Below are 72,089 nucleotides of genomic sequence, written 5' to 3' on the forward strand. Positions count from 1 at the left end.
TACCATATGCTAAACTATTCAAGGTAGAGGGTATTCCAGAATGGAGTGAGAAAATTGTAACTTTTTATCTAATGGTTTTCCAAAATGAAAGGGAGTGAGGAAAGATTTAGCAAGAAAGTTGCTAAAAGAGAGTGTGCCTTATCAACTTTTTACCGAAACCCTTTATAGAAGAGGTAAGGATGATATTCTTAGAAGTTAACCACAAGAGGATAAATATCTCATGATCATGGAACAAGCACACCAGGGAGTAGGAGGGGGACATTTTGCGATAGAAATCACAGCCAGGAAAATACTCCACTGGGGGTACTGTGGCCAACACTTTTTAAGGACTGTGGCCAACACTTTTTAAGGACTCTGTGCTATTTGTAAAAGGTTCTGATAAGTGCCAACATTGTGCTAATGCACAGAAGAAGAACATGATGTCATTGCATCCTGCCAGAGTCAACCAGCCTTTTGAAAATTGGGGCTGAGATTTCTTTGTCCCTATTAGTCATGTCTACATGTGGCACACAAGCATGCTTCATCATTGTTGCCATAGATTGTGTAACCAAATGGGTTGAAGTAAGATATTCACGAAAAGCGGATGCCATGGTGACTACTAAGTTTCTCTATTAGAACATCATTATCTACTTTGGATATCCATTTGAGCTAGTGAGTGATCAAGGTAAGCATTTCATCAACGATGTTATCAAAAATCTCACTAACACATTCATGATTGCACACCATAAGTCAACAACATATTACCCATAGGCAAATGACCAAGCAGAGAGCACCAACAAGGTTCTTATTTTGATGTTAACAAAGACTATTGAGGCTTGATGCACTGACTAGGAGTCTAAGCTCATAGTAGCTTTATGGGCCTATCGCACATCAGACAAAGTTGTAATTGGTTGTATGCCGTTTAAGATGGTGTATGGACGTGAGGCAATAATGCCTTGGGAGTTCATGATCCCTAACTTAAGGGTAGCTATAAGTGAAAAGCTTGATGGTAATGAAATGGCTCACCAGTTGTTTGTTTTAGAACAACTTACAAAAAAGGAAAGACAAATTGCAATGCAAAACATGCTGACAGAAAAGGATCGAAGAAAGAAGTGGTTGGACCAAAGTCTCAAGGACAAGGAGATCAAGGTAGGAGACCTTGTACTTATGTATGGGGTCCATAGTGAAAAGAAAAAGGCAAAATATACTAGAAAGGGACCATTAGGGTTTGTGAAGTTACTCCACGAGGCACTATAAGTGTTGAGACTCTTGACGAAGTTGAAACTGTCGATTTCCTTAGTGGTAGTAAGTTAAAAAAATACTATGGGCCCCTTACCAAAGAATCCTTACGTGCTTCTCATGATATGAAAGCTACCAAGGAAAGAGCCGCTTCTCATGACAAGAAAGCTACCAAGGAAAGAGCCACTTCTCATGATAAGAAAGCCACAAAGGAAAGAGCCGCTTAAAAGATGACCCATGCCCAACAGGAGGCAAGGAAAAGATGGGCAAAACTTCAACAACCTTGGGAAGCAAACCTTGGACTTACTGCACAAGCTTATGTTAGAGAGGTAATCGACAATGATCACATCCCAGCTCCTAGAACACCCATTGAGTTCCCTAGCCCCTATGGTATAAAGTGTTTTATAATGCTATGCTTGACATGGGTGCTAGTCACAATCTACTCTCCTTTGCTACATGGATTCAGTTGGGTAAACCTCAACTTAAAATGTCCAACATAATAATAAAGCGTATAAGTGCCAAAAATACTAAAGTACTTGGTTTACTTAGAACTATCATCTATGGTGGTAACGGGCACATGGTTGTTAGCTTTTTGGTCATGCTCGCCAAGAACTTTAAAAAAACATGTAGTTCTTGGATGGACCTCGATGATAGCAACTCAATGCAGAATTGATTGGGCCATATGGAGTGTCACAATGGCAAAAAATTATAACACTACACTTTTACACTCTACAAGCATTGCCTCCACATCAAATACATTGGACCAGCAAACAAGCATTTGAATGCCACAATAACAATGCCTCAACATCGACACGATCTCATGTCATTCCCTCTCCATCAACATCCACTTCACCACCACAAGGTTCTTCATCTTCAACCTCCATATCTACATCTACCTCCATACCAAACCAACTACCAATAAAGCATCAGCAAAGCACAACCTACCCTTAAGTGGGTCCCTAAAGCCTCTCCACTAGTTCTCAATCGCCAACCTACGATCAAAAAACCCAAGAGGCCCCATTGCAACAAAAATCAATCCAAACCATAAGTTACCTCCTCTCGATGGATTCCAACTCGTCTTCTTGAAGCTCGAGGCTACTACAAGGGTAGCACATGGATTTGGGTGCCAAAGTGGATGCAAATGTCTATAGCCTCATCATTCACAAACACATTTGTTGGCCAATCAATAATCTCTGCACCTTAATGCCAAAGCAAACAAGGGAAAACCACTTGATATACCTTCATTGCTAACATCCCACAAGATTTGGATTTCGAAAGCTATTTAAAAGATGTCTTGCCCCTTAAGAAAAGAAGACTCTAACAAAGCCTCCAATTCACATAAGGCCTCTACAAGTTCTTCAATGCCTACTCAACCTCTATTTTCAAAAGTACTTTAGGAGAACCCAGTACTTAAGGAAAGGCCCGCTACTCAACAAGTCCTCACATCAATGTTAACACCTCTCCAAGAACCTGCAAGTCCTATCCATGCTTATGCAAGCATATTACCACCTTTAATCCTTGATTACTCCAAATAACATCAACAACTAGGTGCGCCCTAAAGCAAGAGTCCCAAGTGGATAAAATGGCTACTACAAAAAGCTTACATAAGCCTCCGTGAAGTCCAAGGATGACCTGCAACAGTAGGAAGAGGGGTGTTTCCATAAAGCCTAAATATTTACCCCCTAATTCCACTCCATGACAAATTTCATGTCCATATCAAGAGGGAGCCTATTAAAAAAAGCTAATTCACGACAATATAGCTTACACTAACATGTACACACCAATAAAGCACCAATACATATACTAAAAATCTGACTAACCATAAAAATTCAAAAAAAAAGATGATGAGAAAGAGCACACGTCAAAACAAGAGAATTAAATATGACTCTGTTGTGACTACAAGCCGTGAGCATGGACTTTTCGTGGATTGATACGAGTGACCCTATCCTGGACCTGAATTGCCTAGAATGGTACTATTGCAGCTAAGTATTCCTGCTTTTTAAACCCACTCACGCTATTTTTATGCACCACTAGTAGGGGATCAATGTTGTGGAACCACCTTTGTGGGCCTGTTCTACCTACAGTTTCATCCCCTTGCACCATGTTTTACTTATGAGCGTCGCCATGTTGTACGTATCATCTTACTTATGCTGGCACTATAGAACTTATTTTAGGCACTATGAAATAGGACTCTTGCAGTCCATGGTAGGAGAGAAACCACAATGTCATGATGCCATGAGTGTACTTTACCCAATGGGAGGACCCTATCAAGTCTCAGAAATGCATAGGAAGAGCTTGTAGAGCAAGGGAGGAGGGCAAGAACTTACGCACTTACATCGTCGTTCTATGAAATAATGTTACCAACTCCTTGTCCCTTTTGGAGCATGGTGGATCATTTCCTAGACAACTTAGCTAGAGGTAGCTACTTAGCTTACTTACGTTTAGTACCCATGCCATATCATAGTGAGGCTGCACTCAGATTGTTGCCTCATACCCCAAAGGAGACATATATGTTAGAAGCAAACCCAAGTGAGGAGGCAAATCAACCTAGTGACATTGAATCGAAGCAAGCTTATGAGCTATGGCTATCTAATAATGACCTTGCTAGATGAGTTTGATTTACAGGTTACTGAGGTGTAGTCGTGTAGACCAAATCCAGATTTACAACCTTGATATGGACTGGATTTTCCCACTTGCCCAGTTGTATTCTAAACCCATCCTCAACTATGCTATTACCTTGTACTCTACCTCTGTACTCGATAAGGTAGCTGTCAAATGTTTCTTGCTACTCCAACTCACACTAGCACTCCCAAAAGAAAACATAAATCCACTGGTAGACCTCATGTCTCAGACACTCCTTTGCCTAAAGGGAAACATGCATTACCATGCAAATGGGTCTACAAGATGAAGATCACACCCAGTGATGGACAACCAAAGTACAAAGCAAGGCTAGTTGCTAAAGGATTTAAGCAACAACAAGGTATTGACTTTGAGGAAATCTTCTCCCCTCAAGATGACTTCCTTGCAGTGTGTACTAGCTTTGGCTGCCAAAGAAGACATGGAGGTTGTTCAGATGGATGTTCGAACAACATTTCTCCACCAGATCTTCATGTGAGGAGATTTACATGCAGCAACCAGAAGGGTTTGAAAAGAAAGGCAAAGAACTTATGGTGTGCAAGTTAGAAAAGAGCCTTTATGGTCTTAAACAAGCACCCAGCAGAGCAGCAGGGAGTGGTATCACAAGTTCCATGCCTTTATGTTGTCCCAAGGGTATCACATGAGTGAAACAGATCACTGCCTTTATACTAAAAGGGCCAAGGATGGCAATTTGCTGATTTTGATCCTTTATGTGGATGACATGCTTATTGCCAGAAGTAAGAACAAGGATGAGATAGATGCCTTAAAGAAAAAGTTACATGGTAACTTTGACATGAAAGATTTGGGAAATGCTAGTCATATTCTTGGCATGCGGATTGTAAGAGATCGAGATAAGAAGTTGCTTTACTTGTCTCAGACCAAGTACATCAACAAGGTACTTGAGCGTTTCAATATGACGGGGGAAGACACTCAGTACCCCATTACCTTGTGAAACTCAGCTTGCAAGATTGTCCCAAATCTAATGATGACAAGGCAGCTATGGCCAAGGTTCCATACTCATCTACAGCCGGTTCTCTGATGTATGCAATAATAGCTACTCGCCCAGATATTGCTTTTGTAGTGGGATTAGTTAGTCGCTACATGTCAAATCCTGGTCGAAAACATTGGGACACAGTGAAAGGTGTCATATGCGGTATTTGGAAGGCTCTAAGGAAATGTGCATATGTTTTGGAGGTGAAGATGCAAGTGTAGTGGGCTACATAGATGTAGATTATGCTGGAGATTTGGACAAGAGAAGGTCCACCTCAAGCTATGTCTTTACATTCACTGGAGGTGCAGTGTCTTGGAGATCAAGAATTCAAGACAGCATAGTGCTATCCACCACACAAGCCGAGTATGTTGCAGCATTTGAGGCTTGCAAAGAAGCAATATGGCTTGCTCGTCTAGTGGGAGATTTGGGTATTTCAGCTGAGATGCCAGTCTTGCATTGTGATAGTCAGAGTGCTATCCATTTGGCCAAGAATCCAGTGTTTCATGCAAAGACCAAGCATGTGGATATCAAGTACCATTTCATTCGAGATGTGCTTGAAGACAAAAGTCTACAACTTGTCAAGGTTCATATGGATGATAATCCTGTAGATCTTCTTACCAAAGGTCTCTCCTCCGAGCGGTTTGCACATTGTAGAGCGCTTATGGGCATTAGCTAGATAGAGTTTCACTCTATTCTGTGTATAATTGTATACAGATGCACCCTACACTCGAAGGCACATTGGCCTTCAAGTGGGAAGTTGTTGGGGTGTGAAGCGCAATGTGCCCGCCTATATGAGGCTGGCGGTCGGACACTATTCTTTCTAGGTTAAGTAATAAGGACTCACAAACTCTATCACTATTCTTTCTAGGTTAAGTAATAAGGACTCACAAACTCTATCACTATTGTGATAAGGAGTCCACTATTGTCTGTGTGTCTCTCCCTCCTTCTTGCTCACACTTCTCCTTCTCCCTTGTGTCTCCATCCTTGATTGCGTGCTCTTCAGATAGTCTACATGAGATTTTACCAAGATACCCCCCCTTGCTCTAAACAAGGTTATGATGAGAATGATGAAGCCTTTTATAAACAAGGCATTAAAAATGAAAAACACACATATACATTATTTAATTTAGATTTTGGGGGACTTCCCAACACAACAAGTAGTGAAGTCTTGACACATGAAAAAAAAGGAGATAAAATTAGAAGTTTAACAATTTTGCAGGTGTTTATTGATGAAGCATGATCATTTTTTGCAACATTTCCAAGGCACCATGACTTGGGACCCATGCATGGATGACAATGAAATGCTCGGTGTAAGCACATGCAAGGACGCACTGGCAAGGTTTAATTGCTTTGTTGGAGCCAAGCAGTGTTGATGCCGGCCCAAAGTGATATTGGCAAAGTTAGTACTTATGGGAATGATCATGCTGCTAATGTAGAAGGCATCAATTTTGCCATAACATGATTTTTTGGAAAGTCCCAAAAACTAAACAAGCTAGACTCTTCTTTAATTTTTAACATTTAGGTGAGTTTTGGCAAAACCCCCAATTTCAAGGTTGTTTCAAGTTTCAATTTTGCTCAAATTTGGCTGGTAAAAGCCAATTTTGAGAAAAGCATCAAATTTAGTGAAGTACAAAGTCTCAATTTCTGATGTAAAGGGTAGTTTTGCAAAAGCCCCAAGTTTTCTCTGATGTTGTAGCTTTAATTTGATGCAAAAATAAAAAATGTAGAAAAAGTCCCAAAATTTTACAAGATGCAACCAGTGAAGATGATGTTGATGCTGCTCGATGGGGACTTTTTTGTCTATAGGTGATGGAATCAAGGTGCTATGTGGACAAGCATTTTCTCCTGTTTTGGCAGTGATTGCCTGCTGGGGGACAGATCCTCGATAGGAAATAAGTGATGACAACAAGGTAAAGGCATAGACGAGTAGTTACTGATGGTGACTGCTGCAGCTAATCAACAAAGAGCAAGGTAGCGCTGCTGGTCATCAGAAGGAGGAGCACTAGCTTGCAATTGTGGCACTCCATGGGGCTAAGCAGGCAAGAAAACTGACTACGCAACAATGGCACCACTTGCTCATATAGGTGGCTAAATGATTAGAGGACCTCAAAGCATAAGAAAACAAAGGCAACCAGAGAACATAAGGCAGCTAAATGATTAGAGGACCTCAAAGCATAAGGAAACAAAGGCAGCTAGAGAACATATGCTCTAATACCATGTTAAAATTTTTAGAGTTACGATTAGAGGTACATCCAATTGAGAGCTAAGCTATAGATCCTAGGCTAAGGAGAATTAAAGATCTTCATGTTGTGTGTGTAGAGAAAGAAACAAAGAGAGAACTAGAGAGAGAAAGATAATGCTCAAAGAGAGATAGTATTGCACGACTCAATGGTGATTAGATTGATCGATGTGATGATACTGACCAAGTACAATGCTTTTACTTGGAGCCAATATAGTCACCATCCATATAAGAATGATATCATACATAAAAGGTTGATCGACCTTGTCCTTTCCTTTGCATGATACATGTGCACCCGTAGTACCACGAGATGATGCATATACATTCCTTACATATATCCTCACCCTGCGTAACCATGAATTAACATTGGATCTACTACTAGAGAACTTGTGAGGTCCACTAAGTACCTATAAATATTGATCTACATGTGGGACAACATCATTACTTCTTACATATGCATCTTTAGTTGCCTTCATTGGTACATACTAGCTATTCATCTCATCAAAGGCATCTCTACTTACTTGCATCTCATGAGTGGTTAGGTTATAGCATCTATAACCTTGACTCATGCATACTCATCTCATCAAAGACATCTCTTCTTACATCTCACAAGTTAGGTTATAGCATCTATAACCTTTTGCTCCAAATTATAACTAATGAAGATGCATTTCTCTATCTGTGGATCCAACTTGGTTCACACTTCATCAAGAACAAGCCATGGTAAAAAAATAAGATACTAGTAAAATAGTAGAAGTATAATGGGTTGGTGAATGTTTTTATAAATGAATCTAAAACTTTAGAAACTTGGGCAAATCTTTGAAATTTTATATCTTATATGGTAGTATATAGTGTACTTTTAGCGAATTTATCTCCAGAATCCACTAAAAACTTAAAAAAATATTAGGCGATTTTTCCTAAAAAAGTTTCTAGTGAAATAGCCTGACAATATCAAAAACCCCTCAAAATAGCCCTTGGGATAAAAATAGCCCCTATTTTTTTCCTTAAAACATGCACATATGCAATACATCTAAACTTAGTTCTCACTTCATCAAGAACATGCACATATGTAATATAACAAAACACTTTCAAGTGAGACACAACTATTTTTATGCTTATAACTTCTGTTTAGGTGTCATGGCATGAATAATAGCGATGGGGGTCATGTTCATAATGTAAACAATAGTTGCTACCACTTTATCCCAAAAATAATCCAACATATTCTTTTCAAACATCAAGGCACAATCAACTTCTACAATGTGCTTGTTTTTTCGATCTAACACCATTGTGTTGCGGACTATACCTGTATGTGAATTACCTCTTGATTCCTTGATTTCGTAAGAAATCATTGAACTCATTAGAAAAATATTTTCTCCCACCATATGATCTTAGGTATTTGATCTACATACCTTTTTCCTTCAACCAAGGCTTTAAATCTCTGAAAGTGAGCACCTCACTTTTCTCCCTCATAAAGTAAACCCAGACTTTCCTAGTGTGATCAATGAATGTAACATAGTACCTACAACCTATAATTGTTGCAATCTTAGTCGATCCCCATACATGAGAATGTATAACATCTAATGGCCTTTTATTGACATGCTTTTTATGCGGAAAGCATATTTAGACAACTTACCAAACTGGCATAAGCATATTTGGCATGCTTACCAAGCTAGCATGCTTCACATACTTTATGCATACAATCAACCTTAAACTTCAGCAACCTACAGATAATATTTTGGACCCATGTTGACTTCATTCACATGGTCAATGTGGTTATGCTATATATTAATATCCATGATGACATATGTTCCATGTATAAACATGGGTACCTTCACCTCAAGCATGTTAACATCCAAAGTAAATATCCTACCATTTTTGTTACCCTTTGAAACCTTTGCAACCAAAAAACACTATTTTTTGTTGTCTTTTAAAAAGCACCTTAAGGACTAAACCTCGCTTGTAGACCCTACTCAACCATTTTAAAATAAAAACTAGGTTTTTCATAATATTAGTGACACGGAGTACATCTACTAGATACTTTATTTTGCCATCTTACATAGACAATGACACTTTACTAACCTGTGTAATGGGTTCACAATATCATGACCTATTTCCACATATCCTACTTTTTCCATTTTCTACATATCTCTAAACCACTCACATCATGATTGGTCATGTGGCTAGAGGTGCCATAATCCACATACCAAATATCTCCCAATTGTAACACATCTCTAAAGCATTCACCATGAATGGTTATGTGGTTAGAGGTGCCAGAATCTACATACCAAATATCTCCCAATCTTGAGATATCTTTAAACCACTCCACCATGACTGGTCATGTAGTTAGAGATACTAGAACCTACATACCAAATATCTCCCAATCTTGACACATCTTTTATCGTGGAACTAAGCATGTGTACTGCACCACAAATAGGTACAAATAAGTACTTACTTATGTTATCACTCTATTTGATGATGTGATCTTTTATCGTGGAACTAAGCATGTGTACTGCACCACAAATAGGTACAAATAAGTACTTACTTATGTTATCACTCTATTTGATGATGTGTAGTTACGTCACTGTAACTTTTCACTTTTGATATCATTATGCTTTTTATTATAGCATCCTTCACAATGTTTCTTGGTTTGCCATAGTAATAGCACTCCATGCTATTTGTATTTTGATTTCTTTACCAACCACCTTGGCCTCTCTGGCTTCCGGTTCCTCAAAAGGGACCTCCTCCACCTATAGAAGAATGATTTTCTTATTGTTGATTGTTGTTTCTAGTTTTAATTTCCAAATCAACCACCACCACATGCTCTAGATATGATGATCCATCTATACCTCTACCTATATCTGAGGAAAAGGCTTGGTCATGTGAATTTTCAAAGGATGAACCTTCCTTAATATTCATCTCCTCATGGATGAAGATATTCGTAAAAATCATAAAAGTTCTCTTGAACTCTAATGAAGGTCTGAAATTAATTCTATTCCTCACAAAGACTATTCAATGTCACCGATATCGTATTAGCATCATCAAGATGATCTAATAGATGTAAGGGCATCTAAAATCAAGGGCAATTATATTCCTTTCAAAGACTATTCAATGTCACTGAGACCATATCAGCATCATCGAGATGATTTAATAGAAGCAAGGGCATCTAAAATCCCTTTAATCTTCACCAAGTAATCATTTATACTCAGCTTTCCTTTGGTCACATTATAGAGATCTTGCTTTAGCTACATCTTTGGACCAATATACATCTTCACCAAGGTATCCCAAGCCTCATTAAGTGTTTGTCATCCTACATATGTAGAATCGTAGAGTTTGTCACACTGACATACAACTAGTACAACACCTTTCTCACTCTTTCATGCCATGCTTTATATGCCTACACCTACTATGCGGTGGGATTTTCTTCAGCAATCTCTGGGTCCTTTTCAGCACTAATGATGAACTCCCAATATCCTTTTTCCATAAGAAAATTGGTCGTCCTTAATTTCCAATTCTAGAAATTATTCTTATCCAGCTTCTCGCTCACAATTTGTGACAAGTTGTTAGATATCTGTACCTAGCAACTTACCAAATACTGTAGTGACTTACCAAATACTACTTGCAAAAGCTTCTCTACTTACCAAATATTGCTTGCAAAAGCTTCTCTACTTATAACAGACTTGTAATCTCCAACACAACAGTGCTATAAACCTATTATATTGTAGTTGTAATATGGAATAATCACACAAACAATACATCTACCAAAACAACTTGTAAACTTCATATTCTCTACACAAAGATTATCTTGCAACCAAATTTCTAGTGCAACTTTACACCTAACTAGAAATTGAGCATAAACAATCAAAACTAACACTTTCACTGAGTGTTTATGGAAAACTTTGTAGAGCCGAAACAATGCTCGAAATGGCCTCAAATCCAAATTTTGAAGGTCTTATGAACATCCTCATGCACAATATAATGATGCTTACTACACCACAAAGGGCGCCTCAAGATGTGACAATACACCATATTGTTGTGCCTTCCTCCTACTCTTACCTAGCTGACCTACAGAGATTTGCCTTGGCATCAAAGGAAGAGATGAAGTTATCTTTACTTATGTATACCGCTTCCTTTGCTTTTCTCTTGATTGCCTCTTGATATCTTCACACAAACTACTGACACTCTAATACCACATGTGAGAAGAATGTGGGGGAGAGGATGAGCTTGTTCTCCTTGCAAGCAAACAAACACACACAAGTAGATAAGCACACAAGAGAGTTCTTATATTCTCTTCTCTCCTCTATAACAATAATGTAAAGAGATAAGACTACATACTATAAGGGAAAGTACTTTCCTACTATAGCATTTAAAGGTTAGTCTTCAGAGTATGAACTTGGCTATTATATAACTTGGCACTATAACTATGCCATAACTCTAATACACCAAAGTGGTTGTCACATAACCTACAAACCATTGGTAGGATATCGCCTATAATTTCACCAACCTAACTAATGGCGTAAGTGTGGAAGCTATCATCCCGGCGGGTCATCGATGTATGCAACACTAATTAAGCTCGATATCTCAATAATCATGGATACAAAAAGGAAAATGATTATATATTTCACCAACATGTAATCTACATAATAGAGAAGAATGACAACAAGAAAATTTTGCTTGTCCTTCTTCACGTATAAAGTGCTTTCTATTTTGAAATTCTTATCCAATTAATTAGGCATGAATCTTCTAGTCCCAAGCTCTAGGAGCTTGTTTCAAACGATATAAAGCTTTACTAAGCTTGCATACCTTCTATTCTTGACTAGGTTAGGCAAATCTAGCTGGTTGACTCACATAAACTTCTTTCTACAAGTCAACATTTAAGAATATTGTTTTGATGTCCACTTGGTGCACTTTCCATCCATGATGGGTAAGCAAAGCAATAATAAATGCAATAGTAGTCATACAGGAAGTCGGAGCAAAAATTCCATCATAATCAATCCCTTTCTCTTGGGCATAACATTTTGCAACAAGTCTGGCCTTGAGTTTGTTAATGGAGCCATGTGCCTTTCTTTTAACTTTGAAAACCCACTTAGTAGGAATAGCTTTCTTGCCAAGTGGTAGATCTAGTAAATCCTAAGTATCATTTTTTTAAATGATATGGATTTCATTTTGTATAGCTTTTACCCAATTTGGATCTTTTTGAGCCTCTTCAAAACACCACATCATGTAGAGTACAAACTTAGCAATATCTGATGATGAAGAAGTGGTTCTAACATCAAATCTAGTTCTATTATGCAAAAGAGCTCTACAAAGGGACAGACAATTTGTGATCCTGCAAGGTACTTCTAACCCATTTAGGCATAACCTTAGATTCATTGATTTCTCATCTTTGAGCATTTATTACATCTTTCAACTGATTTAAAGTTGGTGCATCAAATCCTTGGGCATTCCCTTGCAGCAAAACAAGGATCAATAGATAGTGGCACAAGTATAATAGCCCATCGAACATGTTCGGAGAATTGGCATATGCATGCTTATAAAATTCATCATTGGATAGACAAATTCCGCTACAAAAACATCCCTACTGACAATAATCTTGTTTGTGAGAGGATTGTATAGGCATTAACCTTTGCTTTTAACACTGTAACCAATAATCTTCTTTGTAAGAGGATTGTATAGACAGTAACCTTTGCTTTCAACACTATAACCAATAAAAATGAATTTCATTATGCCTTATCTTCAAGCTTAGTTCTGCTTTGTGCTGGCACATGTGTATATGTCAAACAACCAAAACATGCATGTGTTTAACCTTAGGTTTTTGATTGAACCAAGCCTCATAAGAAGTGATAGTCTTCAAAGCTTTAGTGGGGTACCTTGTTCAACACATTGGTAGCATGTGTTTAACCTTAGGTTTTTAATTGAACCAAGCCTTATAAGGAGTGATAGTCTTCAAAGCTTTAGTGGGGTACCTGTTCAGCACATTGATAGCATAAAGAATTGCTTCCATCCAAAATTTGTGTGAAAGATGCTAACCTTTGACCATGCATCTAACTATCTCCATGAGAGTCTTGTTTCTCCTCTTAGTAACACCATTTTTCTATGGTGTGTAAGGAGTTGTACACTCATGCTTAATGCCTTTTTGTGCCAAAAAATCTTTGAATGCATTAGACATGTATCTCCCCCCCTCTATCTTAACATAGAGTTTAAACTTATAAACGAGTTTCGTTTTCAACCATAGAAACAAAGTGTTGAAAATTAGAAAATACCTTTGATTTTTTCTTCATAGGATAAGAGCAGCCATACTTACTATAGTCATCAATGAATGTAACAAAGGATAAATTTCCCCCCTCCTCATTAGACCACACACATCATTCTGTATGAGCTACAATTTATGATTAGCTCTATCTTTCTACTGCTTTCTTTGGGAAAGGTTGGCGATAAATTTTACCAAAGATGAATCCTTCACAAACATATCGAGGTGGTGAATCAAGTTAACGAAGATCCTCTAATATCCAATGTTTCTTCAAAAGCATCAAACTCGAGGAGTTCAATACATATAAACCTAATATAGGGTAGTTGCAAGATAAGGGACTTTTGATAGTTAGGTGCCCTAAAGGTAGCTTGAAAACATGCATCTCCACAAGTTAAGGTCCAATCCAATCATGGTTAGGATTGGAATTTAGTGGCATAGTGTTTGGGGCACATTACATATAGTCGGTATTCACCCCCTGAGTATCAAACCAACAAAAGAAGTGTAGCCACCCCTGGGCATCTTTCATTGCATTAGAAATGTTTGCTAGACAAGCAACATCACACTTATCATACATGCCCAATTTATACAAACCACCAATGGTTAAAGATCCAGCAAGTATAATCTGTCTGTCGTGTTCTTTGTCACAGACAATGCATTTATCATCTGTAAATCCAACATTAAGACTCCCTTTACTAGAATGGGCATAGAAAGTAGATTCTTTTGAATTCCTCGAACGAAAAGTAAATTCTAAATACAAAGATCCTCACCACTAATAGTAGTGAGAACTATCTCACCAATACCTTTAATGGGGTAAGAGAAATTATTGGCACACATATAGTAGTGTGACCAACTTGCATGGTCTGCATATGTTTGACTACACTTCTTTGAGAAGTTATGTGCTTAAAATCATCACTATTAAGAAACCAACTGTAAAAGAGATAGTTGTACTGAGATATACATCCTATTCAGGATTATAACTACAAATATCCATTAGTGAGAAGTCTTCATGGACAATGACATTAGCAAATTTTGAAATTTTAGAAACCCGCGCAACTTTTAAAAAACGCTCGTTAGAAATTGCTTGCCAAAACCCCCCACCCCATTTTTGAACATCCATCCAAGTTTAGATTTGGATATCGTTGATCATACATGCTTTTGGTGTCTCGCCCTTACTATTTGATATATAAAATTTTAGTGGTAACTCATGTAAATCCCAAAATGGGTTAATAACTTCATGTTCCAAACATTACAAAGAACTTGGAAAAATGGTTGAGTCGAGCCTACAAGTGAGGTTTAATAACTTCATTTTCCAAACATTACAAAGAACTTGGTTTATGTTGGACAAATGGTTGAGTTGAGTCTACAAGTGAGGTTTAATCATCACGAATGTTATGTAGAAGATTTCAATCACAAGTGCCATGTGGGCAAAGGAAAACATAATTGGTGAAATAATGTTTACATTGGATGTAAACATGCTTGAAGTGAAGGCTACAATGTTTACACACGGTACATGTGTGATTAGACATTGACATCTACCATAAACGCATTGGTCATGTCAGTATCCAACGGGCCCAAAAAATATGTAGGCCCAAAGCACCCCATTTTGGCTTTGTAAGTTTTTCACTGGCACTCTATAAAAGTAATGATTTTGACTATGTATGCCCAATTTCTAGTTCGATGCAAAGTTATGGTAGAAAGTTAGTTGCAAGATAGATGTGCAGAGAATTTGAGATTTGTAGGTGGTTGGTGATGTATATTTATGTAACTAGTTCACATAAAGTTGTGGTATAACAAGTTCATAGTACTACTGTGTTGATTTTAGGTTTGTTGTACATGTAGAAGTTTTTACAAGCACTACTTAGTATGTTGCTATAGGTAATCATGTCTGATAGTCTATCCCGGTTACATAATAATGGCATGGTTTGATTGATGCCATTTGTGTTGGTCCCTAAACATCAAAATGCACCACATATAATGTGGAAATGATAGCTTCTTAGATAATTTTCCTGATTGACATGCTTTACATACCTTATTCCATCCCCTTTGATTTTTGGCAAACATGTAACAACCCGAAAGGGCTTCAAATCCAAATTCTAAAATCAATAAGGTCAAACGGTCCATTCCCACACAATATAATGTCCCTTTGCTATCCTCGCTACATAATAGTGGCATGGTTTGATTGATGCCATTTGTGTTGGTCCCTAAACATCAAAATGCACCACATTCAATGGTCTTTGACTCACGTTTCTATTATGTGGAAATGCCATCTTCTTAGATAATTATCCTGATTGGCATGCTTCACATACCTTGTTCCATCCACTTTGATTTTTGGTAAACATGTAACAACCCAAAAGGGCCTTGAATCTAAATTCTGAAATCAATAAGGTCAAACGGTCCATTCCCACACAATATAATGTCCCTTTTCTTCACTACAAAGGGCATCTCAAGATGTGATAGTGCACCTTACTATTGTGCCTACCTCCTGCCCTTGTATAGCAGCTACCTACTACATAGATTTACTTCCAAATAAGAGATGGAGTTACCCTTACTTGTGTACTACTTCTTTTGCTTATATATTGAGCTCTTTACGTGAACCGGTGCTCTGATACCATGAGAAGAATACAAGGGGGAGGGTGACCTTGAACTCCTTGCAAGCAAATATACACATAAGTAGATAAGCACACAAGAGAGATGGATGGCTGAATTTTCTCTTCTCTTCTCTACATATCATAATGATAAGAGTACATACCATAAGGGAAAATACTCTCCTAATATAATATAAAGATAACATACTATATAGAAAAGACTCTCCTACTATAACATACAAAGGTGCTCTTCTATTACGTGGAAAATTACTCTCATACTTTAACACACAAAGGTTGTTCCAAAAGTGTAAACCTGACTACATGAGTTGGTGCTATAAGTATGCCATAACTCTAGTAAACCAAAATGGTTACTACACATAACTTGTAGACCAGTAGTGTTATATCACCCATATTCTCACCATCCATACTAGTGGCATGAGTGTGGAGCTATCATCTTGGTGGGTTGCCCCCATATGGTGGGTTGCCCCCATATCCACACTAGTTAGATGGTGGGGAATAATATTTCTCTAATGAATTTAGTGATTATCTAAGAAAGCATGGGATAAAGAGGCAACTTACGTTTAGGTATACCCCATAGCAAAATGGGGTTATAAAAAAGAAGAACATGCATATTACAAAAGTTAAATTAGTAGAGCTGAAGTTTATATCATGAACATAATCCCCCACTGCAGCAGTTTAGCATGATGCCTGAAAAATAAGCTTTTTGGCAGTACTTGTACGAGATGAGGTGATAAGAAAATTGGATCCAAGGTAGAAAAATGCATATTTATTGGACATTCCCTTAAGTAGAAAGTTTATAGATATTATAACCCCAATGTAGAAAAATACATCTTTATTGGACATTCCCTTAAGCAAAAAGATTATAGACATTATAACCCCACTATTTGTGAGATGCGAATGAGAAGTAATGTTGTTTTTTATGAGATAAGTAGATGGTAAATAATAATGTGGCTGTGGAGAGCAGCAATCACATGTACTTAGTGGACTAGGAGACTCCTTTAGCAGCAATAATGTGAAGGATTCTATAGAGGCTGATGTAAATAATAATAATGTGGCTATGGAGAGCAGCATCACATGTACTTAGTGGACCAAGAGACTCCTCTAGCAATAGGTCTATTATTAGACCTTGGCCAGGAAGGTTAAGGTAGAATGCTATGAATTTTGACACATCATGTGGTGGTATTACATGTGTTAAAAATTTAGCAAATTCACATGTATCATGTAAGATAAAAGAGAAGGTGCATTAGCCTTTTATAATGCATGATGTTTTAGTAGGTCATTTCTTTGTTGATGAGGATAGTGGCTCAGAATAGAGCATTAATGAAGAGTTTGGGATCCCTCTGTTATTATTATAACTAGTGTACAAAGAGCAAAAGCAGTGTTGAGAACACCTAGCAATGATCTAGGTGTATGTAGGTCTATCCAATGGACATGTTTGATAGGTATATAGTCCCCATTATAAAAGTAATATATAAGAGACAGAGCCCACATGTTTAAAGGAGGCACTTGGAAATAATTTGGACATAATCATTGGAAAGAGATGGCTACATTAGATGAAAATGAGACATGGGATGTAGTACCTTTGCCTAACAAGAATAAGGAAATTGGATGCAAGTAAGCATACAAAGTAAAACGTAATTTAGAGGGTCTATGAGCAGGTACAAGGCAAGATTAGTAGCTAAGGGATATGCATATACCTAAGACATTGATTACAAGGAGACTTTTAGCCCTATGGCATTAATTATAAGGAGAATTTTAGCTCGATTGCTAGAATGGCAATCGTGAGAACAGTCATTGCTATAAGTGCATCCATCTAAGAGATGGTTTTTACATCAACTAGATGTAAAAAATACATTTTTATATGGTGATTTATAGGAGGAGGTCTACATGGTGCAGCCACCAGGATATAAGGACCATCAACTAAATGTATTCTTTTACATCAACTAGATGTAAAGAATACATTTTTATATGGTGATTTATAGGAGGAGGTCTACATGGTGCAGCCACCAGGATATGAGGACCATGCAAACCTAGATTTTGATTACAAGTTGTGTAAAGCCTTGTATGGCTTGAAAGCAGGCACCTAGTGCATGGTCAAACACGATAGGAGAGTCTTTTATCACTATTGGATTTTAAATATTTATAATAGAGTTTTCACTTACTGACATAGAGGCATTGTGCTAGTACTTATCTATGTTGATGACTTGATTGTCACATGGGATAGTGGTGTTGACATTCATAGGTGAAGATGCTCCTCAAGAAGAAGTTTAAAATGAAAGATTTGGGTGAGCTATGATACTTTTTCATGGATATAGAGGTGATTAGATCACATGATATGATTTGCCTTTTACAGAGGTAGTATGCTTTGGACATGGTATGGGATGATAGCTTTTAAGCCAATCTCAGCAAAGATACATGTGGACTCTACTATGTGCAGACGCATAATAGGGAGTTTGATTTACATGACTATCACTAGGCCAGATTTGAGCTATGTTATTAGATTTGGTGAGTCACTTTACGTAGGCCTTGAGGAAGCCACACTTGGATACGATTAAGAGGATTCGGTACATAAAGTCCACAATACACTATGGACTTTTCTATGAGGCTAGAGTACAGGTACATGTACATCGGTATACAAATACAAATTGGGCTGGTAGGGTCCTAGAAATGAGATCTACTAGCGGTTTTACGATTTCTTTTGGGAGTGTTACCGTTAGCTAAAGTAGCCAGAAGCAACCAATGGTTGCTTTGTCGAGTATAAAGGCTGAGTACATGGGCATTGTTATAGTAGCATGTGAGAGGCTAAGTATGGTAGCGCTACTATGGTAACATGTGAAGTAGCTTGGTAAGCCCATGGATAGGGCAATTATCATTTATTATGACAACATGCGGTTGTCGTTTATTGTGACAATTTGTAGTTAGCTAGTAATCCAATGTGTTAGAATGAAGCACATTGAGGTGCATTATCATTTTGTGAGGGAGAAGGTTTTAGTAGGTGATGTGGATACGCTAGCATCTTCATAAAGGCATTGGATACATAGAAGCTCCGTAGGTTTAGGAGCTTACTTGTAGTGCCATGTATAGAGTTAAGCTCGAGGGGAAGTGTTAAGATATCGAGCTCAACTAGTGCGGATATAGATGACATGCCAGGATGATAGCTCTACACTTACACCACTGGCATCGTTAGTGATATTATGGTTGATATGTTGCCAGTGGTTTTTGAGCTATGTGGTAGCCAATTTGGTTTACTAGAGTTATGGCATAGTTATAGTGCCAGCTCTTATAGTTGGGCTCACACTATGGACCGACCATGTATGTTTTAGTAGAAGAGTACTATCGCTTATAGCATTTATTCTTATCTTTATGTATTTCCCTTAGAGCATGTACTCTTATCTTTATGTATTTCCCTTATATTCCCTTATAGTATGTACTCTTATTTTTATGTTATGGTTGTGGAGAAGAGAAGAGAACATAAGAAAATCTAGCCATCCATCTCTCTTGTATGCTTTTGGTGTGTCTTCTCATCTCTCTCTCTCTCTCTCTCTCTCTCTCTCTCTCCCTCCCATGAGTGCTACCATGATTGGTTTTTCTCCACTCTTTCAATGTATGTTGTGGCAACGTCAAAGTAAGAGACTTGGTTAGAAACAAATAGAAGCTTATACTTATTTCTATATTTAAAGCAAGATTTTGTGAGAGGTTATTTTATATTCAATAGTCTTGACAATTCTCTCAAAGCTCTAATAGATGCACTTTTAATAGTGTTGTTGTTTTTGTGTTGATGAACACAAAACGTACATGTTTCTTTGTAATAATGCTAAGAATGAATCATGGACTTGTTAGTGTCAAGTAAGCATGGATTAATTAATGAAGACTTGTGTTTTTCAAACATAATGTGATTAAACACACCAAAGTCTTTGGTGTGTTTAATCACATAATGTGATTAAACACACCAAAGACTTATTTCTTCAAAATGAAATTTTATGGACTAGGCTAGTCATGTGCATCAGTAAATGGTTAACATACTCTCTCTATGATGTACGTTCTAAGTTTACATTCTAAATGTCATGTAGTAAATGGTTAACATACTCTCTTTATGTTTTACATTTTAAATGAGTTTTTTTGGACTAGGCTAGTTAATGCAATAAATGGTTAATGTACTCTCTCTCTATGTTGTACATTCTAAATGTACACCGAAAAACCAAAGGCAGTGCTACTAAAGCACTATAATTAAAAACACTAGAAACCAAAGGCACTTCTGCTCAAGCACTATCATTAAAAACATTAAAGCTATTGGTTTAAGGTCCCTTCTTGTACTTTACCTAATTTCTATCTTGAGTGTCTATTCACCCAATTCTGTATTAGGCATTAATTAATGCCTAAGGGCGAATATGAAGGTCCAAAACCTTTCAAGCATTCATGTGGCTTCCCCCTTAGTGCCCGAACCTCCTCTCTCTACGCAAAGCTCTGGATTTTGCCCATGCCCCTTGTATGCTCATTTTTCACACCTCCCCCTACTCAGATAGGCCTCACCTACCCTTCCCTCTCGTTGGTGGCAAGAATTCAACCATCTCCTTGTGACGAGACAGAGAGAGACACCACCGTGCTTGCCTCTTTGTTGTCATCTTCCCCTATGCCTCAAACAGGCTTCACCTACCCTCCCCTCTCGTTGGTGGCAAGAATTCAAGCATCTCCTTGTGATGAGATAGAGAGAGACCACCGTGCTTGCCCATTTGTTGTCATCTTCCCCTTTGTGGTGAAGAGAGAGACTCCTCCGTGTTGTGAGAATTCTTTGCAATAAGAGAGAGAGAGAGAGAGAGAGAGAGAGAGAGAGAGAGAGAGAGAGAGAGAGAGAGAGAGAGAGTTGAAGGTCCCTCTCGCTTCTACTTTTCAGGAGGTGTGGAATATAGATATCATGTCTGCGAGTTGGAAGATTGGGCTTGTACCTTTATTGCCTAAAGTTCCATCCCCAGTTAATCTACGTCAATGGAGACCAATCAAATTGATGGGGCCATGTATAAGATATTTGCAAAGGTCTTGGCCAACAGGTTACAACGATTTCTTCCTACTTTGATTCATCCAAGGTAATATGAATTTATTAAAGGTCAGAATATTTTGCATAATATATTGAATGTACAAATTGGAATTGATTATGCAAGGGCTTCGAGATAAGAGGTGGTTATGATTCAAGTGGATATTGAAAAGGCTTATGATCATGTTAGTTGGTCTTTTCTTTCACAGCTTATGCAGGCTATGGGATATGGCCCTCGCATGTCTTCTTTAATTCATACTATTAGCTAACATTCAGTGGCGACTAGGCTTATGATTAATGGTGGGGTGACTGAGCCCATTCATTTGACGAGATCGGTCAGGTAGGGATGCCCACTTAGTCCTCTGTTTTTTGCAATTGTTACACATCCAATATTATCTCAAGTGGATAAGCTAGTGGAGGACGGTGAAGTTGTAGAGCTTACTCTTCCAAGGCGGAGAGCAGATGATTGGCCAGGCATTGGGCATATGATTCTTTCATGTTCCATAAGGCTCAAAGAGATAATGTTCAGAAGGTTAGGGATATTTTTGGTCTTGCTTCAAGGTTATACATTAATATGCAGAAATTTGCTCTGATAAGCTATATAGAGAGCGATTTGCTTGGTTTGGGATGGAATAGGCAAGTCATACAGAGAGGGGTTGCATCACACGCCACTTGGGTTATCCGATTGGAGTTGACATTAATTCATAGGCTTTGTTGGCATGGATTTCTGCAAGGATAAATGATAACTTTATGTATTGGAAATCTCAGGGTTGGCCTATTGCATGTTGATAATTGTGCGTTTTGTACTACACGCTTGGAAACATGTCCACATCTTTTCATTTCATGTTCGGTGGCAAAGAATGTGTGGGATTTCCTTTCTCACGTATGGATTCCGTTGACAAATAGGCCCATAAAGGTTAAAGACTTGATTTTTGGCAAGATTCCGAATAGGCCGGATAACCCAGAACATTCAATTTTCTTTCATTTTTTCAGGTGGATAGGTTTGTGACATATCTGGTTAACTAGGAATGCTTTCATATTTGATGTAAAAGTGGGTATTACAGCTCACATAGGTCTCTTCCTTGCGGTCAGCTCATTTGGTGGAGAATGACATGGCTATATATTGGATGAGGGTACTTCGAGGGTACTTCGAGCTACACCTATGGTTCGGAGTAATTAGTGAGGGAAAGCTAGTACATCACATGGAGGCCATGTGGCCATTTGTAAAGTAATTTTTGGTAATATATCTTCTATTACGAACAGAGAGAGAGAGAGAGAGAGAGAGAGAGAGAGAGAGAGAGAGAGAGAGAGAGAGAGAGAGAGAGAGAGGAGGGGGAGGTGTGCACTTTTGCTTGGCAAACAAAACGAGGAAGAGAGACAAGGGGAGAGGCCTCATGATGTATTCGGGGAAGACATTTGTCCACTTTGAGAGAGAGAGAGAGAGAGAAAGAGAGAGAGAGAGAGAGAGGCCGGGGGTTGTGTGAGTGCACTTTTGCTTAGCAAAAGCAACACGAGGAGGAGAGAAAGGCCTCGTGATGTAGTTGAGATAAAATCATGCAGAGAAGACATTTGTCCACTCTTACTATTTAAGGAGATCATTGTAGAATGTTCAAGAGACTGGGAATAGTAGGGATGTTGTAGAAAGATCTTTTTGGTAAAAGGCCAGCTGTTTACAAATATATAACTATTTTTGTCCCCAAAAAAAAATCATTGCAATTAAAGGTTTTTTATGGAATGCCACGGAAAAAACATTTGGTTATTAACACATATTTTGGGAAGGGCTCTTTTGAGCCCGCCGACCATTCCCATTAAGCTTTGTGTGAAAGCCATGGTTCAATAAAGATCTTTCACCTTTAAAAGTGGTCTTCACAATGCGCTTATCTGCTGGTGCTGCAGCGGCCATGGCGCACCAACCGGCCCTCACTTCTTCTCTGTGGGGGACTGCTTGTTGCCAACCTCGTCTCGCCATCTTGCCTTCCTTCACACGCTTCCTTCCAGGTAAACTTGCACTATTTTCATTTTGTAAAACTGCAATCCTTGTATCTTAAATTAACCTAATAAATAGTATTTTTTTTTCTCTTGTTTGCAGGTGAAAAGCAAAGGCCGCTCGTTGTGCTTTCCCGAAAGAAGTCCGGTTTTGCAGAGATTCTCTTCAATAGAAGGTGTTATAAATCTTGTAAATTTTTTATTACTATTTCTCTTCTTTGCTGTTTATTTTGTTAAAACGTTATCCTTGATGTAATTTATTATCTGCTTCAATTGTATGTATGTGCGAGTGTATGTGTGTATGTATGTCATAGTCACAAGAAACATTTTGAGGTTTTGAAGGTTCTTTACCTTCATTCCTCACTAAAAAAACCACAGGTTTTATAATAAAAATAAAATAAAATAAAAAATATATATGAATTTTGAAACCACTAGAATATGGTGTCATCCCACACATTCCAGGTATTGTCATTTTTGTTGTGGGCGAAGCATTGTAGAATTTGGGATTGTAATCATGGGATTAAGGAGATGAAGAACATAGGGTATTGGGATTAGAAAGAAAAAGAGATGGGAGAAGAAGAGGTGAAAAGAAAAGAAGAGGAGGAGGATGAGAAGACTAAGAAAAAGAAAAAGGGGAAAACGAGAGGAAGTGGAAGAAGGGAGAGGAAGGAGAAGAAAAGGGGAAGGAAGGAGAGGAGAGGAGGAGAAGGAAGGAGAAGGAGAGGGCTCATGGGCACTCAAGTTGCTACTATAGAAAGATCTACTCAAGGGGGAAAAAAAGAGAAAAAGTTTTGTTTTGTTTGTTTTGGAGACTTCACTAGTCAAGAGGTTTCGAGGTTTTTTAGCAACATTTTGCTTCGAAATGTTTCAAAGGTTTCAAAACGATGAAACATGTTTGTTTGTGACTATGATGTATGTATGTATGTATTTTTGTAGAGTGTTATGTATGTATGTATGTATGTATTGCATTTGGTTTTTCTTGTGACTTTGGAAACATCACCTCAGGCTCGCAGACAAGGAGAAAACACTTGAGAATTCAAAAAGGTCCCCATTGAGACGTGGAATAGTTTCGCCACAACTCCCTGTTCCAGATCATATACCAAGGCCACCTTATGTTGCCTCTAATCAACTCCCTGAGTTCTCAAAACAGCCACAAATACAAGATAGTCATGGCATAGATTGCATGAGAGCCTCGGGCCGACTTGCTGCCAGAGTTCTGAATTATGCTGGGACCTTAGTCAAGGTTAGTGCTTTCTCTATTCTTTTTTTGATCTTAAATGATAAGAGCTATAGGCTTCCATGCTGTTTCCTCTTGGCTTAGTGAAGGCTGAGTTGATGAGCGTTGGCTAGGTGTAAACTAAGTGGTAGGCTGGTATAACGAGTGGCAACATACGTGTAGGTAAGGACATTGATTACACTTCATTAGCTGCATGTTGAATAGCAACCTCCCAAATATTCAGGATCTCCTGAGTTTTAGAAGTGCAGTATTGAGCTTTCTTGATGTTGATTACTACAGTACACTATGTTTAACTTGCGGACTGAGGGTTGAAGGGCTTTGGAGTGCTTTGTTACTTGTAACTGTTGTTACACTATCTTGTCTGATGAGCCTCTGTTTTTCTTGCAGCCAGGTGTGACAACAGATGAAATTGACAAGGCAGTGCATAAAATGACAATCGAGGCTGGGGCATATCCTTCCCCACTGGGCTATGGTGGTTTTCCTAAGAGTGTGTGTACTTCTGTGAATGAATGTATCTGCCACGGTATACCAGACTCTCGGCCCTTGCAGGTCTGAATATGCTAATGCTAGTCTAGCTGCATCTAGTCTATAAGACTTTGGGTTTTGCAATGGTGAAGGGTTTTCTCACATATATATGAAAATTCCGGGTGGTGGGCAGTCTTTGCATGGGTGCAATTGCCTATCCATTCGAAGTCATTGCCTGGATGCAGCCTTTGTTGATGGGCACCTGTGCATGTGTAATTGGCTTTATTGCCTTCTACAGTTTGTGTTTTGAGAGATGCTTCACACACACCATGTGAACTCTTAATTATATGTATTTTGGCCTGAAGGATTGTGCTCAATGTGCAGGATGGAGACATTGTGAACATAGATGTGACCGTATACTTGAATGTAAGCTGTTTTAAAGTACATGCATGCAATTTGAAGTTAATGTGAATCTCCTTAGAGATGGTCTTATTGCATACTGAATCCCTTCTGATTTGTTACTTTAGGGATATCATGGCGACACATCGAAGACGTTTTTTTGTGGAACTGTTGATGATGATGCGAAGAAGTTAGTGGAGGTTTGCTTTATGCACTCTAATGTTCTGGTGGTCCTTGCTCTAACTTTGGGGTTCCGATTTGGTCAATGGCACACATTTGATTGTTTTTGCCTTTTGTAGGGCCCCTTTTGATGTGTGTTGCACTGCTAGAGTGTTGAGTGTGCTCTAGGATTTCTTCTTGAAATTCGAATGTGTGAAATGCATGTAACATGGGTAACGTAATTTTCATTACACAGTTCATTCTAAAAATCAGTGCATCTCAGTGGTTCATTTTAAGGGTAACTCACGTGTGTACAGCCTTCATTTATGAGGGTGGGATGTGGATAATAGTTCCAGTTTAAAAGAAGATTAGAAATGGATTCGTGCAGAAGATATTAACCAGGTGAAGTTCATATACCTGATAAACCAGACTGAGCACAGGAGGTTGCATGGAGCTGTGGGCTGTATTTGAGCACTCTATAGGTTGCTTGGGGCTGTAGATTACTCCTAATGGGGGGAGAGCTCCCAGGGCAGCTACATATTTTGGGGGAAGCTGATCCCCACTTGGCAAGGTTGAACTTCCTGGATCCTATTTGAAGGCATCGTCCCTCTTCCTTTACCAACTTCCTTCTCCAGCTGCTTTAATGATTGAGGGATCCGATGCTACAATCTCAAAATGTATATTGCTTTTTTTTTTTTTTTTTTTTTGGACATGGTTCCATGGTGGAATCTTTTACAAATTTGATGCTCATGGACTAAAGGATTTTTTTTTTTTTGACATGGTTTCTGTTGGAGGTTCAAATCTCGTGTGGATGATGGGGGATTGGAAGAGGGGGATGGAGGTGCCATGTTATCCCGTGTGGATGATGGGGGATTGGAAGAGGGGGAAGGAGGTGCCATGTTATCCCATATGCGATGAAAGGTGGGAAGCTGAAAAGACATAAATAGTCCAAAGGCATCCTCCTATCTTCACTCCCCATGAACTAGCAACGACAAACCCTCCCGCTAGCCCAACTCGGTATGTGCGCATCTTGGGTGTTAGTGATCCCAACTAGTGGGGCTGTTATGTGGTGTGTAAACATTGGCATATTGTTAGGGTTTGTAGGGCTGAGAAGACCTTCTTGTAGGTTCCAACTCAGCCCTCAATGCATTGGGCTCTTCCTCATGCATGGGTTCTTTACCACGTGATGGTTGCCCCATCAATGCACTGTCATAGACTCTCTCAAGAGGCTTATGCCTTCCATGCAAGGCATCGGAATCTTGTGAAGCACTTGATTGGCCCCTCGAATTCAGCACTTCCAATGGGTTGCCCTGGCTGTCCATTGAGTCAAGTGTTCGTACTTGCTTCCGATCTCAAAACTCCATGTCTCCACTTGAAAAAGAGAGATGACCGGGCTTTGATACCAATGTGATTGCTCCCTACAGGAGCCCTATAGATCGGAAGACAATATACACATATTTAGAACACTTAGCTACAGTTAACAATGGAAAACAACATTAGCAACATAAAAACTGAAAAAATACCAAAATACACATGACACCAGCACTGGGGTCCCCCTCCTCAATACATTTCGTATTTCTTGGAGTATTTATTAGTATAAGTGTCACGGGCCAAAAAGGCCAGATTTCTCCACATAGGGAGTGAATACAACTCAAACAAATTGGTTCAAGTCGATAAAGATGTGTTCGTCGGAGAAGTCTCATATCACAAACTCATTCCCACCTTCCCTGGGTGCACACCTGCCTTTCACTGGTCTTCCGGGACCGTGCACCAACAGGCACGCCTGTACTAACACAGACCAAGGGTACACTGCGAAGGGAATATGACCTGGTTCTCCCCAAATTCCTTCGTGAGTCTAACCTTCACTGGCTCTCAGAGACTCTGAGGGCACGGGTAGCACCACCCCACAACGAAAAATACTAACCACACTAGGAAGAACTTCTTGAGCATGGTCAGCAAATACATGCTTTGCTCCTGTTCTGCACAAAACTTAAAGAATTCTATGAATTTAAATTAACAAATTTCAGATTTACACAAATGAGAAAACATGAGGGCATGTCACGACCCTGATAATTTTTGGCAAGATGGTCATGTAAGATGTATCCCTGGCTCTGTGCTGGAAAACCCTAACCCTAACCCTAGAGGACCTGGAGGGTGTGGGCAGAGCTAGTGAATACCGGGCACGGTGGTCAGAGTGCAGGACATGTGTTAAAGTCCACCCTTGGGGTCAAGGTGACCCTAGGGGCATGGAATTTAATTAAAATAATCCCATGTGTGGAAGGGACCAAGGTTTTATTAAAAACCTTTTCATGGGGACTAAGGTTCCATGTAAATAAAGGGGGCAACTTCTTTTGGAGTTAAAAAAAACGTGGGTCTCTAGTTTTTTTGGGGCCACGCATGTGCTTTTTCTATAGGAGGGCTGGAGGCGAGCTCGTGGTTGTCTCATGAGAGTCACATCAAAAGCTTCAACATGTGGAAAGTGAAAAGGAAGTATAGTAGGCAGTGCAGGACTGTGTGTCTTTGCTTGTATGAGGTGAAGAGCAAAAGCTGAAGATGAAGCTCAGGAGAAAAGACACCAAGGACAAGAAGTTGTCTGCCAGGAATAAGAAGCAGTTGAAGTGTTATGGTGCAAAAGATGGGTTGAAGGCTATGGCTTTCAACACTTTGTCACCGGTGGTATCTTCACGGAGGCTGGGTTCGGAAGGTAGCTTATTTCTATGTTTAGTAGTGGTGATCTACTATACTTCATTGGGGACTTGTGCTTACTACTTGGGTGGAGTGTAAGCAAGTTTTGCATAGTCACAAGGGACGGGGGACGGTGACGGGGGATGGGGACGAGACGGGGGACGGCCATAAGTAGGGAACGGGGACGGGGGAGGGAACGGCACTCAAAAAATACTTTTTTTAAAAATTTTTCTACTCTGCACTTATTCTACTTTGGAAGTGTTGGGTTAAAGGCTAAATGCCTCCCTTGTATTTGTATATAGCCTTTTATAAGGCTCAATGTATACTTTTAAAGTCTTGGCCAAGTTCACATTGAACTTGGCCTAGGACTATTTTTAAAGGCCCAAAGGCCACAACAATAAAAAAGGGTAAGTGGGCTTCTAAAGCACACAAGCATTACCCCAACTCCAAGAATCGTACGTTTTCTCTCTCTCTCTCTGATTTTCGAATCTCCACGCTCACCCTCATAGAGGCTCACGCTCCATTTCTCTTGCTCAAGGCTTCAAGCCATTGCATCCGGCCTTCATCTCGTGCACTCTTTCATCCCTACAACTGGTATCAGAGCATATTAGGGTTACAAAACAGAAAGTGCAGGTGGCTGGACAGCAGCAAAACAGGTGTTTTTTAGCAAGATTTGGCGCTTCTATCGCGAAGCCCCTTGCTTCCGGAGTACTTTAGGGTACCTACAGTGCCAAAACAGCCCTAAACAGGCTGAAATTAGGGCAAAAACAGGTTATGACAGCAAAAACACAGGTTTTTATTTGATGTTTTAACTTGAGGGAACGATTCCTCTTGCTTCCCACAACCCGAAAACACCGAAATTGCCGCAAACAGGTCGCCAAAACAGAGTTTTACAGCAAATTTCAGATTTGCGCAGGTTTTTATAAGCGTGCGGGGGATGCATTTACATTGAGGGAAATGCAAATTGACATAATTTATGCACAATTGACCAAATTTGCTCATGTATGACCATTTGTGGCTCAATTCCATGCAAACTTGATGCTACAAATTGGGGCTTTTCATGCTACATGCTTCTACAGGCTGTGAATTAGCCTTATGTATGTCTTTTGAGGGTAAAAACAACAAAATTTGTTGTTTTTAGGCACAAATCAACTTGCTGTAATTTTCTGCGCAGAAAATTCAGAATTGATTTTTTGTGCCCAAACGGACCCGTTTTGCCTTAAATTGCTCCTGTGACCATTTAGAGCTGCAGTGCACACTTCTGTGAGGCTATACTCCGATTTTGGTGCATTTTTGCCCAAAATTTCAGATTGTTAGCCCTTTTGTGCAACTATGGCGTCATCCTCCGACGTGAAGAATCTCTTTGAGATCCGGCGGTTTGAGGGTACAGGTTTTGACCTATGGAAGGAAAGGATTCAAGGAATCCTCTTCCTCAAGGATTGTGACAGGGCATTAGAGGCAGAGAAGCCAGGGGACATGTCTGAGGATGCATGGGCTACTTTGAACAAGAAGGCTATTACGTACATAAAGATGGCCGTTTCTGACGAGATCTTGGTTGATCTCAAAGGTCTTGTCACTGCTTTTGAGCTATGGGCAAAGTTAAAGGCAACGTATGAAAATACAACGCCGGTCAACCAAGTGCATTTGATGCGAAAACTTGTTGGCATGCAGCTGGATGAGTCCAAGAGCGCTGCAGAGCACTTGTCGTTGTTTACAGGTACTTTATCACAGTTACAGGATTCTGGCATGCCTCCCTTTGAGGATAAGCTGAAAGCTATCTTCTTGCTTATGACGTTACCTGATTCTTGGGAAACATTGGTGGTTTCGTTGTCTAACAACCCCAATCTGACCTTTGATGGTGTTAGGGGTTCAATCTTGAATGAGGAAATCAGGAGGAAAGCAAGTGGAGAGGGAGGCAGTGCAGCCAACATGGTAAGAGGCAGGATAGAGAAGAAGACTGCCTATGCACAGAGAGGTAAGAGTAAGAGTAAGGAAAGGGGAAATGCCAGCAAGGGCAAAAGTGATGTGACTTGCTATCAGTGTGGCAGGAAAGGTCACAAGAAACCTGATTGCAAGTTCTACAAAGCAGAATTGGAAAGAAGAAAGAATGGCGGAGACAAAAAGAAAGAGAAGAAGGAAGTCAAGGTAGATGCACAGGACAGCTCTAAGGACAAAGAGAAGGCCAATGTGGCCTCAAGTGTTGTTATTGAGGAACTGTCAGATGTAGAGGACATTCTATGTGCTACTTTGTCAGCTGATGATCATGAGTTTGATGCCTCTCTCTATGATCATACACAGGATATGCAGATCACTAAAAGTGATCTCATTGATGCTTTGTTGACTGTGAACGATGCATTGTCTCAGACTTGGATTGTTGATTCCGGTGCCTCGTTTCATGTGACTCCTATTAAGGAGTGTTTTTCCACGTTTACTGCAGGCAGCCATGGCCATGTATACCTTGGAAACAATCATGCATGTTCCATTGAGGGTATTGGCACGGTGCATCTTTCTACGGATGGCACGAATGAGCTTGTGCTGCATGATGTTAGATATGTGCCGGGAATCAAGAAGAGTCTGCTTTCTGTTGGGCAGATGGATATGCATGGTTACAGCATCTTGTTTGAGAGAGGATCATGGAAAATGACTAAAGGCTCAAGGCTGATTGTGAAAGGCACAAAGAAAGGGACACTTTACTGCTTGCATGGCAAGGCCTTGTTGGGCAAGTTTATTGCCTTGGCTGAAATTAATTCCCATATGGAATTGTGGCATAAGAGGCTTGGCCATATGAGCCAAAAGGGCCTCACGAAGCTTTGTAACTTGAATAAGCTTGATACTAAAGGCACAAAGCTTGAATTTTGTAATGAATGTCAATATGGCAAGCAAGTGAAGCGTTCTTATTACTCCGGTGTCTCTCGTAAGCCATGTGTGCTTGATCTTGTCCATTCTGATGTGTGTAGCATGCCCGCCAAGTCTATGGGGGGTGCAAATTATTTTGTCTCTTTTGTGGATGACCATTCTAGAAAAATTTGGGTTTCTTTGATTAAATCTAAGGATGAAGCCTTTGCTGCGTTTAAGCGCTTTCATGCATTTGTGACCACCCAAACAGGTAGAAAGCTGAAATGCTTGCGTATAGACAATGGGGGGGAGTTCACAAGTGCTGAATTTACGAGATTTTGTGAAAATTTAGGCATTAAGAGGGAGCTTACTGTTCCATACAGCCCCTCTTCTAATGGTGTGGCTGAAAGATACAATAGGACACTTTGTGAGAGGGTGAGATGCATGCTGTCCACAGCTAATCTCCCACATGGTTTTTGGGGAGAGGCTTTGAAAACTGCAGTACACATATGCAATCGATCCCCTCACATGTCTATCAAAGGTGACATCCCTGAAGAGGTTTGGTCTGGCAAACCTGCTTCATATGATCACTTACGCGTCTTTGGCTGTGAAGCTTTTGTACATATTAGACCTGAGTTGAGAAGTAAACTCGATGCCAAGTCCATTAAAGGCCTCTTCATGGGATATGGTGAAGAAGGCGAAATGGGTTACAGGATTTGGTTACCTTCACTCAGAAAGGTTGTACGCAGCCGGGATGTTGTGTTTAATGAGGCAAAGCTGCTTAAACACAATTGTGCCTCTCATGGTGACCATAAAAAGGTCAAATTTCAGCATGTACAGCCACCTATTAGGCCTCTTTTAGACCCTCAGGATGCACCACATATGACTGAAAATGTTGATGAGCCAGTGGTGTTTGAGCCAGATGATGTTGGACAGCAAAATGAGGCTCCTGAAGGGCTTGGACAGCAGCCTATCAATGCTGAAAATGGTGCTGAAATTGATGGACAGCAGCCCATACTTGATGATGGTGTTATCCCACCTGATGTAAACCCATTTCCGGATAATGTGGATCATTGGGTGAGGCGTTCTACTCGTCCAAGACGGAATGTGAGTAGATACGATCCCTCTTTGCATTACATTATGTTGACAGATGAGGGGGAGCCTCTTACTTACAAGGAGGCAAAGACGTGTGAGCACAGCAGCAAGTGGGAGCTTGCTATGCAGGAAGAGGTTAAAGCTTTGCATGTTAATGATACTTGGGACTTGGTTGAATTGCCCAAAGGTAGGAAGGCCATTCCTAACAAATGGGTGTATAAAATCAAGACAGTTGATGCAAAACCCAAGTATAAAGCAAGGCTGGTTGCAAAGGGATATGCGCAAACAAAAGGCATAGACTTTCAGGAAGTGTTCTCTCCTGTTGTGAAGATGACCAATTTGCGTGTCTTGTTTGCCATAGCGGCTGTCCTTGATTTGGAATTAGACCAAATGGATGTACATACAGCTTTTTTGCATGGTGATGTTGAGGAAGAGCTTTATATGAAACAGCCCGAGGGTTTTGTGATTCCCGGAAAGGAACACATGGTATGTAAGCTCAATAGAAGCTTATACGGGCTGAAGCAAGCTTCTAGACAGTGGTACAAAAAGTTTGATGCGTTTATGCTCAAACATGGTTACAAAAGAAGCCATGCAGATCACTGTTTGTATACAAAACTTGATGAGGATGGCAGCCCTATCATTCTTGTGCTCTATGTCGATGATATGCTGATTGCTGGTAAGAAAAGAGGCACTGTTGATGCTCTTAAGCAACAGCTGAAATCTGCGTTTTCTATGAAAGACCTTGGGGCAGCAGAGCATGTTCTTGGAGTGAGAATTAGAAGGCAAAGAGACCAGCGCATATTGTATTTGTCGCAAGAAAAATACATTGAAAAGGTGCTGGACAGGTTTAACATGGCTGATGCAAAGCCACTTAGTGTGCCATTACAGCCACATGTGAAATTCTCCAAGGAAGATTGTCCCAAGTCTGACACGGCAACCAATGAGATGCAAAGTGTTCCTTATGCATCAGCTTGTGGTTCACTTATGTATGCTATGGTTGCTACTAGGCCTGACATAGCCCATGCAGTGGGAGTTGTGAGCCGTTTTATGGCTAATCCAGGCAAATTGCATTGGGATGCAATAAAGTCCATTATGAGGTACTTGAAAGGGACTAAAAACAAATGCCTCTGTTATGGTAAGGGTCCTTTGGAGTTGAAGGGATTTTGTGACTCTGACATGGCAGGTGATGTGGATACACGCAAATCCACAAGTGGTTATGTGTTTACTCTTGCAGGAGGTGCCGTCTCATGGTGCTCTAGACTACAAAAAATAGTTGCACTGTCTACTACAGAGGCTGAATATATTTCAGCCACTGAGGCTTCCAAGGAAGCCATATGGTTGGCACGTTTATGCAGGGAGTTTGGTTTGCCTGACAAGGCACCTATGCTTGGTTGTGATAGCCAGAGTGCCATATGTCTGGCAAAGAATGCCATGTTTCATGCGCGCACAAAGCATATTGATGTGCGTTATCACTTCATTCGAGAGGTGCTTGAGGATGGACTTCTCACTATGGTTAAAGTCCATACGTCACAAAACCCTGCAGATGCTCTCACTAAGTGCTTACCCAAAGCACAACATCAGCTATGCATACAGATGGTGGGAGTTACATAGCTGAAAGGCGCCATTTATGCCTTTAAGTGGGAGGTTGTTGGGTTAAAGGCTAAATGCCTCCCTTGTATTTGTATATAGCCTTTTATAAGGCTCAATGTATACTTTTAAAGTCTTGGCCAAGTTCACATTGAACTTGGCCTAGGACTATTTTTAAAGGCCCAAAGGCCACAACAATAAAAAAGGGTAAGTGGGCTTCTAAAGCACACAAGCATTACCCCAACTCCAAGAATCGTACGTTTTCTCTCTCTCTCTCTCTGATTTTCGAATCTCCACGCTCACCCTCATAGAGGCTCACGCTCCATTTCTCTTGCTCAAGGCTTCAAGCCATTGCATCCGGCCTTCATCTCGTGCACTCTTTCATCCCTACAGGAAGTACATCAAAATGAGCACAAATTTACACTAAAATGGTAAGATTTTGAGTCATATTAATAATTAAGTAGATACAAAATGCGGGTGTCACTCCATCCATCCACAATGAGGGAGACTCCGTTCCTCTCCCATTGCCGCTTTGTGTTGTCGGCCGCTTGCGCTACAATGCGCTTCTCCTTGTCGAGCAATGTAGTGCGCAAGCTCTCGGATGAGGGGGGCGTATAGGTTGAGCCATACTCCCCAATCTTCTTAACCATTACCTTGAAGTATTCCGACCTATTCAAGAAAGTAATTTACTAATGAGAAGGGGACTAGGATGATGAAAACATGAATGATGAATTGGCAATGATCGATTGCACTTACCTAGCCGCTTGAAAGGCAATGTGGTCGTGGAAGAAGAAGCGGGTCACCGCCATATCCACCTCCTCCTTTAACTTGGGGTTCCAATTCTCCCCAAGTGTAGATTGTCGCCGTGGGCCACGTAATGATTGAGAGGCCGTGGAGATGGAGAGTGCCGGTGTCGTGGATGGAGTAACATTCCGACTTGATGGTGAAGGTGATGGTGTGCATGATCCCGATCCACCACATGACTCCATGGTAGAGGCTTGAGTTCCTCTCCCCATCGTCGCGGGATCCACGGCCACTCGTGGTGTCCTTCTTGTCGCTTCGACCGCTTCGTAGACGCTAAGCTTGTCAAGAAGTTCCCGTCTCTTCTCGGGCGTGACATTCGTGCAAAACCTCACCTCATGTCCACTCTCATGCAAGAGGTGGGCTCGCACTTTGTCAGCGCCACCCGTTCGCCGGTATGGGCAAAGCTTGCATACCCATGGCCGAGAACCGCCTCCATGAACGGATGTGGTGTAGTTTACCTCCTCCCACCATGTCCATCCCGTTGTCCTTCTACGAGAAGCCCCGGCACGTGAGGAGGATGCCATGGTTGAAGATGGCTTGACTCTTGAGCCTTGAGGAATGAGAGAGAGAGAGAGAGAGAGAGAGAGAGAGAGAGCCTTGAGGAATGAGAGAGAGAGAGAGAGAGAGAGCCTAGAGGCTTGGAAGTTGGAAGACTTAAGAGGCTTGAGGGAGAGGTGAGACCGTGAGAGCCTAGGCCCTAGAGCTTGGAACTTGGAAGTTGGAAGAGAGAAGATTCAAGGAGCTTGAGCCTTGAAAGCTTGAGCAATGAGCAATGAACTTGTGTGTGCTTGTAGCCTTGTAGAGGTGGGCTCTTATATAGACAGGCAAGAGAGAGAGGAAAGCCTCAAGGGCAAGAAAGAGAGAGAGGGCCAAGGCCCAACAGCCATAAACAGTTAGAAGAGCCTAGGCCCAACACCCATAAACGGCTACGAAGGCAGGCAGGCAGGCAGGCGGCGCAGGCGGCGCAACGGCCAGAAACGGGCGCGGGCGCAGGCGCAAGCGCAACGGCACAGGCCGTCCCCGACAGCCGTCCCCCGTCCCTGCGTCGTCCCCTGTTTGAAACGCCAGTCGGGGGACGTCCGTCCGTCCCCGTCCCTGCGTCGTCCCGTTTCGGTGTCCCAGCGGTCCTAGGCTCCGTCCCCGCCGTCCCCTGTGACTATGAAGTTTTGGGTGCCTGAGGATGTATCAGATGAGGCTCAAACGGAAGTGGAGGAACTTAATGAGGTTCTTATTCCCGAGCAGATACTGGCACATAAGGAAAGAAAGGTACAAGGTAAAGTTTCCCGTCGCTATCTTGTGAAGTTTAAGAACTATTCACCGATGGATGCGAAGTGGATAGAGGAGGGTGACTTATCAGATTCACCTCAGGTATGGCATCTTTATCTTGATGCCTTCGAGTTAGAGCTGACTCTTGCTATGGCTCATTCAGGTTGAGCAGAGCTGGGGTCTGGAGTGTTGCCTGATGCTCAAGAGGGGGGTAGCACCTCCGCTCCCTTGTTACAGACAGGCTCAGTTGTCATCTAGGAGTCGCTTGGTGACATCTTTGTATTCACCCGAAGGTACTGGAGACTGACAGTACATCTACTTATGGGACTTCTATGATATTGTGTACTAGTCACATGAGATGGTAAAGTTGGGTATGGTTCACAGTCGGCCGCACCATGAATTATAATTGCAACTATGGATAACTCTGTCTATGCCTATGAATAACAGAGATGGTTTTTGCCTTTGGAACTAAGGTATGACTGAGGAAGATTGGGACATTGATCTTTGTCATATGGTTCTGGCTGTTCTTGACCACAGGATCGGTCAATTGGATATTGAGATGATGCTATTTGTGGAGTTGGTCTCCTTTGGAATGGCATGGTTTGGTTGAGCTCAAAGTCTGTGGCAACCTGAGCTAACACTTTGAGACTCTATGGAGATCATAAGTCTTGCGAGCAGTCCTAGAGTTGGTTTGGTTCATGGCTATATGGATCGAACTCTATTTGTGCATGTATGCATACACTTTTTGAGGTATTATTGTATTCTGGTGCCATTGGATCTTGGTACCCTTGAGAATACATTGGGAATACTCCGGATTGTGTCGTGTGAGGCATGTATGTTGGTATGATACATCAAGTACTTTATTATGTTCATGGATGCACCATTGGGTGTGGCTCCTGCGGGATGGCCATGTACAGAGTGGGCTGCAGCTTACAGGCTAGTTTCTCTGGACACACAAGTGGCCAGGACTGAAGAGGAACACGCAGCTTTTTGAAGGCTAACTTGGGCTGTCAGTGTAGCGCACAGGGTCTTGTGCATGTGCTTACAGTTGCTGGCGAGTTGGATTGCTTGCGCAGATGGTCATAGGGCTGGTCCGCAGGAGGATAACACTGTAGACATAGTCACAAGGAATGGGCATTTTTAGACTCGGGAATGTTGGGGATGGTAGCAACTTCCCGTTTCCATTCCTGTCCCACGTCACTCTATAGTCACAGGGAATGGCCATTCTCAATCTTTTCCGTCCTCGTTTCCCGTCCCCGTTTCGCATCCCATGTGACTATGACTGCAGAAGACCATGTAGGCCTTTGGCAGCGAATAGGACACTCTAGTTGGACTGTAGTGTACAGCTCCTTTCACCCATAGGTGGCTACTGGACAGAGGTGCACAAGTGTGTTGGTCCTCCTTGCAACAGGGATGTTTTGAGATTGTTTGTGGTTTGTTTTGCTTGGCTGCAAGTACACTGTGTACATGGGTTATTGGCTACTAGTACAAGGTCACCTGGTTATGTTTCTTGGCATGGGAGCGACGCAAGCTCTCATGGGTGCATACCCATGGAGCAGATTGCTTTCTTCCTGCTTGGAAGGAACAGAGGGACCTACAGTTTTGGGCATACCTATGTCACATAGTTGTGGGGCAGAAATACAGCCAGACATATTCAGTAAGAGCTCTCTCTTTTGTTTGTGTCTTGTGTTGGCACTACATTTGAGTATGTGCCGAGAGTGTTTTCACGTGGGAATAGGACATGGGTTTTATACTGGGCTAGACCAGATGTTTAATGGGGAAACAGGTCACCCGATGTTTGCTGAAATAGGTCATTGTTTCATGTGGAAACATGTTTTTGGGTCTCTCTTCGAGATAGGTCACATGTAGGTAGTGGTCACAGTAGTGGATACATGTTTGGTACAGCCTTGCTATTGATTGGACAGGGGATAGGGAATCCATAACTGAGATGGATAGTACCCTTGGAAGGTAGAGAGGAAGTGTCCAGGTGTGTACTGTATGGTATGCTATGTTGTGATGCGAGTTCTCTTTTGGGAGACAGTTTGGGAGTCTTTGTTGTGATGTAGAAGCACTGGATGTGTCAAGGTGTGATGCTGTCCATGGGGTGAGAGACTGTGGATGGTTGTGGCAGCCTTGACCGAGGGAGAAAGCTTCTCTATGCAAGACTCATGTGAAAGAGTCTTTGGGATGTGAACAATGGCTGGATTTGTTTGTGGATGCCAAGTGGATATGAAGCCATGATGCAGGGTCTTTGCAGGCTTCAGGAGTTCTACTGTGATGACTGAGTTTCCAGCCTTATTGTAATCAAAGCTTTCTTATAATCAATTAAAGAAATACTACAAGGGACGCCATTGCGTTTTGGGGCCAATCGGTGTTTGTGTACTGTTTGTAGGAGCACTCTAGCTCCCCTTGTTTGTTTTCCTTTTCTTGGTCCTCAAAGGTGTTGAAGTGTTGTGTGTGCAAGTTTGTTTTTGCACTGCCCTTTGGTTTCGTCTGAAGACCGAGGCCGGTTTACAAGGCACTTCGTGCAACAAGTACAATCTGGTGCAGCAGGTACTATTTAGCAAGTACAGTCCAGATTCAGCCGGTACAATCCAAATGTAACATGTGTGAAATTCAGCAGCAGGTACCATCAGATTTCAGCAAGTTTAGTTCAGATTCAGCACGCGTGTGGGTTTTCAGCAGCAGGTACAGGGCAGCAAGTACAATTTGGTTTTCAGCAGGTACAATCAGGTACAATCCAACAGGGCAGCAAGTACAATCTGGTATTCAGCAGGTACAGTCCACGTGGGCAGCAAGTACAACCAGATTTTCAGCACACGTGTGGGTTTTCAGCAGCAGGTACAATCCATGGGAAGCAGGCGATCAGAAAAATGCAGCTAAACCAGCCCTAGAAGGGGTAGGCGATGGAGATCAAGGGGGAGAATAGTAGGCGATGAGAGGAAATGAGCAACCAGCTTCCCACGTGTGATTTATTTCTATAATAACTAATGCAAGAGTTTATCCAAAGATTTTTAAAAAGAGTACATCATATTAAAAGGGTATTTAAAATGCTTATGGACACCCTAATATAATAATGTCCAGTCCCTAATTTAAATGTGTGAACAAATGGGCTTATAAATATTAAAGTTGGCCATAACTTATAAATTTTACATTTTAAAAAGGAAAAAATAGTAATACTTACCACCTGTTCACATGCCACACCAACGAGTCAGCAAACAACATTCCACGGTACTCTGGAGGCGTCCCCGTCCAGTGTACTGGCATGGCATAATAGGCAAACACACGCAAACAAGTCATGCAAAAACAAATTTATGCATGCAGGCATAAATGCATGTACACATGTAATGGACGAAATCTCCCTTTCATGAAACTTGTACAACAAGAAGTTCCTGTCAGACACAGAACTGGCGCGACAGAAATATAAAAAAATGTCGTGGTCTTCCTATGGAGTGACAGTGCCATAGGTAAGACACCATCCTAGCCATACACGGGTGGCACCAACAGGCTCCCGTCCATACAGCACGAAGCGAGTCACACATGGGTGGCACGAAACTAGTTCCCGTCCATGTGACGCAGCACTGGTCACGCACTGGTGGCACTAATCTGGCTGCCGTCCATGCTCTTTCACATGGGACACTGGCTTGGCTTCATGTGAACATGGCACAAATCTGGCCGCTCCATGGAGTGACAGTCCCATAGAAGTGGCTCCAAAAATGGAGATGGACCAAATGGTGACACCAGCCCAATCTGAACCACTAAAAGCATGTAGCTGTGACTCACCCCCCTTTGGATAAAATAATCCAAAATACTGAGTGGCTTGTAAATAGCGAAAAACCCGCTTAATAGCCTGCCAATGCTTCGTACCTGGGCTATGCATAAATTTGTTCAACTGTGAGACCACATACTGTATATTTGGCCTCGTGTGTAACACATAAAGAAGGGATCCAATAGCTTGCTGATACAAACTAGCATCAAAAGAGTCTCTTGCATCTTGAAGACTAAGTCGAGTACCTGTCTCCATAACTGTAGTCACAAGTTTACAGTCTTCAAGATTAAACCTCTTTAATAGCTTCTGTATATATTTAGACTGCAGCATAACAATGCCATCATTGTGTTGCATAAACTGAATCCCCAAATAGTAATGCAAGGGCCCCAAATCTGACATCTCAAACGATGACTGTAAATCAGCCTTAAAGGCTGAAATCTGATCTATATCGGGTCCCGTGAGCAGCATGCCATCAATGTATAGAACGATGACCAAAAATGTGTCCTTACTCCTCTTCACATAGAGGGTACTCTTTGTTGGACTGTTGCAAAAATCATTTGGAATCAAGTATACATGAATCTTCTCATACCATGCATAAGGCCATAAAAGAGCCTTTTTTAACCTGCATACTTTAGACTCTTCTTCTTTTACAACAAAACCATTCTGCTAGCCAACTGCAGCATCTCCCACATATATAAGCATGATGCATCTAGTCATTTTCAGCATAACACAAGCCATAGTTTCATCATCATTCATTCATGGCAGTAGTAGAGCGTAAGTAGAAGGGCTAAGGGTCAGTCCATAGGCTGACCACAAGCCTGAATCATGTACAAGCATTGGTTACCTTTTTGTACCATATGAATAAAGAAAACTTGACACCTAATCTCTCTCCTCTCCGTCTTAATCATATGATAATTAGCATTAATGTTCTTAAGTATGCTTAGGGCTGTGGATCAATACAGCAAGGCTTCCGCGCATGCAACAGCTAAGAAGGCCAAGTGGATTCCATATCTTTTGAGTTTGAGGAGCAAGGACATCTCCCCAGTGAGGTCCTTCTTTGCCCACCAGGTGTCTTTGAAAGGGGGGAGGGAGAGAGAGAGAGAGAGAGAGCTCTTAGGGTACAAGCACCTTAACATGCACGTTCCTAAAAGGTGAATTTGGGCATGTTCTTGGATTCATCTAGGTATATATCTAGCTACAGCTCACTAATGCTTGAAAGTGTCTTAATCTTTTGTCTACATCGCATTTTTGTAGGTATTGTTCTTGCTTCATTCTTATATTCATTATCTGAATTAGTATCACTTCCACCTTGCTTATTCTTCTTCTGAGAGAGAGAGAGAGAGAGAGAAATGAAAAGAAATGTTATATTAACGTCTTCAAAAGGCCATAATGACCTATGAGACCAAAAAGTTACATCATGGTGGATCTGATACAATGTCTGGATAAAAAACCAGGAAATGAAATAATAAAGATGATACTACTGGCACCTAGAAAATGAAACTGGAACTGGAAGGTAAACAGAAACCCTTATAGGGTGTGAATATAGTGAGAGGGGGGGGGGGTACGCTATGGAGGTGAGTGGAGTACAGTGAGGGGATACAATATCATGCGGGACGGGGGGTACACTATGGAGGTGCCTCCATCTCATAATATGTGCCGCATCGGATGCTGGTGGATCTCCTCAATATCCTCTGTGGTCAGCACCCTGACTGGGTGTCTCGCATGTCTCGCAAGAATAATCCGAATCCGTGGTTGCAACCTCCGTCTATGCTGGGATGCCCTCCCCCCTAGTCGTGGGCGTCTGGACCACCCAAAGCTCAATCGCATGATCAATCAGTGTACTGTTGGTGTGGGCGGTATCCATGTCCTGCTGCTGCTGTGGTCCATCTGGTGCAGTGGTGGCTGGATTAAAGAAGTCTGTAATGTGCCTCTGAGTCTGGCTCTCTGTGCGCCTAAGCAGGCTAGCATAGAGAGAGAGAGAGAGAGAGAGAGAGAGAGAGAGAGAGAGAGAGAGAGAGAGAGCTTAGCATAGAAGTACCTAGTTAGAGGTCACTAATTCTTGGAAGTGTCTTAATACTGCATCCACATTGCATGATTGTTATTGTAGCTTTTACTTTTTGCAGGTATTGTTCTTGCTTGATTTGTTTTTATTATTTGAATAACACTTCCACCTTGCTTGGGAATTTTTGTTATAGGTGACGCGCATATGTTTGGAGAAAGCCATTGCAATTTGTGGTCCTGGAGTAGAGTTCAAGCAGATAGGAAAGACAATAAAGTAAGTACTTTCAAATCTATACTGAAGGGCTTAAGAATACTCATGGTAGTCAACCCACAAGACTATATAACTATCAACTCCATTATGCATAGTATGGACTAGATACTACGACATTCCCACTGAAGTCATCAGTGCCCAATAGTGGGTGTAGAACTCTGTATCAAGATATGCTCACACACACACACACACACACACACACACACACACATAAAAGCATATATTCACACAAAGCGCTTCGTATTGAGTTTCTGTCAAACCTCCGGAGATGCAGGGCAGACTCGGCCATAATGAAGCCTAGCACTAAGGGAAGTAGCAAATAGAAAGAATTAGTACAGCAAATAAGTAGATGATAGGGCAAATGCACCGCTAAAGATAGAAAGAATAAGCACAATATCAACTGGCCGCAACTCGGATGAAAACTTCACAATGTGAAATCTGCATGTCTGCTAATTCGGCTGAATTATATACCTAGATGAATCAAGGAACATGCCCAAATTCACCTTTTAGGAACGCGCATGCTATATACTCATGGTAGTCAACCCACAATACTATATAACTATCAACTCCATTATGCATAGTATGGACTAGATACTACGACATCCCCACTAACGTCATCAGTGCCCAATAGTGGGTGTAGAACTTTGTATCAAGATATGCTCTCTCACACACACACACACACATAAGAGCATATATTCACACAGCAAACGCACCGCTAATTCTTTCTATTTGCTACTTCATGTAGCAAATGAATACTTATCACCTGTTCACATGCCACAAACCATGTTAGAATACAGGGCATTCACACGGCTCATGGGTGGGCATCCCGTGCTGTGAACTGGACAGGTCATAGCAAGCATTTATACGAAAACAAGTCAGGCAAAATCATTTTCAGGCAGGCAGAGATGCGTACACATGCATTATGCAATGGATATATCTCCCATTCTTGGAACCTGTAAATAGTAGGTCTTTTCAAGCACAGAACAGGCTCAGTGGGAAGCCTAAACTGGGATCCCTCACAGTGGGTTCCACGTCGTGGCCACACTACGGCTGACACGAGGCTTGGCCTCCCGTGGGTGACGCGCGTCCTAGCCTTAGTATGGGCGACACGAAACTCCCTGGGCTCCCATACCTTGGCACGAAATAGAGGAAGACCACTTGGGCAGCCAAATGGTGACAATGACAAGATGGACACATGTAGAAAACAAGCTCAAAACAAGACATGTTAGCCTTGCATTTTTGGGGCAAAAAGAAGCAAAAGTATGTAAAGAAAAACGTGGAAGAAAAAGTATGAAGAATCAACGCAAAAAGTGTGTATATATATATATATATATATATATTCCGCTGCGCATTGTGACATGGTATCAGAGCCCGGGCGTGTGTGGTCTTCGGCGGCTGAGGCATGTGTGGTCCTGGGTGACCCCCTCGCGCCTCGATGGCTTGTGGAGCTTGAATCGAGGGAGGGTGTTGGAAGGTTGGCGATTTCGAGCGTGTGATCTATGGCTAGAAGGTGCGTTGGATTATTCCATAAGTGGAAGCATGGGAAGTTGAAGAGCCATATATAGGCTAGAGTGGCACCTTGTCATAATCATCTCCTCCGGCCGGTGTTTTGGGAGGCAGCTCACCGGGGGATGGGAGCCCGGTCGTGGAGCTCGATGGTGATGCGTCCCCTACGTGCGTTAGTCTTCCGCTGCGCATTCTGACACCTGCATTATCATGTGTACAGATTGTATATACCGTCATAAGGCCAGATGAATCAGAACTTACGAATAATTATCATGTGTACAGATTGTACCGGATGTATTTGATGATTGTACCTTTTGTACCGGTTATTGTACTTGCTGATTGTACCATGTGTTACCAATACCTTGGTGTCTGGTGGAGTTTTGGGGACAAATAATAAATCAAGTGGGTTATATCTTTGTGCGGGAAAATGCTTTGACTACTTGTCCCAAGACCTAAACCTGATGGCAACTCATGACTCGCCCCTAGATGGCTCACAAAATCCTCCGTACTCATCCTGAATCCTCCAAAATATCATGGGAACTTTTGAAGGATACGAAATTGGGCACTCCTGTACAAGTATGGCCATGTGGCACCATACGGATTCACGTGACACCCTTTGTTGTCACAGGTTTTTCACTCCACGTTTTCCACACCTTTTTGGACTTTCTAAAATTTGAAGGCTTTTTGTTGGATAACTCACTTCTACGTATTTTATCACATAAAAAATGTGTGAAGATTTCATTTGTTTGTCCCAAAGTGTAAACGAGTTGGTAAGGAATTGGAGTCCCAAGTGTGAGGTCACGGGTCCCATTCCTGCTTGCTACAGCAGATGGACATGATGTACGTAATTTCACCATTTATTTATTTTTTGTTTTGAGTAATACCCTCTTTAAGCTTACAGATTTTTTATTCATAAATAAGTATACAGCTTTTTACTCATGAGATATACGTCATAAATAAGTATACATCTTTTTACTCATGAGATACACACAAAGCACGTCAAGTTAACTACTCATGAAGTATGTTAAGTTACCACTCATATTATACTTTACATCTACTACTCATAATATACTTCCAGCTCTTTAACCATAAAAATGCTCAAATTCTTTACTCAAAATTCCCACATCACTTAAAGAGACCTCCATATAAAAATCTAGCTTTAAATTTTCAATAAAACCCCTCAAAATGAATGCTCCATATCATGAAGCCCTGCGGCCCTATCCCTGCAATAACTAGGTGTAAAAGGTAAAAGATTGCATGACAGACAAAAGCAGTAAAACCAACAATAGAGCTCAAGAGACCTCATAATTTTCAGTTAATATACTTCCAGCTCTTTAACCATAAAAATCCTCAAATTCTTTACTCAAAGAAAACATCAAGTTAAACATGGAAAACTGCAAAAATGCATGTGATACATGGCCTAGTTATTTTTATAAGAGACCTCAAGTTTTCCCACATCACTTCAAGAGACCTCCATCTGAAAATCTAGCTTTAAGTTTTCAATAAAACCCCTCAAAATGAATGCTCCATATCATGAAGCCCTGCGGCCCTATCCCTGCAATAGCTAGGTGTAAAAGGTAAAAGATTGCATGACAGACAAAAGCAGTAAAACCAAACAACAGAGCACAAGAGGCAAATAATCTATTACTAAAACCCAACCGGGGAAGGGTACTCCGTCTTCTAAAGACGCTAAGATGGACAACAGTTCTAGCTCTAGTAAGGAATCCAAGCCTAAGAAAATCCTTGAGGAAAAGGCTAAAGCAGGCATCACTGGAGGCTATCTTCTTCCAGAGGAGCAACGGAAGTACCAGTCAGAAAACTGATGTTTCTATTGTCATACCATTGGGCAAGGTAAGAAGGATTGTCAGAATTGGCAAGCGGAGCAAGCCTCCAAAGAGCCTCCTGCCATAGTTGCCACAACATCTCCCGCTCCTCTAGCACCGCCTGCTACTGCTAATGCAGTTCAGCTCTTACCTTGTATGCATCCCATGCCATCTGTGGTGTTTGATGCTAAGTAGGAGGGTGAGGCTGCAACCACATAGAAAATCTTGGTCCGAGCTTCTGGCTCTGCCAAGGGTCACTAGTTTGTAGTCCTTTTTGACATGGGCAGTTCTGAGGACGCCATCTCTCCCATTTGGCTACCAAAATGAGCTGTACCTTAGTGCCTTATCATTTGGAGGTGGACGGGTTTACACCTGGCCTTTCAATCTACATATCTCAAAAGACAACAATTTTCTTTTCAAGATCAAAAGTTCTCATTCCAGCGAGATTTCATTGTCTCGCCTCTTTTGGGGTGTGACATGATCTTAGGAATCTAGTGGTTTCGCTAGTATGAACCCATTTCCAGTTGAGGGCACCAGAATGAACCCATTCCTAGTTGGGGGTAGGACGCTTTTACTATTTGTAAAAAAGGTTTTCTTGCGCTTTTCATGATTCGTGGGGATAGGAACATTCTTGGCATTCCTTTGATTTCTCATCTCGAGGCCCGATGAGCTATTTGCAAGGGAGCAGAAGGACCATTGATCTATGTTCGTGCTTAGAAAGCTTCTACCTCATCAATAGCGGCTGTCTCATATTCATCTTCAGTCCCTCGGTTGGCAGACCTCGTTTCGCGACACTAGGACATTATGCTTAGGGACGATCTCCCACCCCCTGTTCTGAGGATCATCATATCAATTTGGTCCCTAATGATCATGACTATTGGGGAGATATGGGGTAATGTTTAAATGGAAAGTGGTGGCCATTCAGAGTCCTATATTTGAAGGGACAGGTTTAGAGTGTAAGAGAGCTTCGCAACGCACATGCTAGTGTAGATGGAGGCTTGTGGAGGAGTTTAAGAACCCGAAGGCTTCTGGCCTATGAGAGTGGCAGGCTGGGAGCAGGAGCCACATTTGGAGAGCAGTGACTTGGGGGAAAGCAGCATGCACACACAGCAAAGGAGGGCGGCGACTAATTGGGTTTTTGGTTGGTTGTAGAGGTGGTGTTTTTATTCTTTTGGGGTTTGGGGGGGGGGGGGTAGTAAATAAGGGGAACCTCTTTTGTGCAATTTTTCCCTTAAGAGCCCATTCTGTCCCTTGACATACACAGACCAGCAGCCTATTAAGTGCCAGATTTGGTGCCATAAATTTAGTGTCAGATGGACAACAAGGCGCATTCTAATGACTAGACACACGAAATGTTTGGTATCATAAAAAAATCTTGTGGTGAGTTCTATTAAATGACATCAACCAAATGACATGACCGATAGTAATTTGGCATAAGTAACGTTTTTGTGATCCTACTAGAGCTTAATCGTAGTATCGTTTTTGTTTCACAGTTTAAGGATCATGACTTCACAATATTTATGCAGTGATCATGCAGATAAGTTTGGTTATGGTGTAGTAAGGCACTTTGTTGGTCATGGAGTTGGGAAAGTTTTCCACTCTGCCCCGACAGTTTTACATTACCGTAACAATGATGGCGGACGTATGGTTGCTGGACAAACCTTCACAATAGGTAGGTTTGTAACGTCAAGCCAGTAATTTCTTGTGATACTGATTGATTCTAAACTGTGTCACAAGGTAGCCATAGACTGTTTTCCGCTGATTACCACCTGATTGTTGCAGAGCCCATGTTGACAATGGGGAGCATGGAAGATGAGATTTGGGATGATAAATGGACTGTTGTCACAGTGGATGCTAGTCTTTCAGCTCAGTTTGAGCACACACTTCTTATCACCGAGAAAGGGGTGGAGATTCTGACTGTTGCTTGATCCAGCCTCTTCCTGCCCTACAAGAAGATATGGAAATTTATATCAAACTGGCCAAGTCTGTTCTAACTATTTGCCTAACTCAAAATTCCACAGCTGTATTTTAGGTAAGTCATTCTTTTACAGTAGTGTTTAAGTACCCTCGCTGATAAATGCAAGCCCGGGTAAGGGATGTGCTTCTGGACGTTGTAGTCAATTGTCTTTTGAGCTTCTTTGGTGTTCAAATAATATTCGCTCATGACCTACATTACAAAGGTTGTGATATCTCATTTGAGAGCGGGATTTTTCTCTACGTGGAAAAAGACAGCAAGCAAGCAGAGATAAATAGTGACAAGTGAAGGATCCATAGCAAAAAGTTAGTACTTGTAAGAAAGCCATTCTCTTGTCACCATTGATGAGGTGGAATCCCTCTCAACAGCTCATGCACGCAACTTGGTTATGCCTTCACGATTCATGTTAAAATCTTGACAGCAATACCCAAGAGGTTAAAGATTCTGTTTTTTTATCAAGGCCACTTCATATCGCAGTAAGCCGCCGAGCATTTTGATGTAAGTGAATGTGCAATGTCATCTTTTTTATTTGCTCGGGGCCCAAATTCATGTGAAGGGGCCACAACATTTCCTTTGTGTAAAGAAGTGTGATACTGTACATCCCAGTTTATCATTGTGTAGGAGCATGGTTAGGGCCGCAACCCTAAGTACATAAATCTTTTCAAGTCATTATTGATGATATCCTAGTATTCTTAGGATGTGAAATTTGGGACGAGCATTTTTTGAAGGCTAGGGAGTAGGATAGTGTAGCAAGTCTAGCACATTTTATATGCACTTGCCACCTTGATTATTCTTATTTTTTGGTGTGACGAGAGGTATTTTTTTTGGTTATGGGAATTACGTTCTTTTATTCCATTAAACGAGCGACAAGAGGAGAAGGGAGCTATTAGTGATTAGATTCAACATCAAAATAACAATACTAATATCAATCAGTGATTAAGATTGTGTAACAATGATACTCTTTGTAAGAGCTCATGATTCCATGTTCGTTCTCATCTTCTTCACTAAAAATTATCCGCAAGAGAGGTGTCTCAAACCTGTACTCATTCACAGAGGAGGGAAAAGCTTCCATTACACAAGTTGTAGCTACACAAATGAGCGAATTTGCATTGGTGACGTGTGAGGGAAATGTAGATCATCCGAATATGTTACTTTTTAGTAAATATTCATTTTTTAGCAATTTTTCTTTTTTATTCCAAAGATGCTTTTTATTTATGCAAACATTGATGAAGTGTGGTAATTGTGGTTCTTGGAAACCCATCAATTTGTTGTCCCCCTCTACTCTATTTGGAAAAATTTGACTCGTTATATTGAGAGACTAGTGAAGCCTCATAACCATGGTGGTGTTTGTAATTGTGCTTTTTTAAGCATACCTTGCTAGTGTCAATTCAGACTTTGTGTGATCGGTCAACTTCAACTTTAGTAGTAACATAAGATTCTCTTACCGTCCCATCGAGAAATCGTAATATTAAGGGCTAGAATTATAAACCATATTGTGCTATTGATCCACTTTCTCATGGGTTTTTAAATGAGCAACTAAAACAGTACTTGAGGGATCAGTCAATTATGTGTAGTGATTGATCTCTTGTTAATCTTGGACTTTGTTTGCTAATGATCCTTAGACTCTCAAGACATTGGAATCTTAATCATAGACAAAGCTTCCTCTAGTGCCCACATTCATGATTATAAGTAATTGTCATCGGATTGGTGTCAATGATTTTATAAATTTAATAACGAAAATGCATCTATTGTAGAGCTATCACTATAGAAATTTTTGATATCTTTCAGATGAAATTGCATCACCTGGGGTCACGATCATGTAGTATTTTTGATGTCTCTCAAATGATACGGCATCACTAAGGGTCACCACCATATAGTATTTTTAACCATACGCGGTTTGCAAACCCTAAATTTTTGACATATAAGAAAATTTATTTTTCCTAGAATTATAGGTCATAATCAATAAGACTATACTAATTTATCACCGAAGTTGCATATCCATAGCAGTAATGAAGGTACTTTTTAAGCTTTTTCTCCAAGAAGTTTCTTGAGATAAAAAAAAACTCTTGCTAATATAGTGTCCAATGTTACTTTTTCACTCGAGCCAAGCACTAATTTTGCTCTAGAGAATAAACCACTTTTGGACTAATCCCAATTTGATTCTTGAATATTTCTTAAAATATCATGCTTGTTTATGTTTTCATTCCCGACGAGATTTTCCATGAATAGAGAGGTTTCAACTACAAAATGTAGCTTTCTCAACCTAGTTTTGTTTTATATACAAACCCAACGGAGAACTTTGGCTGACCACAGTGTTTGAAGCTAGACACATGTAGTAGCTCTTGATTAATAAAACCAATGAAATATATTTTTATGATGCTTTACACACTTATATAGATGTGTCAGGATCTTAGCTTGGATCTATTGCCCTTGGGAGAGGGCTCTAGATGTTAGTATTAGTATTTAACCTTCTAAATCAACTCTAAGAGAGTCTATCCATTTTTGGTAAACCATGCATGTATGCATAACAAAGTCATAATCTTGTAATAGAGAGGTGAAGTTATCACATTCCATACCATAATTATTTGGTTGTATCTAAAGCTTTAGAAAAGGGTTCTAGGTCTATTAAGATCACAATCAATCAATCCAATTAATCATGAAAGAGGGTGTTAATGACTCCTTAGGATACCATGATTTCACTCACCCGACCTACCGTAAGATGTTTTTCCATCTTACCTGCTCTTGCAGACAGACAGGCACTTATCTTTTGTAAGATGGTGCTGGAACATATAAAGTGGCCTTACCTTTAGATTAATGTCAAAAAGAGAATGTCTACTAAGGACTTTGTATACATACTTGCTTAAGAGCAGTAATAGACGGACCATTTGCTAACCTTGCGTGAAAACTAGTCACTTCTATATAAGTTATTTTTTTATACTATAATGCACAATCATTCCCTTGAAATAGAATACTTGTGAGCTCCTCCCTTCTCTATTCTTGCTTCCTTGTATGCTATTGCATTAATGCATGCTAGATGGATGCTTTCTTGAATAGATTTTCTTGTAGGTTTCCCTCTTGCATTCTAAGTTGCATTATACATCTCGTATAATGATATTTTACCAAAAAATATGAGGATATACGTGAATAAATGTATAATTCAAGGAATAATGTTTTTTTAAAAGCATTTGATTTGATCGAAAGATATTTGAACGAAATCCATTCGATCGAAAACTTTTCGATCGAATAAAAAGCGTTGAAATAAAAAACGCAAAATCGCCCCCCATTTTCACCATTTCTCTCTCTCTCTCTCTCTCTCTCTCTCTCTCTCTCTCTCTCTCTCTCTCTCTCTCTCTCTCTCTCTCACTCACCATTTGCATAGGTAAAAAAAGAAAAAAAATTTAAATTTTAGATTTTTTAAATTAGAATTTTCAAATGTTTTTTCAAATTAGAATTTGTTTTAAATTTTTAAAAAATGCATTGTTCTCATTTGTATTGCATATGTTATCCCACTCTACTATTGTTATGGATACCACTGCGGGACAACAATTTGTGTGTAAAGCATATTTAAAATTTTTAAAAAATTTATCTTCATTTGCATTTGCATTTGCATTGCAGTTTCACTGCAACGTTGAATCAGACGTTGTTGTGATTACTACAGCCTACTTCACCACTGCTAAGTGATGTGATGGGTGATGAATGTAGGTTTGTTTGTTTGCTACCTGTGTGCATTGTGCCATTGTTTCGAGTGGCATTGTGCACTTCCAAGTTTTTGTTTGTATTCACCTGCGTGAGTACTCTGTCACTGTTTCGGGTGGCAATGTATCACTTCCAAGACTTTCCCTCTTCTCTTTAGGCACCACTTGTGTGTACAACTTTGTCATTGGTTCTTGGGTGGCATTGTTGTACTTCCACGTTCCTATATCATAGATTCTAGAATATAGATTAGTTGCTAGAACACACCAAGCATTTTTACTCAGTGCCACTGATTCGGGTGGCACTTTGAGCACTTATGTTCCCTAGGAATGGTACGGGTAGGCAGTGTTGAGATTGTCGAACGTCTGTGCCACTGTTACGGGTGGTATCGAACTTCAGCTAGCTTGATACTCTCTTTCACTCCATTCATTATGATAAGCTTTTGCATAGCCATGCATGGTGAAATCAACATTCATGATTCTATCATGCTTTAGATTTAGGTTTATAGATTTGAAACTAGGCATATCCATAGTTTTATTTATCTCCTAACTATATAGCTTAGGTATATTCATGGTGGAATCAGCATTCTATCCATTGACTATATATAGCACATATCCATTGACTATTCTATCCATTTTACTTCATCTCTTGAGTCTTGTCTTGGTTATGTGTATACACATATATTACCGCATATACACGCTTATGTCTAAGCACTAATGCACACACATACACACATGTATTAATGTTTGTTCTTTGTTTGTTATTGTCTTCACGTCCTTTGTGTGTTATTATCTTCATATATGAATGTGGATACACCAGCATCACCGCGAAACATTTCATGTCAAAACGTAGAGTTTTGGTATAAAATGTTTCACCCCGTCAACAAAGACAAAACGAAACGCAGAACCGAAACGTCTAAGCACTAACGCACACACACACACATGTATTAATGTTTGTCCTTTGTTTGTTATTGTAGTCAAATTGGTTATGTAAGCATTATCACACAAATATTAATGCACACACGTACGCACTAATGTGAATGTCTCCATCTATGTATTGTTATAAAATGTCCATTTTCATCTCTCGATAGATTTACTGGTATACCTGGATTCAGTCCCATGAGCTTTTCAGAGCTAGAGCAAGCGCCTACATAAGCGCCTGTGCAAGTAGCAGAGCAAGTGCTAGAGCAACTTCCTGAGGGATTTGTACGAAAATTCTAATTGAAAAGGGACAAACGTCACGAACTTATAATGGCAATTGGGAATGTTTTGAGTGTCAAACCTGAAGCAGAGATAGATCGGCTCCTCTAGACAACTGACAACAATCTCCAAGAGATTTCTAGTATCATGGTTGCCGTGGCATGGAAGGCCTTGATAGAGTATGACCCCCCCTCCCTTAAGCTGCACATGCATTTACTTAAAGATGGGGAAATCAGGAAGGAATGCTTAAGGTGCATAGGAGAAATCTCTCGCTCCATTGGTCACTTTCCTGCTCAGAAAAGATCAAATCCGGCCTTTCAAGCAAAGCTACAGTATATAGAGGCCGTATGGAGAAAGAGAAGCATAGCAACGGGCAAGAGAAAGCAATGCGAAACTCCAACTCCAAGTCAGGGGTCACGGCCGCTACCACAAGTACCGCGATGCCAAGCACAGAGATCATTTCATGGAGCCGCAATGTCCGGAGCTTCTACCTTATTTATCTTGCGATGAAATCAAATAGAGTTTGATGTCCTTTCACCAAACGACTGGGGAAGGGAACCTTTGCATATGCCACCAAATGCAAGGTTCATGACAATAACTTCCCCGAACAGTGGTATGTTTGTAAGGTAATTAAGACTGATGAAGTGAACGTAGGAAGAGATCATGCAGCAGCCGTGGAGGCCACCGCAGTGTGGACATCATTCATCGCGGCATAGTTAATCCTCTTGGACTATGCTGCGATGAAAAAGAACCCATGATCATTTTCAAGCACTAGAACGGTGGTAACCTCCGCAATTGGATGTGGGTATGCAGCGCAGATGGCAAAAGAGCTCCCCCCAAGAATTTTGTGAGTTAAGCCAAGGATCCCAATGACAAGCCGCGCTTCCAAAAACATATCTTCCACATTATTAATGCCCTAATGCACACAATGAAATATATGCACAACATGGATTTACTCCATAACGATTTGCATGCCGGCAATGTATTCATTCACTTCTTGACGACAAATGATGAAGTTTATGCTGGTATGAGAGATTTGGGAAGGTCTACACGGTCCTTGACACGCAAGCATGCAGTTCCCTTGAATCGAGACACTGCCCTAGCAAAGGCAGAGGCCAGACAAAATTGGCCTTGGATGGCGCCTGAGAGCTTGTGTATGTGTCCACCTCCCTTCAGCAAAGCACAAGATATCTTCTCCTTGGGATATGCAATATCCAAATTGTGCCAAGCGGTTTCTTTCCCGCCACATCTGATCCAAAGAGAGGTTTCCTGAGACACATAGAGCTTGCGTGTGAGAGAGGCACCGATGAAGACCCAAATAAAATGCCGCCGGCCTATGAGTTGGTGATGTGTTTAGCCAAAGCCCCCCAGTACGATGTATCTCTACCTCGCCATGCTGGCCTACGCCCTTTTGAGTCTTGACTAAGTCAATTGTACTTTGTAAACAAATCTAGTAATTGTGATTTGGATATTGGTTGTGTAATGTCTCTTTAAAGTGATTCAATTTCCGGTGAATGTGTATTTGGATTTTGGTTGTGTAATGTCTCTTTATTTAAAGTGATTCAATTTTTGGTGAATGTGTAATATCTCTTTCATGTTTTTCATTTTCCGGTGAATGTCTAATGTCTCATTGATTGTCTATTGTCTCATCTCTAATTGTCTATTGTCTCGTTGATTGTCTATTGTCTCGTCTCTAATTGTCAGTACACGGGTTCTCATTCTAGCTCTCTATTTTGTTTTTTCAGAGTGTACCCTGTCACCTTGCCGGACTTCACTGCAATGAAGGCGAATCAAGAATGGGAGGATTTAGAGGACATCCCCAATGTTACAATTTCGTACCCAGTTCTTGCTCTGAAAGATTTAGACCCACAAAGAAGCACAATGCATCCTCAAGGACGAGGATGTAGGGATATCTAGCAGCGGACCAGAGGGTTTCGAATACGTGTAACCTCCAAGAGAGGGACTTGAGGGCTCTCCACACTCAGCTTGGAGCAATGCAAGAATCTAGTCCCTGACTCTTTTGTGCGCACACAGTTGTTTAGAGACCAGCGGACAGAACCCGTCAAAAGAATCCAAAACGAATGTACCCACCGAAGCTATCAGATCTTCACCATGTGGGACTTTTTGCCATTCTTTTGGAGAGATTTGTGGAGAAAACTAAAACGATGCCAAATAATCATCAAGTGCCCCTATACTTCATCTAGCAACCTTTTTGTGAGGAGTTCCTCAACAAGCAAGTCAATTGGGATGATAAGCCACCACAAGGGGGTGCGGCTCAAGGTTTTGCACCACAGCTGATAAAAAGAGAGCAAAGATGGAGGGGAGAGAAAAACAACGAACAAAGCCTCTTGTGCTCACACCTCATGAGCACATGAACATTCAATCTTTTGCCGTCGAAGGAGTTACGCTAGCAACTCAAGGTATGACAGCGCAACAACTACTGCAAGACTATGAAGCCTTGCGAAGAGAGAACGAAGAGCTAAGGAGAACCATAAGAGCGCAAGCTCTTGCGATATATGAAGAAAAGTATGGAGCATTGCCAGATGAATCTCCTCACTTTCAATTGGACGATCTTCTTAACAGGCCCATTTCACCATCGCCTATTAACTTAGGCGATGATTAAATTTGATCCCCGTCAATTAAACATTTGTAGACATTGATCCCCCTATATTAAACTTTTGGATCCCTCTAGACATGAACTTTACTACAAATTTTGTAACTGCCCCAAAATTTTGTGCGTAATGAAAAGAAGTACTTGGTGTTCTTTTAATTGATTCTGACTTGTGTATGGAAACAAAATTTTTGAAGTTCTTGGTGGTCTTTAAATTGATTCTGTCTTGTGTTTGAAAACAAAAGTTTTGAAGTATTGAGTCTTGTTATTTTAATTATCTCGAAGGCAAAATGGGAGCTATATCATCGATCTTCTCGATACATCAGAGGCATTATAGTCTATCTCCCATTCTTCTTCTTCATCTTCACTTCGCCTTTCCTCGACAATCACTTCATGTGTTTTCTTTGGAGCCATTCGTATATCTCGTTCTACCGCTTGGGTTGCAATAATGGATTGGGGCTTATGTAGTAACCTCATATTGCAAAAGTAGTACACAAGCGCCGAAGCTCTTGTTGCCTTTAATCTGTTGCATCTTTTGCTGTGAATAAAATCGTACGTCTAATGTTCGAACACAAGGGATTCTAGCTTTTGCAATTTAATAACCTACACCCCAGTGTGAACTATGTTCCAACATAGGGGATTGTAGCTCTTTTAAGTAACCTAAACCCTAGTGTGAACGATGTTCGAACACAAGGGATTTTAGCTCCTTTAATTAACCTAAACCCTAGTGTGAACCATGTTCCAACACAAGGGATTCTAACTACTTTAATTGACCTAATCCCTAGTGTGAACAATGTTCCAACACAAGGGATTCTAGCTACTTTAATTGATCTAAACCCTAGTGTGAACAATGTTCAAACACAAGGGATTCTAACTACTTAGACTCACTAACCCTAGTGTGAACTATGTTGAAACACAAGGGTCTCAACCTAGCAAAATGCCTAATTTAATAGTTCTAACTAAATTAGATTTTTTTTCTTACCACAAGTGGCAAGAGGCAGATTCCTTTTGTAGGAAACTCGGGGAATTGTACAATGACAATGCGGCCCATAAGCAAAGCTTATATAGCTAATAGTAATTGTTTTGATAGAATTGAATTCGAACGAAAGGCATACGATAGAATACCTTTCAATCGTATGGCATTCGATTGTATGACATTCGATCGAATACCATACGATCGATTTGTTGGGACCAAAACATTAAACGATCGTATTTTAAGTGTATTTGAATAAATACGCCCTTATTCATGTATAACGTATAACTCGTGTAACATATAATGCAACTTAGCTTGCATTATCTTATTCTTCTTCCCCTAGCTTTTGTGAGAGAGAACCACTGTGAAGATGAATCTCTACTAGCCTCCATTTGCCTTCACCCCATTGGCAAAAAGCATTTCGATGTGATAAGGGAGTGAGGACATGATAGACGTGGTAACGCACCTACACAACTTTTTGATCCGCATGATAAATGCTTGAGTAGCTTCTCCTTTAGCAAACTTCTCAACTGCAAGCTGATTCTCCAAGCTTTGAATCCTGGTCTGATTTCGGGTCTTATATCAATTCCTTAGTATGGTCTAGGCCTATGATGCCTTAGTTGTGTGTTGAGTTAGAGTAAGAATAGAATCACTTATATTGGTGATAATGGCACAAAGTGCGTTAGCATTGCACCTCTTTCATGCCCGAAGAAGTGTGACATCTGGTGAAAGTGTGTTCGTGCTATTGTTGGGGTGTCGAGGATTTCTACTAGTTCTATATCCATTTTGAGAACAATTTCTAGAAGCTCACAAGAGTCTAGAATGGCATTGATTTTGAATTTACAGAGAGTAGTTTGTCACATCATCAAGCTTGCCTTCTATGAAGGCTAGTGGACGAATGTGCGTAGGACTAGCAGAGTAGTGGTCAAAGTAGAAGCCATCACTCCTAGCATTCTAGACAAAGAAAGAGTAGAATTTATGCACTATTTTCTACTTGAAGCACCTAATCTCTGATACTATATAAGAATATAGCATAGCCGAAAGATAGATAGCAAAATAAAGTACAATAGACAATGCAATAGATAGAGAATAGAGAAAATATAAAATTTCAAGATAGGTACAATGTGATGGTGCTATTCACCCGTGCACTCTCAAGAACTAGAGATTAGATGGTGATCTAGATAAAATTTGGATACAGGATCTACTAAATGTAGAGGGTGTGGATACTCACAAACATTGGATACTTTAGCTTGTGATAAATATGTCTATATATAGTGCTGCAGGTGATGTGGTAGATCTGTATACAATGCGGGACGTAACACTGCATAGACACGATCACCACCCTCAACATGGCCAAGCGACCCCACCGCCCACTAATAATGAACCCATATCATTGGGTTGGGGGATTTTATCGTTGGCAAACCCCCACCACCCCCATGGGGACCACTGCCTCCCTCAGCCGGGCCCTAGCTAATGATCAAACCTCTGACCATCTCCTAACCACCATCAACGATCACAATAACAACCCCATCGGTGTCTAAGCTAGGGTTCTAACCAAAAACACATGGATCACCATTGCCTTCTCCTTACAATGTGGAGGCCTTTACGAATGTGCACCAAACATCGATGTGTGAGATACATGCTGAGAGGCAGGCATTGAGTGTATACTAACACCCTTAAACACCCCCATTAAGCTCAAAAAGACATGTGAGCTTGGAGACGTGAGCTTGTAGATGTGAGCTTGGAGACGTGAGCTTGTAGATGTGAGCCTACAGAGATGAGCCTAAAGGTATGTATACTTAATATTGTACCAACCAATTATTACTACCTTAAAGACTTGTAAGGACATACCTCCTCATGTCTCTTACGAATTTTCTTGTTATACAATCTGTGCCAATTAGCAAATTCTAAGGAAATTCTTGTCTTTTGTAATTATCTTGAGGCATTTCCCAATAATTGCACATCAACCCTGTTATAGTCATATTACATGAAAGTCCATGCATTAGGTAGACTTATTTTTTAAAAAATGTCTGGAAATGTTGCTGGCATGAAGATTGGAAAGTTGTAGAGCAAACATGGGAGTCGTGCCGTTTGGCCTCCTGAAACTCCAGCGGAGTCCATCTTCTCTTAATTGGTATGTATAATGGGTCAACCCGCTGTGTTGGTGGTGCGCACATATAGACTTGGATGTACTCTAGAATTGTTAAGTACTCTTTCCGCCAGTCTTGCTGTATTTCAAAATCCTCTAGTTTGGGTTGCACCTCATATGTGACAATGGTGGCATAGCCACCTCTTATGTGTATAGAGTGAGCCTTCCTCCACCTGTGGAAGTAGTAACTGATCACATGAAGGTGAAAATCCTGATTTTCACAGATCAGCTAATTGGGGATTGGCCAATTTTGTGTGCTTTGCCACATTTGCCCATAATGTGCCCTCTCGAGCCAAGGGAAGTAATTCTTCTAAATTAGAGTGAGGTGCTCGTAAGGGGTATGGCACATAATGCTGCTTTGTGGGTGTGACCTCGGAGTAGGCTTCTAGAATAATCTATGGAGTTGTCTCAAATGGAGTTACTTGCATGAGCACCTTGAACATCAACTTGGGCTTTAAGAGAGGATTGCCAACACGAATGAAGCCCTCGTATTCTGCATCACCAGACAATGATTCCAAAATTGTGTCGTCAGTGAAGGCTTCAATATTGTGCTAGGGAATAGGATAGCATACCTCTTGAGGGTGTCGTTGGGGAGATGGGTGAGGTGCCAGTATCTCCTCGAGGGCGAGAGGGTTATTGGAAAAATCTATCTCTGGAAGGAGTGAAAGTAGAGAATATGCAGTCGGCCCTGAGATGTGTTAGTAGGTGGTGTAATAGGATATGGGGTTAAGGAGTTTACTAGTGACATTAGAATAGACGGGGTAAGTGGACTTTGAAGATGAAGACGAGGTTTCTTCCTGACCATGACCTGTGCTAGGGGGTGGGTGGCTAGGCTTGTTAGATTTTATAAAGTCTTGCAAGTCAGGGATTTCCTCGGGATTTATAGTAGGATATTCAATATGGGTGACATCAAAATTGTACTGTACATTGGTTAACATGGATTCTAAGTGGTTGTAGATATTAAAGTATAGCTTTAGAATTCCAAAAGGATGATACAAAGTAGACTCATATAAGTTAAGATGTTGGTGAGTATTATAAACTTTGAGCCACCCATGACTCATTATCCATTAATAGCTATGTGCTACCACCTCATAATTGGCCGGTGTCTTGGGAATGTCATCTGGAACAAACAAGTCTAATTTTTTGACATTGTTGTCTAGAATTTCAAAATTTTGGAGTACCTATGTGTGGCTTTAGTGGTCCTTTAAGGTTTGTGTTAAATTTGCAGCAATGTGATGAGCTATGGTGGATTAAATGCTAGAATCAACATCATTAGAAAAGAGATTAGATGATAATTAAGATGTGATTAGTGAGCAATTAATTGATAGCTTAATGTAGGCATGGATAATCAAAAACCAACAAATTCTCATTAGGCCAATGTCTCAATTTATAGAGTTTACATCCAAGCATCTAATCCCAATTTATAGAGTTTACATCCAAGCATCTAATCCCAATTTATAGAGTTTACATCCAAGCATCTAATCCCACTGATTTCTCCTTGATTCACTCCACCTCTTTTGCTTGATTCTCTCCACCTCTTCCCAGAATATCTCCACACCTCCTAAATCTCCTCATTCTACCCTTTATTCTCTCCCAATAGATACTTCTCACCTTTCACAGCTTCTCTCACATTTACAGATTCTCTTTTATAGCCTCTTGCTAAGGGCTTGTTCCCGCACACACCCTATTCACTTGTATATTTCAACACCTCTCCTCAAGTGAATAATCCTAGCACACTTGGACCCTATACCAAGTTTCCCTCTTACTTCATAGTCCGCGACCAGTGCCTCAAGTCCCTAAACTCATAGTCCTTGACACACACTCTCTCTCTCTATGTGTCCAAGGCTACTACAAGTGCCCGTGACCTTGACTAAAGTGCTCACACATACATTTACCACATGGCCTACATCATCGGTGGCTCAGAGGTGGTTTTACTCTATTGGGACAGGTTACATTGGGTTGTGGGGTTTCTCTCTCTCTCTCTCTCTCTCTCTCTCTCTCTCTCTCTCTCTCTCTCACACACACACACACACACACACACACACACACACACACACACAGAAAAGATGATCTGACTCCACTTCCTTAGGAGCCTCCATGAAGTTTGCTGATGTCTTCCTTCTCCACCACTGGGTTTGCAGTAGCAGTCTCTTGCCATGTGTCCTGGCTTTCCACAGTTGTGGGGCAAGTGAAGGTCCTTCCTCCTACTCTGCCTCTTCCTCATCCTCATCCTCGAGAGAATCCTCCTCGGGTGAAGAATGCTTTTTCTTCTCCTAGTGTTGAGTCCAGCCATTTCTTCTCTTTGATTCTAGTCTCTTGCTCTAGTAGAGCTCCTTCTATCTCGTGCAGCTTCAATTCAGGTACATTCTTTAATGTTGCTACAATGTTTTCATATTCACCTTTGTCCACACTCTTCAGAAGCATTGCTAGTGCCTCATCATCTTCTACCTTTTTGCCAATGGTGGCTGACAATTGTTGATTAATGCTTTTATATTTGTTCAAGTGTGTGATTAAAGGTTCACTTTCCTTCATATCCAGTTTGTAGAACTGCATTAACAGATTTATCTTTGAATTTTTTGCTTGAGTGCCAAATAATTTATTGAGGTCATCCCATGCATTTTTTGCCCATTGTATCCCTGTGATGTGATGAATGATTTCATCATTTAAACTGAGTGCGATAAGTCCTAATGCTTTCTCATTCCTGCTCTTCCACTCATTTTCCCCTCTCACCTCTGGGCATTCATCTCTTCCCTCCTCAACTAACGCCCATAGATTTTTCCTCATGAGCAGATACATGGTTTTTGTCTGCCATGTGTAAAACTGCTCCCCATTAAATTTGGCTATCTCTTGTGCCGTGCTCATGATGATGTGAAGGGAGTCTTACCTCTTGATCCAATTTCAAGATTCAAGAGCAGTGTCTACCCTTTTACAACTCAATCTAGTGTTTAGGTGATGATTACAATAGATTTATCAGCATAAATTCACCAAAAATTACATTAAACCAAGGGTAACAAATCTGTACGGAATGGTTGGAGTATCAAACCATCTCCGAATTGCAATCTGAAGTTATAGGGATCTGTATTAGATACCCAATGGTTAATTTGAACCCTCAATTGTACCAAAAAATAGTGATTAGTTTTGATTAATCATTGATTAGCAAATTAATCCTCTGTTTTGTGTGCAAAAAGCATAGTATGCGGGGAGTCTAGATCTGGGGCCTTAGAGTTCAAATGAGCTCAAATCCTTTCAAGGCCATCAATAGCAATTAGTCTAGTAGTAGAGGATTAAGCCAAAAGAAACACAAGGTTTGACCAAACATTGAATGCTTAATCTCTGTTTTTTACCAAAGTCACATGCAGATTTGATGAAGAGCTTGCATCTCACTATAGACTTGATCAAATCAAAAACTGTCTTCACTTGCTTGTAGAGCACCCTTGAAAACCCCTAGGACCAAGAGGAATTAGAGCCATTGCATCTGGTGTAGACAGGATCTCATATTTTCTTCAGAAAATAGGCGCTGGAAAAAAGCAAATTTTTGCAGCTTCAATAGGTGGTTTGGTGCACCGATTTGATGGGTTGAATGGTGGGCAAGGTGGCTATGTTTGCCTAGAAGCATTTACCCTAATGTTGATCTTGGAGGGAGATCAAGCCCCTCCACTAGGTGGGGGTGCAGAGAGCTTGTTGAAAAAGAGGTAAAAATCTTAATTATCTACTAATCCTAATTAGCTAAGTGATTAGAAAGATAATGGGCTCATAAATTTGATGGATTCTAGGCTAGGCTCTGATACCATGTTAAATTTGCAGCAATATGATGAGCTATGGTGGATCAAATGCTAGAATCAACATCATTAGAAAAGAGATTAGATGATAAGTAAGACATGATTAGTGAGCAATTAACTGATAGCTTAATGTAGGCATGGATAATCAAAAACCAGCAAATTCTCATTAGGCCAATGCCTCAATTTATAGAGTTTATATCTAATCCCACTGATTTCTCCTTGATTCACTCCACCTCTTTTGCTTGATTCTCTCCACCTCTTCCCAGAATATCTCCACACCTCCTAAATCTCCTCATGCTACCCTTTATTCTCTCCCAACCTTTATTCTCTCCCAATAGATACTTCTCACCTTTTCACAGCTTCTCTCACATTTACACAGATTCTCTTTTACAGCCTCTTGCTAAGGGCTTGTTCCCGTACACACCCTATTTACTTGTATATTTCAACAGTTTGTACTTGTGTGTTTGACTCGTTAATCTGCTTTCAAAAGGTAGTGTTACGATCATGGAGCATGTGTGTTGTGAGGAGGTGGCAACGCCAGACTTTTTGCTCCTGCTCCCATAGTGCACTTGTGCTTGCGCCTTCTTTGAGTCTAGCCTATGGTTGGTTCAATAGCTCATCCAAACCTTCCATTGTTTCTTGCATGAATTGTTGATAGTCGACTTTTTGTAGGGAGGCCAGCTAGGGTATTCTTTCCTCATCTTCCAAACGCCATCTTTCGCTTGAGCTTAATGGTTATGCACTTCTTAGTCTTCTTCTTGTATCATTATGGGCTACTGGTTCATGCACTTGAGCCGTTGCTTCCTCAATGCCTTAAGGAGGGCAACGAGCTCATCTTCTTTTAGTCAAAGTCAAGTCCTTAGCAATGTATATGGGTCTGGCTTCCTCCCCTGGTCCCACAATATCAACTTCCTTGACTTCCACCGAGCTATCGTATATGATGTGGATAGCCCATCCTCCTTAACCCTTGTTGCCATCAGTTGGACCACTTTCCATTCGTGAACTGTGTAGGTTTTGAAGTGGTTGGGTGTACTGAGAGCAAGTCTGGTTTGTCCTCATTTTCACTTTTTGTTTTAGTCATGATCTTTCTAGCCTCACGTTTTGCTTCTGCCAAAGCTTTATTGCGTTTTCGACGCCTAGCTTTTGTAAGCTTAGGTGTTTCTGGTTCTTGAAGGGTGACTCTCTCCTCTTGTATCTTCCTTCCAGTGATATCTTACTCAACTCCTCGCCCCAATCCTTAGAAAAGGCATCGTGTACCTTAGTGGCCTCAAGGTATCTCAGCCACTGGGCATTCATGGGTTTTCTTCGTAATAGGGCATTTCATCAGGTAATATATTGTTTCTATGTTTGCCATCTTCTGAGGCATTGAGCATTGGTAAGGCCTTGTCTTATGGTCCCTTCTATGCTAGAGGTCTCCTCTTCTGATGCTTCATCAATGGTTTGCCAATTAACCATACAGACAGAGAGGTCGTAGGGACAGTTCTAGATTCCACACACTGGGTCCCCTTGGGTTACATCACATCTATGGTAGCTAGCACATGCATCCAGTTTTCACTGAAGTCCGGAGGAGGAAGCGATGCATACATTTTCGTTTCCTCTTCTTCCTTTGAATTGTCCACTGTGGGCTGGCATATTTGTACAGATGTGGTCCATTCCGGTGTGACCAAATCATTACTGAACGATTGCCCTTCCATGGGATGTGCTTTCCATGTTCTCAGATCTATCTTTAAAATTTACGAATCCCTACGCACATACAAGACGTGATCTAATGCCCAATTATGCACCAATTTGGATTCCCTCATGAAGGATCTCCCCAATATTATGTCATATGAGTTCGGTTGGCCGCAGGAAGTCCATTACCACAAATGTACGATGGTAGGCGAAATGTAAAGAGTTTGAGTTTCACATTCTCCAGAAGTCCAATGGGCCTTGAAGATGTTCCGTCAGCCATTTTAACGATTAGATCTGCCTTTTTTAGATCGGCTTTTCCCCTGTTCTCCCAGCAATGTTTTGTGATGATGCTAACCCCCACCCCACCATCCAGGATAGCCAGTGCTGCCTGGTACCTGCTATGATGAATTGAGATTGTAGCATTTGTGTCATTGCTTTCGTAATAACGTCCCAGTTGATTAACTAGCATCTTAATGACGGGTTTTCCTTGTGTGTCTTAGGGTTCTTTCTACCGAGGTGGCATAACCTCCTCTATAGTATCAGCTGGCTTTAGTCTGCCTTCTACCATTCCTTTATGTCTGTCCATATGGTTAGTGAATTACGTAACAGTTGCCCTAATGGCATTTGTACATGCGTGGACAGTACACTTGTGGACTTCCTATGTCTCTGGGTTCTTTGGAGATTAAGGGTTCCCCCCAGGTGTATGTCTCGCATTCATCCATAGGGAAGTAATGGATGGACTCACCCAGCGCATTTTCTTCAAACATTCTGGACATTGTGTTTGCTTGAGATCCCTCTTCTGTTTCTTCGAGAATTGGAGTAGGTACGTCCAATTCCCTTTCCCTTGTTGGCTCGTTTCGTGGATACATTGTATCCCTGACCCAGTTAGCCCTTAGCTTGTCTTCATCATGAAGCTGTTGGCATTATTCTACTAAGGCCCTGGCATCTTTGAGCTTTCTTATTTCCTCATCGACATTGGGGTACTCACTGACTCCTTTAGGAGTTGATGGTTGCTCCATTTGCTCCTCTAGGTCCATCCCTTTGTGGTTGATCCTTTGATCCCCCTCTGCTCTCGATTATTGGGTGGATCCGGTGTTGATCGTATCTTCTTTAGATCCATCTTGGATTGTGACCCTTGTGTTACCCTTACCCACTTTTTTCACTCTTCTCCTCTACGACGAGTTCTAGAAATAGTCACATCTGCTCGGTTCTTTCCCTTGTCTCCTAATTGAGCTTGGGCTCATGTTAAGACATTGAGTGGTGTGATATTTCCAGGCTGCACATTAATGATTGGATGGTGGCATGATTAGCAGTGAAAGTCAAACCACTTGTGCGGTATGGACAAAATCCTTGATCAAATGATCAATACCACATTTAGTACAAGTGAGTACTGGCATGTCATTGGGTGTAGCGGTCACTTGTTGGGGTTGGTGCGTATGAACCATATTCTTGTTGGGGTTGGTGCGTATGAACCATATTCTTGTTTGGGCACTCAGCGATTCGATGTGGCCCTCTCTAGCCAAAAAATTATAGCGGTCCTCTCCTCATGTTCAAGTTCATGTCCTTACCCTTCCACTGTACCGTGGTTTGAAACACAAGTACTGGCGTGTTATTCTGTAGGACATAGAATTCGGGCGGCGTGACCTCCGCAGTTTCCTCATAGTACTCTTTGCTAAGTTCTACTTCACGTACCACATCAACATCTTCTAATGGCTCTTCAATCAATACTTGGTTGATTTTAACCTGCGGTGGTAGAATTGGTGGTGGCAGAGGCAAAGCGTCTTGTACTCGGAACATCCCCCTAAGTAAATAGGAAGAGTTACGTTGTCCTGCAGTGGTGATCTGTCTAGGTGGCGTGGTAAAGCCAATGGAACTCTAGGTGCTAGTAGCTATGCAACATTTTGGAATCTTGGATATCTGCACATTGAAGTGTCATGATTCCCTAATTTTACACAGTGTGCACAATAGAGTAATGGCCTTGCTCTTAATTGCGGACATTCGGTGGTAGTGTGATTCAATCTCTGCACAATAGAGTAATGGCCTTGCTCTTAATTGCGGACATTCGGTGGTAGTGTGATTCAATCTCTGCACATAGAGCACCACACCAATTCCATGCGGGGGTAAAGATGGTTATGCCCATGCCTAGATGTTTCTCTTCCCTCCTTTACCTTAAATTTCTCTAGTATTGCGTTACTGAGCTCGTCCACAGTGTCATGTTTTTGACTTTCTTGCTCTGAGTTCCAATTTCGTGGGTGACTCCAGACATGAGAAGTCATAGTTGCTGAAGATATTTTGACATCTTCCGGTTGCGGCAATTCCATCATATTATCTTCATATTCAATTGCCAGTTTGCAACATGCATCAAGAGTGGCTGTTCGTGGGCTAGTACCAGATAATCATGCATCTTGTGGTCTCTAGCCCCTCTCTAGAAGCAAGGCAATAATTGATTATTAATTAACCTCTCCCGTAGTTTGCACCTTGAATTTAAGTGCTTAAGTTGAGACACATAATCTCTCATCGATGCCATTTCCTTTTGTTTGATATTGTGCAGGTATGCCACACGACTCCATCTATTACCACTTCTGGAAAAGCTAGGTACAAACACATTCTTGAGTCGTGTGTGAAGTTAATCTTATCCTCGAGTTTGAGGGTTCAGAACCACTGATGTGCTTTTCCTTCTAGGGTCAGTGAGAAAGCATGAATCATTGTCACATCCTGATAGGCCCGCAAGTTTTGCATGTGGATTCAAAAATCTCTACATGTTGGATAGGATCTCCATCCCCAGAGAATTTTTGGACGAGTTTGGAAATGATATGTGGCTTCATCTGGGAGGGTCAGGATTCTAGAGCAGTGCTAGTTCCCTGACCATTCCTTGGCCCATCTATGCCACCATATTTAATAGATCCGTCCTTGTGGCTGCATTAAGGTCAATGGTTGGATCCATCCTTGGTCTTTGAGGAATTGTTCCCCCCCTTCCTAGACCTCGTCCTCTTCCTGTGTTGGCTCTTCTAGGTATCTTCGGTCCAAGGGATGATTGTGCCATTATACCTTAGAGTGGCTCATCATTAGTTGCCTCTGTATGCCTTTGCAAAATTAAAGTTTCATGTCCTGTGGTGGGAATGTAGGATGATTGATCATATGCTCAATATCTTTTTTGGTGTACAGACGGTCCTCCTCTTCACCCGCCACTCTTGCTAGATTATCCTCTTCTTCTAGGGTTACAAATCCTTCCTCAACTCTGGGCTCCTCATTTATGGGTTCTAAGTTTGGAATTCTCCCTCACTTCTTCCCATGACTAATTGCGGCTCATTACCCCGTGATTGGAGTAGGTTTAAACTTCCCATCTCCTTTTGTCCAGCTCTCGCCCTTCGAGTATATCGAGCTCTTGTTTCTTTAAGCTTAACTCTCGTAAGCTGTCGTTCCACCTCGCTCCTTTGAGATCTAGCTCTACTTCCTTTGAGGTGGGGAAGAATTCTTGACCCGTCCTGGCCATACTTTCCATATCCTATCTCATTCGGTGGGTGGTGGTGTTCAACAGCCTTGAGTTTGGCATTTGGATGGGCACTTCTTGTCTTGGACCAAGTCCAGCGCGTTGGTTGACGGACCCATGCCCACAGATTGTGCTTCTTTGTCACGACTGGTTTGGAGACCAAAAAAATCCTCGGGTGATATCAATGATACCACTAGATCTGGTTAGGGAGGGTGGTTTCTCCTCTTCCCCAAATCCAGAGTACCTTAGCCCTTCTTCCATGGAATCTTCGTTATTACTAGTTTCAATGGTGGTCAGGTTCCTTTAAGATAATTAGAGTGAGACTTGAAACCCACACTTTTTTGATAGGAAGATCTTGGGTGATTTGATGCACTATCGTCAGGTGTAAGATCGTCTCTGATGAGCTTTCCACATCTTAAGTGCGTGTATGTATAATTTGATAAGCTACTTTGATGACCCAATTTAGTTTTGATCAGATTTTATCGATATGTTTTTGAGGCCGTGAAATTGCAGAGAACAGTTTACGGCGTGAAGTGTTAGAAAATAGTTCATGCCATGAACATTTTTTTGCACTTTCATGTATTCAATTTTTTTTTCTCTTGGGGTCAGAATCCCTCGTCCTTGTTGTAGGCATCACTCCTTTTCTGACCTTTGTAGCCTTAACTTGACTATACCAAACTCGTGCATTGGATTGGACTAAACCGTGAGTTTGAAGAAAAAAGTTCACGTCGTGAACAAAAAAGGATTCACGCCGTGAAGGTCTTCTAAAATGGCTCATGTCGTGAACGAATTGGTTCACGCCGTGAAGAGTTCTGAAAAAGTTCACGGCGTGAACAAATTTATGCACTTTCACGATTCTTAATCTTGTCAGGCCTCGTGGCGTCAGAGGTATTAGGATAAGGTGACCTATTTTTGGCAAGGCAATCTCGTGATTTGCGGCGTCAATCGCAGTATGAAGTTGTAAAAAATGGTTCACGGCATGAACGTTTTTCTATAGTTTCACATTGAAACTTCCCGCGTCGACTATTATGATTTTGGGTGCAAAATACTTATCCAGCAGTTCCCAAAATGATTGTGCCACATCAAAGGAGTGGAATACAAGTTCAAGGCACACTCAATGGCTCCTTATTTTTTGATTTTTGTGAATTTTAAAAAAGAAGAAAAACAGAACACCAACTTGCTCATTGATGTTGATGCTTCCAGTGACGCAAATATCAAAATTAACTAGAAAAAACAGTGAAGCTCTATTCTAAGACCACTCCACCACACATATACACAACAAACATAACCAATTTCACACGATTTTTTACTTCCACACAAATCTTATCCATTCATTTTCTACACAATGCACTACCAGAATGTAAGGGAAATCATGAATCTTATGCAATGGGAGCTGAAACTCCAAGAGGAAGGAAGAAACAAAGGTGTTTCCCCGGCAGTGGTGTCAAAAATGTTATAGGCTGCCATACCTCTAAGAGGGAACTCAATGCATTCACCTAAAGGATGAGCAATAGATCACAATCGTTGTAGGGCACTTACCAATGCTTCAAACTTGAGTCCCTTGAGGCCTCCAAGCTCACTTGTTAAGCTCCAAACCTCCAAGCTCCACCTCCACACTATCACCGTAGAGTCGCTCGCACCGTCGCATAAGGCAATCACACTCTCTCACTCCCCCACACACAAGCATGAATCATACAAGCATAGAAGAGGCACAATGCTAGAATGATCTCTCTCTCAATCTCTCTCAAGACACAAAGAAGAGCTCTTTATAGCACAAAAGGGGATTGTGTCTTTTCATTATGAGAAAATACCTTATATACATTTAGCCCTTTCTCACACTTGGGCGCTCAAAACTTACTTAACTAGGCCTTGGGTGGCCAATATCTCATAATGTACAACTTTTATAGTACCGTTTCATGACACTTATTAATGTCCTCAATTGGAGGAGCATGCTTGTTAATCCAAAATGGGATTAACAAAAGCCAAGTCAGTGGAGGACAAATGTCATTGGAAATCTTAAAATAGGGGGTTTTGTGCAACCACTCTCTGATGTTTCACCGCCATGTGAATATGTAGAAGACATGCTTAGGATAGCATTCAAAATTGAAAGGGGGGTTGTGCCATGTGATATGCAGAAGATATACTTAGGATGGTGTTTAAAATGGAAAGGGGGGAATAGAAAGGGGATTTGCCATAAACACAACACCTAGAGGCTCAGAGTTGGGCAAAACTCTACATCTTAAGGATGATGACAGACTTTGATGGAATTGGAGATTCCATTCAGTATCTAGAGTTCAATCCCATTTAGTATTCTAGAAAAGTTCGATTAAATTTGCGAGGACATGGGAACGATTGTTGATCCCATTAAGATCGTTCATTCAAACTTTGCAAAGTTTGAACATGAAAAGGCAAGCTATGAGGTCTTGAGACACACATTCATTGTGGGATTTTCTTGCCTAATGGAACTAGATGGAGCCCCATCTCACAAATCTATAACCTCAAAGGAGGGTCAAACAATGCACGACTATATTACTAGAACTAAGTATCTCCACATGAGATGTAGCCCATGTGAAAGACTAGATGACTTATCGCTCATTGATCAATTTATAATTGGTCTTAAAAGCAAGAGGCTTCATGGCCATCTCTACAGGTCTAGATACTATATCTTTTGTTGCCCACACCAGGCAATAGAACTAGGACAATTTGCAAGATAGGGAGGTAGAAGTTGTCCACCCAAACTAAGGAGATAGGGGACACGTGTTCCAAACCCTCAAACACTAAGGGTGCCCAACCAGAACCAGTTGGTGTCCTAGTCTACCGTTTAGGCCAACAATAGTAGGACCCACCCCCCCAAGGGCAATCTGAGTTAGTTCCTCTAGTGGGACACCCACATTTATTTCCAACAGAGAGATATGGCAGTAGTGTGCAATTTGCTATCGAAATCATACAAGCACAGAGTCAAGCATAGAGTACCCATTGCTAGGGCCTAGATAACAATAATATTATGCCCATTGCCCAGTGCCATGGGAACCATAATACAACCCATTGTTAGTACCACAAAACCCAACACCATAACCTATGCTCCCAACACCAAAGTAACCACTAGCCATACTACCATACCAAAGTAACCACTAGCCATACTACCCATACCAAATGCTTCTCAACCGATGCATTATCCAATGCCCATTTATGAGAACCCTATACAAGAGGTATGTAGAAAAATTACCACTAATACCCACCTTTGATATTACCACCCTAACCGGTTCTTCCTAGAACCACACCGGTATAATAGTATTCAATGACTTTGCCAGCCGATTCTGAGAGTCCATAACATGAAAGCTATGAGTCATACAAGCATGATTCATATGGATATTCAGAATAATCCCCGTCCCCCCTTGACTGTGCCTCCTTATATAAATCTATGGTGTAACAAAGAGTAAGAGACTTCACTAACATATCTTGCATGCCACTTCAATGTTTTCATTGCAAGGGCACACATCGTTTTGTAGAGCATCCCAATAGAGTCATTCCACCAAGTGTCCCAACTCCATCCTCGAATCTAGTATACAAAACCCCAACATTATTCCATATAGGCACATGTTACAAGTGTGGATTCGAACATGCTTTCAAGAATTGTCCCAACAAACTAATAATCATCCCAATGGGAGGAGCATAAGCCACTTTGGTGAACCTTAACTTGTTAAGGTTCACTCCAATGGGAGGAGTATCAACCACTTCGGTGAACCTTAACTTGTTAAGTGTACAAGGAGGGCTTATTCCTATAGTCCCCCTTAATGCCATCACAAGGATTTAGACTAAGACGCGGGTAGTAAGGAAACATCCAAGGTAGCTAAGCAGCTAAGAAACAAAAAGCTCAGGCCTCAACCTCAAAGCTTGTAGCTAAAGAGCTTTAGGAAAAAGCCTAAAAGGCTCGAAAGGCTATAGTATCCCTTGAAAAGTCTAAATGACTAGAACTAGAGGTCCAAAAGAAGAAAACATCAAAGAGCATGCAAAAACACAACAACACACAAACAGTTGTCAAAGATAATGATGGGTGACCTTTGATAGTGGTTCAGACGATAGCTTCAAAAATTTGCCTCCCTCATGGGAGACAATGTGCAAACTCAAACAAGCTTCTTCCCAACAAAGAGAAGAATCCCATCGACTATGCAAACTTTCCAAAGAAACCAGCCGTGTGACATTAGCTCCATTTGTCTTTGTACAACATTAACATTAGTACCTTTAGAGTACAAATCAACAATAAAATCAAATTGGGCCTATGAAATCAACAAAAATGAAACCCTGGACTTAGTAAAAATTTGGGGGTTTTCAATTTTAAAGAAAAATTCATAAAATTGAAATTTGAGCTTTTGTGAAAATCAACTCTTTGCATATCGACATTGAAGCCCCTCCAAATAACATAAATTTGGGGATTTTTCCCAAACTAGCGGTTGGGAAAATCATATCTATGTTCGACACATTAAAGTTCCCATAAAGCCATGGATGAGGCAGTAGCATGGAAGAGACGTTGGAAAAGGCAACATCAACGGCATCAAGGGTGGAATTAATCTCCTAAAATCATTTTCATGTTTTTGTGTGTGTTGAGCATCATGGCTCCTCTGCCCGGGATATCCCCCAAATTTGATTATAATAAATGTTCACCATGTGTGTATATTGTCTCACCTTACTGTTATAAAAGGCTTTGAAGTATCTAGTTTTCCCAAATAGGAGCTAGGGGGTGACTAAGTGCTAACCTTGCTGCCTTGGTCTTACCCTGATAGGAGAGACTACCATTGCACGAGAGGTGCGATGGTGAGTCTAGCTCTAAGGAAGGGTGGATGGGGTAGGTGGTAGAAACTTTTTTACGTGAGGGTCTCACCACCTCGCTCCGAAGGGGGGGTTTGTTGGGTATTTCGGTACTTCACATGTTTGTCCATCGTGTGCTTGTATAACATGTTTATGTATCTACATGTGTCCATGTGTGCCCATCGTGTGCTTGTATAACATGTTTATGTATCTACAATCTCTAAAAGGGCTAAATGTGTGTATGTCCACCTTGTTCATTTATGAGTGTGTGTGTGTGTGTGAACACCTGCTTAGGTGTGAAGGCCCTCTTATCTGGATAAGATAAGTATGTGCTATGTGTCATGCTCATCGGTACTTGTGATTTCTATTAGTCAAAAGATAAGTTTAAACGTTCTTCACCTACAAAAAAGGCATACATGTACTTTTATTTTACATTAATGAAGTATTATGTGAGTTTGTTCCTAACACTTGTGCATCACTATCTCTCTCTAGCATATTGTCTCTCTCTCTCTCTCTCTCTCTCTCTCTCTCTCTCTCTCTCTCTCGCCATGGGTGGTAATGGCTAAGGCCCTCATAGAGAAGGTTGCACTTGTGCATGGTAATACCAAGATTGATGTTACATGGTGGGATGTAGTGAATGCTTCCCAACAGGTTTGAGTGGTGGCTTCATCTCTCCTTTCTCATTTGATGATCTCATTGAAGGAGGTGTTGGCACACACTAAATGGAAGCCTTCAGCTCAGCGGTTGCAGTTGAATTCTATGGCAGGTGAGGTGTTGGCTACTTCACGACTTCTGGAGTGTCTCAACAAACTTGTTGAGTGGCTAAAATTCAATAGAATGGCTCGATTGGGACTAGTGAGAATTATGGATGCTTTGTTGCTACGTAGAGGC

General features: G+C 41.0%; 1 protein-coding gene across 2 annotated transcripts; it reads left to right on the forward strand.

Annotated features, from left to right (window-relative positions):
• The first annotated feature begins 22,754 nt into the window (after positions 1–22,754).
• On the forward strand, positions 22,755–47,286 carry MAP1D (methionine aminopeptidase 1D). Of its 2 annotated transcripts, none has more exons than XM_086798400.1 (9): positions 22,755–22,962; positions 23,054–23,126; positions 23,956–24,193; positions 24,575–24,736; positions 25,037–25,078; positions 25,180–25,251; positions 41,447–41,526; positions 46,346–46,524; positions 46,635–47,286. In XM_086798400.1, exons 1-9 carry the CDS (start codon positions 22,836–22,838, stop codon positions 46,778–46,780), a joined length of 1,119 nt encoding a protein of 372 aa, XP_086654526.1. In that variant the 5' UTR covers positions 22,755–22,835; the 3' UTR covers positions 46,781–47,286. The 2 variants fall into 2 exon arrangements, with proteins under 2 accessions (XP_086654526.1, XP_086654527.1); XM_086798401.1 differs by having other exon boundaries at positions 22,760–22,962; positions 46,379–46,524.
• Positions 47,287–72,089: the final 24,803 nt, after the last annotated feature.

The sequence above is a fragment of the Cibotium barometz genome, chromosome 5 (genome assembly GCF_041138505.1).
Source record: "Cibotium barometz isolate CiBa-2024 chromosome 5, ASM4113850v1, whole genome shotgun sequence".
Classification (NCBI taxonomy): Eukaryota; Viridiplantae; Streptophyta; class Polypodiopsida; order Cyatheales; family Cibotiaceae; genus Cibotium; species Cibotium barometz.

What these genes read in the sequence shown, in the direction of transcription:
- MAP1D (XM_086798400.1), top strand. Translation starts at nt 22,836, where the DNA reads ATGCGCTTATCTGCTGGTGCTGCAGCGGCCATGGCGCACCAACCGGCC. An exon ending in CTTCACACGCTTCCTTCCAG is followed by an intron (nt 22,963 to 23,053) that starts GTAAACTTGCAC and finishes TCTTGTTTGCAG; the next exon opens with GTGAAAAGCAAAGGCCGCTC. An exon ending in TGGACAAACCTTCACAATAG is followed by an intron (nt 46,525 to 46,634) that starts GTAGGTTTGTAA and finishes TGATTGTTGCAG; the next exon opens with AGCCCATGTTGACAATGGGG.